The sequence below is a fragment of the Cryptomeria japonica genome, chromosome 1 (genome assembly GCF_030272615.1).
Source record: "Cryptomeria japonica chromosome 1, Sugi_1.0, whole genome shotgun sequence".
NCBI classification, from domain to species: Eukaryota; Viridiplantae; Streptophyta; class Pinopsida; order Cupressales; family Cupressaceae; genus Cryptomeria; species Cryptomeria japonica.
Genome location: NC_081405.1, coordinates 712,677,338 through 712,736,118, shown reverse-complemented (window position 1 = coordinate 712,736,118; position 58,781 = coordinate 712,677,338). Strand labels below are relative to the sequence as shown.

Genomic DNA, 58,781 nt, shown 5'->3' with positions numbered 1-58,781 from the left:
AGAAACCTATGTCAGAATAAGATAGATCATGAACCGCTGCAGAGGAAGAATTTGTTTCAAACAAGGTGTAAGGTGGAAGGTAAGTGTTGTAAAGTCATAATAGATAGTGGAAGTTCAAATAATTTAGCCTTGGAGGAGATGGTGAACAAGTTGAAGTTGCAAAGGTTGAAGCACCCTAAACCCTACTAGATATCATGGATTTGGGATGATCACAAGGTATTGGTAAGTGAACAATGTTTGGTTAAATTAAAAATCTGAGCATACCATGATGAAGTTCTATGTGATATTATGCCTATGGATGTATGTCATATTTTGTTAGGAAGGCCTTGGCAGTATGATAGACAAGCTATGCATGATGGGAGAAAGAATATATACACTATTATTGCAAATGGGATGAAGCAAACTTTGTTGCCTTTGGAGGAACCACTAAAGAGTGAGATTTGCACGAATGTTAGAATCTATTTGGTTGATGGAAGGAAATTTCTGGATGGTTTGAGAAGTGAGAATGTGTGTTATGCATTGATTCCTAAGGAGTCTGATTGGAAACCGAAGGAAGGACAACTAGAGGAGATAAAGGAGTTGCTGACAGAGTATGAAGACATCATTTCAAATAATGTACCTGATGGATTACTCCCTGTGAGAAGCATCAGTCATTGCATGGATTTGATTCCTAGAGCTAGTTTACCTAACAAGGTAGCACATCGAATGACATCGATAGAAAATGAAGAGTTGAATAGACAAGTGTAGGCGTTGCTGAGGAAAGGTTTGATTAGAGAAAGTTTGAGCCCTTGTGCAGTACCTATTGTGTTGGCAGCTAAGAAGGATGGAGAATGGAGGATGTGTACCGATTATAGAACCATAAACCGAATTACAATGAAGTACCGATTTCCTTTGCCTAGGATGGATGACATAATGGACTGTCTAAGTGGAACCAGATATTTTACGAAGATAGATTTGAAGAGTGGATATCATTGAATTAGAATCAGAGAAGGAGACGAATGGAATACAACATTTAAGACAAATGAAGGATTGTATGAGTGGTTGGTAAAGCCTTTTGGATTGACTAACCCACCGAGTAATCTCATGAGGTTGATGAATGAGGTATTAAAGAAATTCTAGGGTAAGTTTGTGATTGTGTATTTAGATGACATCTTGATTTTCAGTAAGACAAAAGAGGAGCATTTGTTGCATGTGAGACAAGTTTTGCAGAAGTTGAGAGAAGAGAAGTTGTTGATAAATCTGAAGAAGTGTAGTTTCATGAAGGAGGAACTTGTGCATTTGGGCTTTGTGATATCTACGGAATGATTGAAGATGGACCCTGACAAAGTGAGAGAAATTGTTGAATAGCCTACACTAGAGAGTATTGGAGAGGTAAGATCATTTCATGGGCTGGCTAGTTTCTACCGGAAGTTCATTAGAAATTTCAGTGCTATTTGCAGCCCTATGACTGAGACAATGAGAGGAGACCGGAAAAATTTTAGGTGGACCTTTGGAGCAAATAGAAGTTTTGAATTGTTCAAGAAGAAAGTGACAGAACAGCATGTGTTAGCCTTACCATATTTCAACAAGGTATTTCAAGTAGATTGTGATGCAAGTGGAAGTGCGATAGGAGCAATGTTAACCCAGGAAGGAAGACTTGTTGCTTATTTCAGTGAAAAATTGAATGATGCATGGAGAAGATATTCAATGTGCGATCAAGAATTTTATGCCATAATTCAAGCCCTGAAGAAGTGGAGACATTACTTGTTTCCTAAGAAGTTTGTGTTGTATACGGATCATCAAGCATTGCAGTATTTGAGCAGTCAAAGTTAGTTGAATCAAAGACATGTGAGATGGGTTGAGTTTATGTAGAGTTACACTTTTGTTTTCAAACACCGAAGTGGGAAGTCAAATAAGGTTGTCGATGCCTTGAGTAGAAGAAGGAATTTGATGGCAGAGATGAGAGTTGAAGTATTGGGATTTGATGAATTAAAGACCCTATATAAGGAAGACCCGGATTTTGCAGAACCTTAGAGCTTGTAAAGAACCTGTTGTGACATACCAGAGTAGATGGTTGGATTATTTCCTTCAAGTTGAAATGTTGTTTAGAGGAAGTCGGTTGTGTATACCCCGAAGTTCTATGAGAGACTATCTGATTAAAGAAAAGCACAGTGGAGGATTAGCAGGACATTTTGGTATTGATAAGACAGTGGCTTTGGTGAGTGAAAATTACTTTTGGCCTCAGATTCATAAGGATGTAAGAAAATTTGTTCAGAGTTGTAGAATTTGTCAAGTTGCAAAAGGAAGTAGTCAGAATGTGGGATTGTATAAACTTTTGACAGTACCAGAGAAACCTTCAAAAGACTTGAGCATGGATTTCATACTGGATAGATTACAAGTTACCTAAGACTCAAAGAGGACATGATTATATATTTGTGGTAATGGATAGATTTTCAAAGATGGCACATTTCATACCTTGTAAGAAAACAACTGATGTCGTACATGTAGCAGACCTATTTTTCAAGGAAGTTGTGAGATTACATGGGTTACCTAGGAGTATTGTTTCAGATAGAGACACTAAGTTTGTTGGTTACTTTTGGAGGACACTTTGGAAGAAAATGAAGACAAATTTGAAGTTCAGTTCTACATGTCACCCACAAACAAATGGACAAGCAGAGGTAGTGAATAGGAGTTTGGGAAATTTGTTGAGATGTTTGATTGGAGATAATCTCGGAAGTTGGGATTTGATCCTTACACAAGAAGAATTTGCATACAATAATTCAGTGAACCGGAGTACAGGAAAGACGCCATTTGAGATCATTATCGGAGTGAATCCTAAAGGAGTATCAGAATTGAGAGATATCAATCATGAAGGAAAAAGGAGTGTTGAAGCAGAAGCATTTGCAGATCATATGAAGTTGTTGCATAGTCAAGTGAAATGGCATTTGGAGGATATGAATCAAAAGTATAAGGAGAAGGTAGATGAGAAAAGGAGACATAAGGTATTTGAGGTCGGAGATAAAGTGATGGTGTATTTGAGAAAAGGGAGGTTTGTAGTTGGAACTTATAATAAGCTGAAGATGAAGAAGTTTGGACCTTGTAAGATCTTGAGGACATTTGATTCGGGTAATGCATATGAGGTGGAGCTACCAGATACCTTGGACATATCACCTATATTCAACATTGCAGATCTTTATCAGTATCATGAAATCGAACCTTGTGATGATAGTGAACCAAATTTGGAGAAGTAGTTCCTTGAGAAGAAATCAGATGAGATTCAAGAGATTTCTGACAGCAGAGTCAGTAAGAGCACACATAGCAGACAAAACAAAGAATATCTTGTGAAGTGGAAAGATTGACTAGTTAAAGATTCTTCTTGGATTTCTCAGACTGAGGTGGACCGTATTGGTTTTCCTTTAGACCCATCAAAGTGAGGGACTCGCTTTTCATTAACCTCAGATGTCTGTTGCAGGAGCATCCCCAGTTCTTGGCAATCTTGCATCTACCAAAAAATATTTCATTTTCAGTTTTGTCCTTTGTTCATTTCAATAGTTCAGTTTCTGAGATTTCACCGGATTCCTTGGCTTTGATCATTTCTTATGTGGAGCTAGATTTGGATTGCATTCCATTTCTTCTACCTTGTTCCCGAACTGCATCTCGTTTGGATCTCTTTCCGACAAGTTATCGCTACTGGATTGGCTAGAAATTTTCTGTTTCTGGACCTGTTTGAGTTTAACGGCTAGTTGGCATTCCCGAGTCTTGCAGAGCAATTCCTTCACGTGTGGAGTCGGTTGGTCCCTTATTCGATGATCTTCAATGCTTGGCCGACCTTCCTATTGGTCCGCGCTTCATGGGGATTCTTTTCTAGAGGATCTCATTTCATATTTTGGGGCCGACCTATTTGCACGTTTCATTTTCCCGCCTTGGGGAATGAGATCTTTCTTGGTCAGCCCGGATGTTTCCAGATGCTATATATTGTTGTATCTGATCTTAGGATGGTAGTAGTTGATAGTAGGATCATTAGATTTTCATTAAGATCCGATGAATGATTCTGGATTGATGCATATGGATGTAATTTTGTAATAAGGCATTTCGCCTGCATGTAAGTCCGCATATTGTCGACAGTTGTAATTGATTTAATAATATGATCCATGCCTGATCTGGCATTATCTCTCTCTCTTGTGTTGCTTAGTGTTGTTTCATAATTGTTGCACAGTCCAGATTGTCCTCATTGAGGATCCTCCTCACTGTGACTGCACCAGCTAGCTTCCTTGACTGGCATCCTAACTGATGCAAAAAATGTTGTTCAAAAGATGAAGGTGTCAACTACTATGAGGAAGCGAGAGAGTTGTATCTTCAGTTTGAATGTCAAATACACATCTTGTCCTCTACGAAGGTACATTGGGATACTACTCTTGCCTAGATAAAGGTAATATACAAAAAAAAAATTGCCTTCCAAGTAAATAGAAGGATTATTGTTGCAAATAAGACATTTATGATATCATGTAGATATGCGAAGAATAAGAGTGTGTTAAGTAGTGCAATTTTGGATTTTGTCAAGGCACTGTGTACATATTATTGGTGTATATCCTAAGGCACTTGAAGAACCTTTTGCTACATCAATTTTGAGGTAACCAAGGCTACCTCTCGGGGGGAGTAGGTAGTGGGTTGATATTAATAGGGGGAGCATGTTTTTGTTGCAAATTCAAATGAAGACCCCTTACCCTTTTCCCTTGATGTCAAAGGGGGATAAAGTGTTCATCTTGTAAATGTTGCTATCAATGACAAATGGGGAGATTGTTGTAGATGTGGTGTAAGTATGTTGTCATTGATGTCAACCTATGGTATTCTACATGCTTTTGTATGTTATCCTTGTTGAAGAGCTACATTGAAGAACTATAATAATATCTTGGTACTGAGTCGTACCTTATCTTCTGAAGTTAATTTCATATTGAGTATCCTCTTTGATGAGTTATTATTTTGCTGAGTATTGTTCTAACGTATGAGTAAGTTGCAGATATTGGTACACATGTATTTATATGTTTTCAAGACTTCTACAGTAATATCTCAGCAGTTTGGTGTATCGCACATAGTGGTAAGTTACAAAAGATCCGACTAAGGCATTATCAATTTATCTTCTAAGGCAGAGACGCAATAAATTTGGTGGATGCAATCTTTCGTATAGCAAGATATTTTTTTGTGGCACAAAATTTAAGTTCACAGAGTTGAAAAGATATTATATCCAAGTTTCAATTCAAAATCGCTTCTGCAATGAAAGTTAGAGATGACAATGTATCGAACTATACTAAGACAGTGTAAAGGGTCTCAGAGGACAAGTTGGAATGCTCTGCATTCTACCACATTGAATGATATGGTCAAGTGATTTTGAGGACATGATTAGAGATTTCTAAGGTATGTTCTATTCAAGTTTCAGATAATTTAGTGTACCACAAGTTTAGCCTTCAAAGTGTCATGGTGATACAGTCAAATTGGTATACTTTGTCTTCACTTGTACAAGTGGTTATGTACTTGCACCAGTAGAAGATTGTGCATTTCTAATATATGAGCCATGTGGACTCTCCAAATAACTCATATGTGCTCAAGGTTTGAAGCACATGAATTTTCTCCATGATTTTGGCACTGCAAGTAGCTTAGTGTTGATTACCTTATGTAACTAATAACTAATAGGCCATCAAAACATAGTTTTCATACTTGTGCCATGTTTCTTTGTGTTCATTCGCCATTTTGAGAGGTTGTAATGAGATTTTTTTTTGGGCCCAGTTGAACCTTGTTTTGAACCAAAATGTGTTATCTCTCTTCGCATATGTGTTTTATGGCCGACTGGTAAAGCACTACATGTTTCATTTATAGATGACCTAATTAATGTTCTAGAAACTTGTAAAGGGTATATCATGTGGTCAGTTGGTAAAAAAATATGTCTCATCTACACATTATCTTGAAGTTGACCTAATTGATCTCTCTCTCTCTCTCTCTCTCTCTCTCTCTCTCTCTCTCTCTCTCTCTCTCTCTCTCTCTCTCTCTCTCTCTCTCTCTCTCTCTCTCTCTCTCTCTCTCTATATATATATATATATATATATATATATAGTTCAAAAAAGGTGTGTTGTAGAGGATGAAAATGTGTGAATGTGGAAGGCAGTGAACTTGAAGCAACTAATGATGCAAAGCAGAAATATTGTTGACTAACCAGTGGAATAGAGCCATCAGAATCCATCATTCTTTTTGTACTAAAAAATGTATTTCAAGGAGTTGTTGCTTCCTTGGGTTGATACTCTAAAACAAAGTTATAATCCTATTTTATATTATTGTGAGGCTGGATTTGGAAAGTAGATCCAAATAGTTTTCTTACTATGGTTTTTCCCTTGTTGGGTTTTCCTCGTAAATCTAGTGTTATGATTGTGTGCTTTTGTGTTTTCCCTTCTTGTAGTTAGATAATTACATATGATGAATTATTGATCTAATTGAAGAAATTCAAGTACTTATTCAGCGCCCCCCCCCCCCCCCCCACCTCCCCCAGTACTCGTGTATTCAACGACTATTGTGGGGTGAGCCTATTTATTTAACTTGGTTCAAGATTATACATGCTCTATTTTTAGCTCATAGACTAGTATTATATGAGCAATTCAAGTTGCTACTATCATTGTTAATAGATGTATATCAATACCAGATTTGTAGCTTAAACATTACATATTAGTAATTATATCATTATTACACAGCAACTTGCTTGTTCATTTGTGAAGATTAATTATCATACTTGTAATATCTTACTAAGTACATTAAATAGTGCAATTTTGTTGAATATTGTCAAACACTTTTGGAAATACCATAGTGCTTTATCAATTGACATATTATCAAACATTTCCAAAGATAAAAGAAAATGTCTTGGAATATTACATTCTCTTTTATTGTAAAACCATAGATTCAACCGTGTACAAGATTTCACTCACACTAAGGGTTAACAGTTAGGGAAACGACATCTCTTACAACTTGACAACCAAGCTCTAATACCAAATGAAAGAAAAATTACAACAGTAATAACCATTTTCACATAACGCTTATAAGAGAAAAATATGCAAAACAAGTATTCAAAATTCACAATACAAAATAATAACAAACATACCATCAAGAACACCAAATGTAATCTCGAAAAAATTTTAAAAGAGTAAACCTAACCTCCAAAACTACCCACATAACTCAATGTATTATTTCACAGAGAATGATTATAATACATTTACAAAGTCTCCATCCAAAGCTTCTAAAGTATCAAACATCCTAGTTGAATTTCTCCATGTGAACAAGCAAATGAGAAAATTGTAGCCACATATCCCAATCCATGTTTCCAATACTCACGGATGCAACTTACAAGGGATTCTCAATTTAATCTTAGTCAACAAGTCAAAGGTTACATAAGACAATTTCAATAATTACTAGTGGGCTTGTTTTTATAAACCACTTAGTTGTATTACATAAACCATGTGTCTCAAAACCATGACCCCCAAATCAAATATTTGGTGCTAAGATTTTCCAATAATAAATGTTTTTCAATGTGACACCCACATAAATTATTTATCATAATATCACATACAACATGCAAGTGGCCCCAAAAATGCTTAATCCACGTGATATACACATCTCTAAAATGCATTACAATTAAATATATTTTTTTACATTATTAACATTATACAAGACATACAACACACATTTCTTCCTAAGTAATGTCATAGCTCAATCCAATTCCTACCACTTTAACATTAATGTTTGAAAGAAAGGATATAGACGGTATTTTTTTAAAAACACTAGACCACCTTAAAATAAATAAATAAATCTTAAACTTCCACAATGAATATAAATAAAACTAAAACATCCTAAAAAAAATTTAAATCCTAATAACATAAAATCAAAATAAATATTGAATCGAACAAGCTTTATCCACCTAATCTAAGTTTCCTTTAATGCCTTCACTATTTTTCTCTAAAACTAAAAGATACAAACGTGAGTATGCATATTTCTTCCATGCCCTTCCCGTGCTTATCTTAACATGAGTAGAAAAAATCTATAGAACATATATGTAGAGACAGTAATTTGTATCTGTTTGTGGCAAATGCTTGTAAAGACACATGTAGCAGAAGACAAGAACACTCAAAATAAACTAGCGTCACTCTTGCATAATGCAGACAAAACTAATACTGAAAAATGCTTCCCAAAATAGTATGTTCCCTGAGCTCTGAAGAACAATTAAATTGGTAAGGAGGCAAAAATACAATATTACATGCACCATTGCCTTCTGCATGACATGTTTCTTTGTGAATGCCGAACACAGATACTAACAGAGACAAACTGGCCCCCAAAAATTAGAAGTGGATGTAAATTCATCATGTTATTCATTCCAGGGATGTTAAAAAGTGAAGAGTGAGATTTTGATTTTGGGTCATCGTGGAGTTTTCTTATTGTGGGTTTGGTTTGGATCCACTGTTCATGCAGGTGGAGTTTCTTAACACCCCTGAAGACTTTCATGTCATTAATATGAGTATTATTTCTCCATCTAACAAATGCTTTTGCTCATCTGTTTAAACCTTGCATGTTTTGATTGAATCAAATATATCACTTTCTATTTTCTTTTGAGATGATACAGATTAGGTAATCCTTTCATGGAATTCTATTTTGTTTGCATAAGAATTGATGGTGGGTCTTAAAAATGTTAATTGCGGTAGGGATTTGATAGGGATACAACAGTTGTTGAAGGATACGAGTAGAGATTTCAATGGCTGCAATGCTCAAGGTATCGCAAGCATTTTGTTGATCTGAAGTGTGATTATAAATCTGTATAAGTGCATATGGATTTAAAAAAAGGGCCAATATTGAGACTTCAGCAAGCTATATATATATATATATATGACCATTGGGGGCTCTGTAACAAGGTAGCCACTTTCAACTTCCATTGCTATACATTATAATTGTATCTCCGGATATTTGCCATGTTTAAGGGTGACCCAAAAGATAATTTATCGAAATGGAACCTATAATTGTTTATTTGTGAATGGGTGTTCTTACTCAAGAGACCAAACCAGAACCATCCTGTTATCCATTCATTAGAGAATTATCAACCCTACAACTATTCTCAGATAAGAGATTGGGAAAAGGCTTTTTACAGATTATAATTGTCATTCTGCAGAATTATTATTGTAAACTTAAGACTTGACAATTCAAGCAGTGATGGGATTGAACATAGAGAGACACCGAGTGCAAACACAAGAAAAGCTGGAATTAGGGTATTCCTCATATTTACTTACCTACTGTAGCCTTTGTTTTTCTAGACTTTATATATCTATATATATGTATCTTTTTAGCCAACAGCTCTACCAAATAGGAAAGCTTTATATGTGTCTGTCCTGGATTTTTGGATTATGTAATGAATTCATTTACATATGGCAATGAGCATACCCTCAAAGTTGACCAATATCAGCAATTATTTTAAAGATATATTGGAAATTTTTTTAAGACCTGTCTCGCCATAGATAAGAAACAAGGAAGCTGAACGCAAGAAGGCTAAATGGCTGAAGCCTCAAAGCAGTTTTTGGAAATTGAATTTTGATGAGGATTAATGAGGTAATTTGAGGTTAGTAGGTGTGGATATGTTTTCATGATGTTTGGTGGTGCTATTAGCTGGATGAGTAAGCAGCAAGCTGTAGTCGCTTTGTCCACCACAGCAGCAGAGTACATGGCAGCTATCCATGCTTGCAAAGAAGCCATTTGGTTTAAGAGATTGTGTCTTGATATTGATAGATTACTAGCTGTTGTGATAGCTAGAGTGTCATTTGTTTAGGGAAGAATCCTACTTTACAGGCCAAAAAAAAAATTACATTGATATGTGTTCGTGATATGGTGGCAAATGAAAAGGTGAAGATGGAAAAGGTCGACCCTTGGTGAATGTTGCTTATGCATTGACAAAGCTAGTGAGCATTGAGAAGTTAAAATGGTGTGTCAGTTCTATGGGTCTTGGGGTCTTGAGCAGATCACAAAGTTTTGACTCTTGCAGGTCTTTGACAAGTGGGAGAATGTTGTCCAGATTAAGGTGCCTTAACCTTTGAGAGTCCTAGCATTTATTTAATTGATTTATTTAATCCCATGTTGCATATTCTAAGTTGCTATGTCTCTTTGTGGGACCCAATTAAGTGTTAACTTCCTACATGTGAGTGTAGAGCATGAAATTGTGCCACTTGTCACTTTGGCACTCATTTGGATAAAGGAGTTTTTAAAAACCTCTCAAAGGTGTGCTTGGGTGCCAAGTGTCCACATTTGTTTAGATAACTCCTACCAGGATATGGAAACTACTAAGTTAGAACTTGCAGGTCAAGAGGAGTTAATATTTGGTAGTTTATATTTATGGCTAGTTGATTTAAGCAAGTAATGTGGATTGTATTGTAAGTGTTGTTATTGATAATACAATTGAGATCTATGTTTTAAATTGTGGGTTTTTTCCCAAAAGGGTTTTTCCACGTAATCTAGTTTTCAATTTTTTATGTGTTTGTGTTTGAACTACTTTGCCTTTGTGCATCTAAATTTGTAATTGATATAAGGATTCGTAAGAATTTTTTGCATTCATTTTCCTATTAGATTTTGCATTTAGAAGTGTTATTCTACACTTAGCTTCCTTTCATAGTAGACAAGATGGTTGGAAAGAGTGCAAGGAATAAGAAATATGAGGAATATTTGGTGAAATGAAAGGGAAGGTCAATTTAAGACTTGACATGGATATTTACAACTAAGGTGAACTGTTTTGGTTTTCCTCCAATCATCCCAAAGTGAAAGCCTCAATTTTTAGTTACCAAAGGTATCTAATGAGGATTACCAAAGGTGTAAGAGCAATCTTGCAATAAAGTTAGTTTGTTGTTTTGCAAATTTCCAAAAACGTTTCAATTATTGTATTCTTAACACAAAAATCAACACACAACAAAGGCACATTCTAGGTCCAAACACCATTTTAGTACATTCTAGGTGATATTTCCATTACGTGGCCCTAAATATTGATCTCAAGCCTCTAAATTGATATCAAAGCTTTGTCATGTCATATTGTAGCATGCCCCATAATTTCCAAGTGTTTTGGTTCTCAATCAATTATATTACTTGTCAAATTTCTTTAAAAGAATTCAATTGAATCATGCACCAAATATTTGAACTTCACACCAACATTTGAATACATGCACTAAGTTTTAATGATTTAATTCATTACATTCATGTAAGGTAGATCCCTATACATGTTTCCAAGTACATTAACATTAACTCAAATGATCCCACTTGCTTGCACTTGCTATATAATTAGCATTAATCCTATGGCAAAGACTAGTTAACCTTATAAAGGTAGCCAATGAGAGTTTGATAGTAGTTGCGAAAATTGAAAATATAAGAACATTATGTTGTATATCAACTCAAAATATTGTAATTGAAGTTTCTACATTGATTTGTATGTGGTTCATTATGATTGAAGCTTGAGGCCCTTTTTTTTGTAAGCCCTTGCTACAAGATTATTATAGCTTAGATCGTAAATCAATAATTCCATATCTTAGACTATATATCAACAATTTCATTACTTCATATCTTGTGTTGTTATCATTCCACTCTATGAATCTTTTGAATGTAGCCAATATGACAAACAATTGTTATCATGGTTGGATAGTCATATTTCCAATAGTTAGTTGCACATATGTTGATAAGATTTGTGTTTTCCTTGATTTGCACATTTCATGTTGTGAGTGACACCCTTGTAAGTGGTTACAAAGTGCACCTCAAGGGTTTATAGGAGTTAATTTCATTTTGCATTTGTTTGCTGCAATGTGAGTTTGACCTCCTTGTTTATTAGTCATTTTTACATGTTGAAGATAATGCTTTAATTACATTTTATTCATCGTGATTTCTTAAGATAGAAAGCTATGAGGCTTCAACTTTTAATTGGTTGTAAAGTTTTTTACATTCATATGGCGAATTCTCTCAACGAGTCCCATATTAAAAAAAAAACCCAAAAAATGCAAACTTCATATATGTTCCATCACCAATCTATATTTTTCTCAATATTTGTAAGGACTTCAACCACTTCCAAACTTATAAATCGCTTTCAATGGTTGAGACTTGTTTGCAAAATTTGAATAAGCATTTTTGCACTGCATGTCTTTGCCCAGTCATTATAAATTTTCCAAATAAACTCCATCGTTGACATTTTGTTTGGTAAATAATATTCTAAAATTGAAATCAATTTACTCATAAAAAGATGGGAAGGATACCAAGAGAGGAGCCATATCATAAACTTGAAGTAACTACCTGATTGCTAATTTATTTTTCCTGTCCCTCTCATTAATTAAAAACGTATGTTACTTAAATTTCTAAATACATGCCAAAATTGAAGGAGTTGCAACTGTTATTTAGTCTGGACCACCATCATTGAATTTTGATTTTTGCCATTACTATGGTCTAGAACATAAATGTAATATAACTCATATTTTTGTGATCTTGGAACGTTTGCAATCCTCCACATCGGGACAAAAGGATCTAAAGCCCACTTTGTTTACAGTGTTTAAGCTCAGATTCAGAACTTCATCGAAAAGATGGCAGAATCTCTATCCCTTTTTGACCATTAACATTTCATCCTTAAACAAGTTAAAATGCCGTAAACAATCACTCAAGAAAGGGGCTGTCACTTGATCTGAATCAAGATGATTCATTTCATCAGAAGGCTTATCATTAAGTCAATTACCTAATTAATAGTAAAATTACTCTAAAGGAGTACTAAGAAATATAGCCAGTAAGTATAAATATATAAATAAATGTTTCATGAAGAACTGATATATTTTCTCAATCTTTATTTTGAAATTGCAAGGGGGAAAATCAATTAATTGAGTAGAATTGACATGATTCAGAGAACTGTATGCAGCTGAAAAAATCACGATGAATAAGGTGCAACATGTTTACTGAACATATAATATAATTGTTTGTCTCAATATCTTTGAAGGGCGTGATTCTCTCAAGTCAATAAGTTATATCATATCCACCATCTTCAAAATGTGACACAGGATATTTGAAGAATGAGTATGCACAAGTGTCATCTGGTCATTCTACTATTTTGATGGTTTGATTCCAACCATCCATGACATCATGTGCACATGAGATTTACAAGCTCTTTATGGTTCCTTCACTGCTTGATAGACAGCTGAAAAGTCATGATCACCAAGCCCCATGCTTCTGGCCTTCTTGAAAACCTTAAGAATTTCAAAAACCAGACTACCAAGATTAGACCGAAGGCTAGAACTCCTTACCCAGTATATTTTTTTTTTTTTTGTAAAAATGTATCGAGCCAATTGCTAGCATAGCTTTCAAATTCATTCCAGTAGATGAAGAGAGGAAGATAAACTTAGGATACCTCATTGGCTGCAGCAGCTACAGGCATAGATACTCCAACATCATCTCCAAGGGCAAGTGCTAAACGCATATCCTTCTGTTGATGTTTCAATGGAAATGCTGGGGGGAATTTCTGTTGAATCATAGCTGGCCCTTTCAACTTAAACATTGGATTGCCGATTCCACCTAATTCCTGTCATAAATCAATGCATTAGAAAAAGATAGCACTGATTTTCTATCCTAAACCAATTTCCTCTTTGCAATGTCCTTTCCGTAGCATTGCATTTTATGACCTACCTACTAGTTGTGATAGAATTTAACTTAAAAGTATGCTCAAAAGTTCCAAAATAAAAGATAGGGTTCCCCACAAAATTATGTATTAGCAAGCCTACCAAGACATCTAACAGCGTTTGCTGACTTAATCCGCTCTTATCAGTTAGAACGAGGCCTTCAGAGAATGCATTTACCATGCTGCAATGACAACCGAGGCATGTCAAATATAGAAAAAGTTTGATATAAAAATGCAGGTCATGAAAAATTTAGCTTTACATAATAGTCTCGTATGAACATGATGGAGTTTATATGAATCTGCACATAAAATAAAGCACTTGGTCTCACAACCTGCAGTCTTCCTCAGGCATAAGAGTTGAAATTGTGTACAAACTTTCTCAACCCATATTGCCATACAGAAAATAAAAATTGATATGTTTGACCAAGCATGCTCCCTGTATATCTGTGAAAATTTTGCTTCTTGATTTGTCATTGATGTGTGATTACCAATACTCGAATTTTTAAGTAAACATCACAATAATATTTACAATCGTCACAAGAAAAATCTTTTGACTTATGATTCTTATTTTGATGAGAATTTACATCAATTCTTTTGTCTACTGATTATCGGAACATAAATCTGCTCAGTATTTTCATGGAATATCAATTGATTTGACTGTGGCTAAAGGAGTTCAATTTTAAAAATATGGTTTTTACTTTTTACTATGAACATACGCTTCACATCTAAAATTTAGAAGCTTCACATCTACAATTTAGAACGCTACATAATTTCGCAAGCTGTATTTATCATGACAAATTATGTCAATTTCTATGGACACAAAAGGTTAGACAATAAAATCACATGGTAGTGACACCTCATCATCAGATAGTTCAGAGACAGATGACTCCAACTGGTCATCCTTGTGGAAGGTAAGACTGATGATTTTCTCAACGTAAGTATCAAGTTCAGAAAAAGGCCCTGTTTATGACAAAATACAAAATACAAACACAAGCTTAGATGTTGCACACCAATGGCAATACATATCCAGGGCTTACAGCTTGTGTAATAGAGAATTGAACACCCTAAATTTAACTTCTGAATTGAAGGATTGGAGAGCTTCCTACATTTTAGCTTACATTAACACAATATCCCCATTCTACAAAATAAATAGATTATAAATTAATAAAGAGTAATGACTTTGTTTTGTCATATCATTAATGTTGAATATTCTTACATACTGAAACTCAAAGATTACTGCAAATTTGCAAACCATTACCAATCAAAGACGATTTGCATCTAAAATTAGTACTTTATTTATGATTATTGACTATAGCTGGGTTTGCCCCCAGACTTTGCTGGATTCGTTCGCACAAGATCCAGGTACCAATCCGATGCGCCTGTGGGTACTGGCGGGGTGCTTTGAAACAGCACCCAATTCATCCAAGACGAACCCAGGTGAACCCACATGAACCTGACCCGCACCCAGACGCCCAGTGATGGATTTTTCAATTTTTTCATAATTTTTTAATATTTTTTGAGGTTGACTTTGACTGGGCAACCTCCTCAACCCTAAAAGTGATCTCCAAAACACTTAAAACACCAAAACAAATTCATTTTTGTTCATTTTTGTGGCAAACAGCAAATTTCATTCCAAGAGGCAAAGCTGTTAAAATAGATAGCATCGGTTGGATAAACCAAATGTCTAATTGACCTTACGGTCTTCGACATTTGTCTTGTATTTATCCATATATCTATCCTTATTATTCTGATCACATATAGATATATATTTATGTAATCATTTATGTATTGATTGGTAATAATTATTCATAATATTAATTAAATTAATTCATTAAATGACATTACCAATTCGTTGCAAGTAATAGCATGTAATTAACAGGTTTGTTGACCGATTAGTTTGCTAAGAGACCGACGATATATATTTGTGAGTTATGCATTGGTTATATTGCCGACGTGACTCCTGTGGAGTCACGACTCCTTGAGGAATCATGTCGGTTCCACAAGGAGTCGTGACTCCTTTGTGGATCACCATCGGATATAAATCCAAATGCTGTCAATGGATGTAAAGGTAACGAATAAACATATAGAAGACCAATATTCTGTTACAGGTGAAAAGAAAGGCTGCCGTGGGAGTGACTGTCACTTGTGTGTGAAATACTTCATTCCATATGTTGTAATCTGCAGTTAAAGTAACAAGCAAAAGCCGTTAATATTGTGGCAACAATATTTAGCAGTATTTATCATTGCACGTACAGCAGTCAACATATTTGTTCATCATTATTATATTATAATTTTAAAATTGCCTATATAGTTTAATTCGACCAGCTTTAATATGGTATCAGAGCCAGCTTAAGGAAACGATCAAGATCAGATTTATATATAGACAAAGTTATCTCCTATATATACTCAATTTTTTCAACATCAATATATAAATCAAAATGGTGAATGGTGTTAGATTTGAAGATCATCTCGAAGGAGCTTCCGACTTTGTATCTTGGAAGTTTAGAATCATGCTTGCATTAAGGGAAAACGAATTAGATGAATTCGTAAAGAAGGATATACCAGCACCTGATGAAGAAAGTAAGAAGCTCCAATGGATGAAAAAGAACAATAAAGCCATGAAAATGTTGGTGGATGCTGTGAAAGATCACATTGTTCCAATTATCTCAAAACTGGAAACGACATATGACATCTTCAAATCCTTGGAAAGTATGTATGAGATAGTAGAGCTCTTGCTTTAAAACAACAACTACATCATGTGAAGATGATCAAGGGAGAATCTATCACCTCATACTTTATGAGGATAACAGAACTTGGAGACCAGCTCTCCACCATTGATCACACAATTGAAAGTAAAGAGTTAACCATGTTGGCCCTCAATGGCCTCCCTTTTTCTTGGGAATCATTCATTCAAGGGATAAGTGCACGATCTAAACTTCCTAAGTTTGATCATCTAAAAACTGATTGCATTCAAGAAGAGTCGAGACTAATCACAAGAGGGATTGGACATAGCAAATGAAGATATTCATGTTCTTGCCGCACACTCCAAAAGAAAGAAAGATGAGGAATCAAATGGGGCTCCTACACACAAATGAAGGAAGGACATTTCAGAAATCCAATGCTTTAGATGTGACAAATATGGTCACTATGCGATGCAATGTCCAACCAGGACTATGCCTCAAGCTTCCATTGCAGATGTTGGTGAAACTCTTCCACAAAAGGTTTCAGATGGATTCATATTCTGACTTGAAAGAGATTGTCAATAGATGTCTGGTTACGACAAGCTGCAGCTGGATATCTTATTTACTATGAGAAACTTGTCCCTTACATACGGGACATCTTTAGAACCACAGGCTGTTGGTTTTTCAGGCTATAGTGTTTTGAGTGGAGATTATGAGATTTTACATTTCCATTTTTTTATCTACTTGCTAATTTGCATTAGTCCATTGGAGGTAATTATTGAGGCATTTGTACAAGGGATGATGACATCTAGGGTTACAAAGCAAAGGTGAGACAAGAGGGCTCTTCAAGTGAGGGAGCATATTGCTAGGGGATTTTGTTCTAAATCTCAGGACTGTCATATTCATGTCTAGGGCTCGAACTTATCACAATAGTTCCACTGTGATTTTGGATCTTGCACTTTCAAACATATGAGGATCATATTAGAAAATGAGAATCTCTTGAAGCTAGACATCTTCTATTGGGTCCATGTGAGTAAGGGATGCTTCCGTGACAGAGGGAGAAAATAAGAAGATATGCTTTGATTGATATCCGAGAATCTTGATCATATTGATTCAGAGGGAGTGGACTATGTCGAGATGATTCCTTTAGTGATCAGTCAAAAGATTATGATTCATGGGATGGAGTCCCATGTAGACTGAAAGGCCCTTTATACTAACTCCTAAGTCATGATATTTCTGGATAGATGAATACTTGATGAGCTTGGAATACACCAAGAGTGATGCAGACTCCAACCTTGTATTTGATGAAAGGTCAAAGCATGTGGAGATCAAGTGGAAAGGTATGTTATTCAGTTAAGAAACATTAGTACTAATGAATTGACAACAAACATTCTCACCAAGCCTCTCTCCAGAATAAAGTTTGTGAACTTTCAAGATAAGCTTGGTATGGTGGAAAATGTAGCCCTAGCTGAGATTGAGTCTCAGCATCATTGATTTGGTTGTACTGTTTATTATACTAATGTATTCTTTCTTATTATAAGATGTTTAAAGTGTAAACTCTTATTAATGCAACTTATTAATCTGATATGGTTCATGATTAATTGTCATGTGTGCGACTCCATGACAACATTGGTTCGGTACTTGATGAGCCCCTGTTAACATTATTGTGAGGTGACAATCTCTCAATAATGAACACTTGTACATCTTATCATTATCGTAAGGTGACGCTCTTACAATATTGATTGATCATACCATTATGATGGATATCATGGGACGTGATATCTATGGACATGTCATAATGGCTTATATCTCTGTAGTAATATCTATGGATATGCCATAATGGTGGATATCATGAGACGTGGTATCCATGGATAAGCCATAATGGTGGATATTACATAAAGAGATACTTATGGTGGATTTCATGTGACGTGAAATCCGTGGACATGCCATTAAGTAGTATCTTTAGTTATACCATGATGGTGGATATCATGAGACGTGATATCCGTGGACAAGCCATAATGGTGGATATTACATTAAAAGATTTATGGTGGACATCATGTGACATGATATTCGTGGATATGCCATAACTCCTGATATCACAGTGAGGTGATATCTTTCTCTCACACAATAGATGAAGCTATTGTGTTCACAGTGAGGTGATATTTCTCTCTCTTCTAGATGAATCTATTGTGATCATAATAAGGTGTTGTAGGATAGAAGATTATCCTCCCTTGCTAAGAGGGAGTGTTAAAATAGATAGCATCAGTTGGATAAACCAAATGTCTAATTGACCTTACGGTCTTAGACATTTGTCTTGTATTTATCCGTATATCTATCCTTATTATTCTGATCACATATAGATATATATTTATGTAATCATTTATGTATTGATTGGTAATAATTATTTATAATATTAATTATATTAATTCATTAATTGACATTACCAATTCGTTGCAAGTAATAGCATGTAATTATCGGGTTTGTTGACCGATTAGTTTGCTAAGAAACCGACGATATATATTTGTGAGTTATGCATTGGTTATATTGCCGACGTGACTCCACATAGGAGTCACGACTCCTTGAGGAATCATGTCGGTTCCACAAGGAGTCGTGACTCCTTTGTGGATCACCATCGGATATAAATCCAAATGCTGTCGATGGATGTAAAGGTAACGAATAAACAGATAGAAGACCAATATTCTGTTACAGGTGAAAAGAAAGGCTGCAGTGGGAGTGACTGTCACTTGTGTGTGAAATACTTCATTCCATATGTTGTAATCTGCAGTTAAAGCAATAAGCAAAAGCAGTTAATATTGTGGAAACAATATTTAGCAGTATTTATCATTGCACATACAGCAGTCAACATATTTGTTCATCATTATCATATTATAATTTTAAAATTACCTATATAGATAAATCTGATCAGCTTTAACAAAAGCATACATTTTTTCTTGTTGGATAGACATAGGTAGTTGAAGATTGATCTTTGAAGCTTCAACAACAATTGCATCCTCATTCCTACATATTTGCAACTCTTCATTGGCTGTTAATTAGATCACAGAAGGATATTTTTGCAAACAGGTATGCAATTTTTTACTCCATTTTTGTTTTACAAACATGAAACAAATTATTTGTATTGTTTATCTATCTCTTTTCCATTCTTTTATGAAATGTATCAAACATTCAAAAGAGCAAGGATTTCTACATGTGTTTTTTCATTTTTGTTCATTTTTTTATTTTTGTTTTGAATATGTTCACAAAATTTCTTGCCATAGAAATCACAATGGCAACTAGTTCTGCCTCCATAACTTAACCTAAATTCAAAACAGATACAAATTCTCCTCTCTGGAAATATGTTGAAATGATACAACCAATTCCAAGTGGTGGGGGTTACATTTGGAAATGCAATGGATGTGGTAGACAATATTCTAGTTCATATTTTTGGGTGAAAGCCCATTTGTGTGGAACACCTAGAAAGAACAGTGTACCTGTGTGTTGACGTGTATTTTGTACACTATCAAACACAGAATAAAATAACCAAGGGTACCTTATCCTCTCTTGAATAAAGCCTCCGAATGCTGAAGATGTCGCGAAAAGGATCAATCGGGATGACTTCAAGGTTCTTGTAGGTAGGGTCTCTACGTGTGGATAAGCTCTCTGTGGTATGATGTGATTTGCTGAAATCACAAGGGGACTTACATTTGATGATTGAACGTCTGATCTGCTTTGAATATTGCTGGAACACAGGCTCTTACTAGCTTTGATTTGGAAAAAGGAAAAAAGATGAGGGCGAGGAAAGGATCTAATCCTAACACTAAGAATGTAAGAGCAATGAATGATCTTTGATAGAATTCTAACTAAGTCTTGTTTTGACATCACAGGAACATCTCCACAAGGTTAGTGCGATCTTCGAAGGAAAGCTTTATGTTGTTCAAATCATCACTACAGGCATAGACACCATCAGGTTGATGCATATCAATGAAGAAGCGACAATTGGAGTTAAGCTTAAGCTGAATGATTCCAGTTGACTACACAAGGCAAGTCCGCAATCAACAAACTGCTAGTAGTATGGATATACGAATTCCACCATCAATCAAGCACATTTCTTCCACTCATCTAATAACATGAAATCAAACATGAGAAGTATAAAGACCATGCAAATTGTCGAATCGACCCATAAATTTCACCATTTCTTCAATGAAGTTACAAGTCTTTTACAACAACATCTTGGCAACAATCTTTGCCTTCTCTCTCTACTCTAATTGCTATTCTATCTTATTACTTATCTATATCTCTTATCTATCTAATGTTTTACAAAATGAAGAGTCGGGGTTTATATAGTGCCCATAATACAATTCGATGGCTGAGATCAATTCGAGATCAATGGCCAAGATTTTACAATGAAAACCCTAATTAGGGTTTGTTACAACCATTACATAACATTTAATGCTCGACCAATGAAATAATTGTATTGCTTGGACACATATCCTCTCTAGAAAATTCCACCAATGGATAGCTGGGGTAGGTACATCGGAGTTTGTGCCACCTTCCATGAGTTAGGTACATTGAATCTGGAAATGCTGAGGTGGACCACACTGACCGGAGAAGTGATGACTAGGATGCCACCTCGTCTGACACTTGTAACTTGGTAAATATTCAACTTGGTGTTGTTGAGAAGCTAGCTTTAATTAATTCATCTGGAACTATCTGCTTCTTCAACGAACCCTTGTTCTAACTTCTTGTGTCCTTGATTTGCAGGATGATGATGTACCTCGCCTTGTAATACTGGATTGGAGAAGGTCGCCCTTGATGACGTTAGTCCAAAGAAGGCCGTCCTTGTCGATGCTAGGCTGGAGGAGGTTGCCCTTGTCCTTGCTTGACCGTCCTTGATTAGGCTTGATTTTCCTTGAGGAGAGTCTTCCGACTTGTGGATCTTTCGAGCTTGGGAGTCACCATCTTGGTACCTACACAACATTTCAAAATTAGTAATATATCTTGAAGTGTAGAAAGGAAAATTCAAGATTCCAATTTAGGAAACTTCATGATAAATCTTGAGTTATCATTTCCTAATTTAGGATTTTCAAAGCAAAATTTAAATCTTCAAAAATGGTGCCAAGGTGATTACGCCATACCTTCACTTGGGAATTAATTCTAAAAAATGATGCAAAAATAGGAGAATTCGCTAGGCAAAATGTAGATCAAGAATCCCTTTAGCAAAATGCACCCCCTTTAGCTTGGAAAAGAACTCCATCTTCCACTAGCTTCTTCAAGATCTGGAAATTCGCCTTCAAATGTCTTCAAAAATCTGGAAATTATCCTCCAATCTAGCAAGAAATACGCCTCTCCCATAGCCTTCAAGATGAATTTCACCTTCCTTAGTCTCCACACTTGGTAGAAATTCGCTCCACACAAGCTAGATTTCGCACCTCCTTCCTTGCTCCTCCAAATCGCACTTGAAACAATGAGTGGATGATTTGAATAATGAAAAACACACCCCAAATATATAGAGCGCTCACCATTTCACCTCCCCATAGGCCGACTTGATGAAAATAGGCCAAAAAAATAAATAAAACTAAAAAGGAAGAGGCCGACTTAATAAAATAATAAAAATGATACCTCAAGCGCTCCCTTTTTTTAAATTTTAAATTAATAATAATTAATTTCGAAATGCCTCAATTAATAATAAAAAAAAAAACGATTTTCCAAGGCTCAAAATTAATTATTAAATGCTATGCGATTTTCATTAAATGCCAATTTAATTAGAATTTTTAAAAATATTTTGAAGTTTTTTGGCGAACTTGGCATCTAGTGCGATTTGCTAAAATAAGGCAAAAAATAATGAATTTTGATAACTTCGCTCTGGTCCCTTGGAGAGGGACAGGAGCTTCCTTTGAAAAATCGCTCTGGTCCCTTGGAGAGGGACAGGAGCGCCTATTGCAACTTGGGTCGATTTTCTCCATTGTGGCCCATTCAAGTTATATTCAACGAGCAAAACATACTTTCCTTGTCCTCCTCAAATCGCGAAATCACTTAAATCTTGCAAGGATAATGCAAATTCGGAATTCAAGCTCCAGTCCTTCAGTGAGGGACAGGAGCACTTTTTCATTTTTAAGCCAATTCGTCCTTTGCTAGTCTTCCAAGTTATCTTCAATGGATGAATCTTGCCCTCTTTCATTCATTTCAATCACGCAACTTGCCTTGCCTTTGCAAGAAATTTGTATTTTTAGAAAAGAGGGACGGTCCTTCAGTGAGGGACGGGAGCACTTTTGGAAAAGTGGGACGGTCCTTCAGTGAGGGACGAGAGCACTTTTGACATCTTGGCGTACCCTTTTGTTCTTTAAATCTCTCAATTGCGTCCAAGGCATAAAACATCCTTCGTCCTTCCCATCCAAGTCAAGTTTTGCCATAAAATATCAAACAAATAGGAGAAACTTGAAAAAGTGGCACGGTCCTTCAATGAGGGACGGGAGCACTTTTTGTCATTTGGGTTGATTTACTCCTTTGTAGACTGCTTAAATTATATTCAATGGACAAAACATGCCCTCCTTGATCTCTTCCAATCATAAAATTGTCCTGATCCTGCAAGAACAGTGCAAATTTGAAAATCAAGCTCCGGTCCTTCAGTGAGGGACAGGAGCGATTTTTGTCCTCAAGGCCAAATCACTACAATTTTCATCTCAAATTTCCTTTGCTAGGGAAGATTTCACCTTACTTCATGCTATGAATAAAAGTTAATGTCCAAAAAAGGTCTAAAATTGTGCATATAAAGAAAAGCGCTCTGGTCCTTCAGTGAGGGACAGGAGCGAATTTGACCTTCTAGGCAAAAAAACTTCTTCATTTCATTGTCAAGTCTGGATGCTCTATCATGCTCATTTTGTCCTTCATTGTGTCTTTGATGTTTCAATTTGACCAAACAAGGTCAAGAATGATTCAAATAAGCCTTTTCGCCCTGGACCCTTGGAGAGGGACAGGAGCGAAATTTGACTTTAAGTATAAGTGACATTTACTTTAAGTTATATTCCATATATACTTTCAGGATGTTTGAGAGTGGTTTCAGACCTCCAGGAGTTATATTGCAAAATCTAGTTTTTTGAGGTTTTTCAGTTTCCAGACTTAGTCAAATTTCAGGATCAGGACATTCCAGACTTAGCCAAATTTCAGGATCAGGACTTTCAGACTTAGCCAAATTTTCAAGATCAGGACTTTCAGACTTAGCCAAATTTTCAGGATCAGGACTTCACTCCAACAGGACCTGCTATCCTATTGATCTCCCCGACAACACTCAAAAATGCAAAAGCCAACTGACAAAACCCTAAAAGACCTAAAAAAAACAAACCCTAAAAAGCAAAAAAGCAAGGGTCCCCATTTGCAATGGGGCGATGTGTGAAAACGTCACAACACTGTGCCATCTGAGATAGTGATGACATATATTATGGAGCAAGAAGAAGCAGATGAACAGGAAGCTCGTAGATTAAATCATCCCTTAAAAAAGATCAAAGGGTATACACCCCCCATCTAATCCTGATATTGTGGTAGAAAGCCACCCATTTTTGGTTCCACCTCATCTTCAAAGTGAACAACCCACTGTAGTCAAAAGATCAAAAGGGCCTTTGAAAACTACATTTCAAAATGAGAGTCAAGACACTGCCGACAAACATGTAGCAAGATGTATTTATGCAAATGGATCGGCTTTCAATGTTGTTCACTGACCATATTGGAAAGAGATGTTGAAAAAAGTTAATGTAATGTCCCCTACTAAGTTTAGGCCTCATTTAACCATAATTACTCCAACTCAACACACTTATGACTTAAGTCTTAAACCAAATTGATTAGGAGATAAACTATCTTAACATGAATCCAATCAGTGAAAACATAATCTTCTTTCTGATATTGAATTGATAATTCAATCTGATTCATAATCTCAGATTTACTTGTTTATTCAAATTACTATTTATATATTTATATTTATTTTCAGATAATATTATAATATATATTTTACTGCAGAGCAGTTTCTTATAAATATTATAATAATTATAATTATTGTATTATTATTGAATTCTGCATAAGAACATTATTGTACCTCATATATTAAGCATTCATATTAAGCGCATCACCAAGAACAAGGATGTTTACTGCCTGTCAGTGAATATGGATCTGCAGATGATAATAATCTCCTATTCTTCACTCTCTTCTCTTTCTTCTCTCTTATTCTATACCTTCAAAAATGTGTCTTTTATTTAAAAGACAAGTCTCTTCATAACTGAAGACTCATCTCCAAGCAAGTCACATCTTTTCAAAACAAATTGCCTTTTCTTAAGTTATCGCACCTCTTGATTGATCCCTCAACAACCGCTCGTTATTGACAATCATACTAACATGTTTTCTGTTTCCTAATCATTAGTATGTTTTTTTTAGACACCCCTTTAACAGATCATACTCTTTATTAGATTCGGCATATCTGATATCGCTGCTTTAGACTTTCACCTTAATTGTTGCCTCCACCTTATTGAATCTACTTGTGGCATTAATATGAATCACTTGTCTTTTAATGTCATATATTGATCGTTGCTTACATTATAATCACCGCTATTAATAACCTTTTGTATCTTCTTTTCTAATCGCTTACATGGTCGCTGCCTTTTTTATATCATAACTTAGTTTATCAAAAACATTCCTTAATAAAGATGCCATTCTGAGATAACCCGCCTATGTTATTAGACTTCCTTGGACTTGACTTTGCCTTCTTGGGTCGCTGTAATAGGAATCTCATTTTGCTTAATGCTGTGAAGTCAACCAGATTTAACATGTATCGTTGTTCACATTTTTTGTCACTATTGCCTTTAAAACTATCATTGCTTCTCTTACGTCAGCATATGATAGGTCTGTTAATACTCTATAAATTTAAGTCTATTGATCTTAGACAAAATAATAGTTTTGTCTTTTAATCGCAGGAGATATTGGTCTTGCTTTCTTTAATCATATCTCACTCTTTGCGTTGGCTTTGAAGGTTGTTTGACTTCTTAAAACAACTCCTAGAGGCAGCAATATTAATAATATTGCCATAAGATTTTATTTCATGCTTGATATGCATGGTCTCTTCAATATAGTTGCTTAATACAATCATTACATAAATTTATACAATCCAAGTTGTTTTTATATAAACATAAGATATAAATTATTTTTATTTGAATATTTCAAGAATATTATTAGTAATAAATATTAATTAAATAATAGTATTTAATAAATAAATAAATTTGTAATAATCATTCGTTGGTAATTATATTATATTAATTAATAAATAATAAGTGCTTCATTTAGGTTATATATAACAATCAAGGAGGGGGCATGACAGTTAATAAAGCTCCTAAAGGGTACAAGGGCCCAGGTTATGAGAAAGTGTGCGACACCTTATTGGAAAAAGAGGTCAAGGTAGTTGAAGATTCATTGAAGCCCATAAGGTATTCATGGATTTAGACAAATGTGTCCACTGTTTTATACGGGTGGAAAGATTCAAAAAAACGTCCCTTGATCAATGTCATAGCAATGTCCCCTAAAGGGGCAATGTTTTTGGGACCCATAAATTGTGAGGGGATGGTAAAAGGAGGACAATTTGTTGCTGATATTCTCATCACAGCCATTGAGACAGTGGAACCCCGTAACATTATTCAAGTCATAAAGGACAACACAAAGAATTGTAGAGTTGTTGGGTTGTTGGTTGAGAAACGATATCAACATATCTTTTGGACACCTTGTGCAGTCCACTCACTCAATCTTATGCTACAAAAGATTGGGAATAAAATTGACTATATCAAAGAGGTGTATGCAGAGGCTGAGGACATCCAAATACTCATCACCAACTACCACATGTCTAAAAGAATTTGTAGATCATTTTTGAATTGGAGCTATTGAAGGTAAGTAAAACAGTATAAAATTTTACATTTTCATAATTTGATCGTGTATTCTAATTCTTCTTTAAAGTTTGTTTTTAAATTATAATCTTTTTTTTTGTAATAGGTTGCAAAGACCCAAATCACCTCTAACACAATCATCTTGAGACGATTTGTGAAAGTTAGAGAGACAATTTTGGCTGGTCATTAACCAAAATTAATCTATAAGAAGGCAAAGCAGCACAGAGAGGGCAACAAAAATTAAGCAAAGGATATTTGATGACTCATGGTGGGATCGTGTAGAATATCTCCTTAGTTTCACTAAGCCCATTATGAGTATGATTAGCTATACTGCAATGGATAGGCCTTACATTAGAGAGATATATGATGGCATCGACTCAATGTTTGAGAAGATGAAGTGCATTATAAATCCAAAAGAGCAAGACCCTCACCGGGCCCATTATGAGCACGATTAGCTATATTGACATGGACATGCCTTGCATTGAAGAGATATATGATGGCATCGACTCAATGCTTGAAAAGATGAAGTGCATCATAAATGCGAAAGAGCAAGACCCTAAGGAGACTTTCTTCAAACAGGTGCATGCAATTGTTGAAGAAAAATGGAACAATATGACCACTCCATTACATCTTCTTGCCTTTACATTACTACAGTAGTCGGACTCTTTTTGTGCCAAGAAGGCTTCCCCCATATGGAGAGTTTGAAATGGCTAAAGGGTAGAATTGCGGGATTTAGTCATGAGTGAGTCCATTAATTTTGTGCACTCAAATGGTGAAAGTATTGAAGCTCTTTGTGATAGGTTCTTAAAGGCTGCTCATAGTTGGTGGTACTTCCATGGCCAATTCTTCCAACACCTACAGCCCCTCACAATCAAAATTTGATCATAAGTTTAATAAATATTTAGTTTTTAGTTTTTAAAGTTTCATTTAAAGTTTTTTTTATAATGTATAACTTTACCTATTTAATTTGTCTTCATAGGTTGCTAGTTCATTTGCATCTATAAGAGGAATTGGGGCACATATTCTTTCATCCACTCAATAAAGTCCAATAAAGTGCAGTCAAAACGGGCTGAGAACTTAGTATATGTGCATTCTAACTTGTGTCTCTTTTCACACAAACAATATGACTACAAACAAGGATATTTGAAGTTGTGGGATATAGAGCCAAAGCATACTAATTTGGATGATTCCACTTCTCAGCATATTGCATTTGAGGAGTTTAGTGCAATTGGCACTAGCACTACTTGTGGTTCATCTAATGTTCCTACATAATCTAATGTCAATGATGATGATGATTTAGAAACTCTATTTGATGATTATAAGTTAAAAACTCTGATGATAATGATGATTTAGAAAATCCATTTGATGATTAAAAGTTAAAAACTATCTGTTAGTTGAACTTGATATTATTATTTTAACACTGAGCTTGAAGTTTGAATGATGAATATTTTATACATATCATGCATGTTTTGAAATTTAAATGAGATTCAATTTTGTGGTAGTTTTGTTGTTTATAATTTTTACATGTGTTTGGTACGAACAAACCCAAAATGAACCCAAACCCCCCAAAAAGTTTTAGCCAAACCCACAAACCAAATCCCCAAACCTGAAACCAAACCAATACCAGAACTGGCAACTTAGATTATCAATGATGTTTTCATTCCATTGGAAAAATGCAAACATTTTACAACTATGTCACAAGGTTCGCTGAACTTTCAGCTTCAAGTTCAAAATTCGGCAACTGGTCAAAACTTAATAAAATTTGTTAAAATTCGTCTGCAATTCGTACTGAAAAAAACAGGACTTTGGTATTATTAAAATCTATTTTAGAAAGGAATTTTTAAGGGTTTTTCGATAGTTTTTTAACTAAATAACGACCCCCAACATCAACAGAAGATATTACAAGTCCGTTGAAGGTGTTTTCTGTTGCTGTGGCTAGGGCACAATAGATTCACTGTGGCTAGGGGACAATAGATTCGCCGCAGCTAGGGCAAAATGAATTTGTTGTGGTCTGAAGGCATCCACGTAACAGGGCGGAGGTCATCACTGCAGAGAAACTGAAACAAAGGCATTTCGCATTGGAAGATTGAAAAACATATCGAGCCAAAGGGAAAAAGTATATTTTAAAGTTTAAACAACAATTTTATATTTTATAATGACAATAGTTAAAAACTCATCTTCTTTAATTTACTTATTAGTAATGTGTTTTTTAAATAGAATAGAATAAAGTATTTTTTAATTTGTTGAAGTTAAAATAAAAATTAATATATTTTTTATTTTATGTGTTTTAAAAATGAAGTTTGGTAATTTTCTATTGATCTTATGTTTTTTAAAATAGAATCTGATATTTTATTTTGGTTTTTATAGTTAAAAATTGAAAATGTATATTTTTTATTTTTTTTAAATAAATTTATATATGGCGAATTTAATGTCGATTTTTTTTTTCAATTTTTTTACTTTGTCAAACTTAATTCAATTTTTATTGTTGCCGAACTCGAACTCGAATTCAAACTTTGTGACTTAGCTTTACGATATACATAAAGTTCAAAAGTAGATTTGATGTGATTCTGGCAGGTATAGAATCGAAGAGAGAAGAAACTCTTTCTTAACTTTAAAATGCAAAAGCATAGTCTGAGCCAAGAGTTTTCCCTGTATAAAAAATTCAAGACATTGCGAAAAACCTCTCAGAACCTGAAATGCTGAAATTAACTAGCCAACATAAAAGATAAGGCAAATGCAACAGTAAGAAAAGTGGCTTTCATGATCAGGCATACTTTGCAGTAAGCATTAAAAACATGTATAATACCATGTACATGTGAAAGGTTGTGAATGGTAAATGCAAGAGCCCACTTTAAGGGGTAACTGTCTGAAAGGCCCTTTATTCTATGGCATTATGATTCTAGTACTACTAAGGATACCTGCAGTTTTATGAGGGATGTTTATCTCAGGCTTACTTGCATAAGTAGCTAACATCTTAGAGGACAATCTGAGTGAAAATTAGGCTTGCGCTGACATTTTACCCACAGTAGTATTTGTCAACACACATGAGAAAGAAATAAAAAAACAATAATTAATACAGAGTATTTAAGTTTATAGGGGAATCCAATGTGTTTATGTATGCCCTTTTCCAAAACAATTATCAAAATTGGCCTTTAGATGTATAAAAAACTATTCCTGTCATGTTGTATGATAGATTCTTATTATGTAGGAGTTCTGTAAGGCATACAAATGGAAACTTTACTTAACAATCACAATTTTGAACAATATCTTCTTAAAATTGTAAACTAAAAACATTTACCATTTATTGGCTTTAGTGGAGTCCAAAGTCTCACAATCAAGTAGACTGGCACAGATGCTCTAAAGAAGATAGCAAGTTTTTAATTGAACCAAAAGGAAAACCAAGGAATGTAAAAAAGTTAGGGAGAAAGATTCCTCAATTAAGGGTGTTGTCGTTGTGGTCTTGTCAATTTGGATCCATTGAATTTAATTTTTTTTAACTTTGAATTAATTACTAAGGTGCATTTTAATGAATTTTAATCTTTGTAGTTGATGGTGCTTGGTGCTTGCTTTTCTTTGATGGCTTGTTGTATTCATGCTCTGAAATTTAGAATGCAGTCTTTATATATTGTTTAATGGCTGCATGATGTCCACTTCCACATATTTCTTCTCCTGTTCAGAATTTATTTTCCTGCATTTTATTCATATCTCAAAGTTAATGTGATGACAACATGTGTCATCATCTTGATGCACAAATCACTGGACTCTTTTATCCAAGCTTTAAGGCTTGCTTTTTCCTTTTTCTTCTCAGATTGGGCAAGAATGAACCAAGTGGCACATCCTTGTTGCCATTTCTTTGATTGTCAATGTCTCTTAAGGATAGCAAGATTGTGACACTTGTCGTAGGACCCGTGTGTCCTTTATAATATTTTTCAAGGACCCGTGTGTCCTTACTCCTTTATAATATTTTTCAAGTGAGATACTAACAAGTGGTACCAAAGCTTTTTCCAGGGCTGCAATCTACAACAGCAACAACAGTTTAGTGGCTTACTACAATCACCTTTTGTATGCTCTTGCCTTGACCAAATGCGATCTTGGTGATCAAATAGTGGTGAAAGCAATCGGGTACTAATCATTTTTTTCCAACGATATTTTCCTTGCAATATTGGTTGACTCACCAATACCCAGGCTCAAACAACATCTATATATGGCTGTGAGCGTTAATGTACCTTTGAGTATATTGAATGACCCTCTACAGTTAGAAGAAACCTCGCCATATGAAGCCATAAATAGTCTACAATCTACAGTGCACTAGTTAGTGGTTAGCATCAAAAGTTACTCTCTTTAAAACTTGAAGATTAGATAATGTAGCTATGGGAAGGTGGAATCCTACATAGAGCTCTAAAATATTGTCAGGATCACTATTTACAAATAGGAAAAGTATATTAGAGAGACAACAAATCAGACACAACCTAGCCAATCAATTTATGTCTTAAACCCTAGCTTTGAAAAGATTTGGGCACATTTGGTTAAAGATAGGTTGATACTCGCTGAGTTGCACAAATGCATATGGTAAAACAATGGGTCAACGAGTTGTAGCTTTCAAAATGAGGAAATTGTGTTAATTGTGTCTCAACTCTCAACTGTTGGAATCTTATATAGTCTGCCAGTCTAAAACTTTTGGGTCAAATTCTCTCAAACCAAGAGGAATTCAACAGTTCTGTCTGAAAAATTGTCCATAAGGTATTATGACATTCTGTATAAAAAAAGTTTTAAAGCCAAAAAAACTGCATCATCGAGGCACCTATACCATTGTGATCATCTAGTCAAGCTGATCATTTTAATATACAACTCCAAAACACCTTCCAATAAGCCCAGGTGACCCAAAATGGTAAACAATCACCATTCTCAAGGCCTCACTTTGAAAAAGCTTGATACAAAAGTAAAGACCATCAAGGACTCACTTTCAATATGGACCACGTTAGACAAACTTGACAAGATAGAAGAAAATGAATCTTGAACTGACAAGCTCAACAGTAAATATGATGTGATGCAAGTTGCCCTTTCACAACGACAACCACGAGGAAGGTTTAGTGGCCAACACAAGTCCTCTAGACACACTTGTAACATAGGACATCACCCCTTTGGAGAGCACAATTTGGAGGAACTGCCACAAAGTACGCCCAAACTTGTTTTTCCCAAATTTGATAGAGATGATGCCACAAACAAACTAGAATTACCAAGCAGAACAATACTTCACCTTGAATCAAACTGTATTGTCCCCTTCTTAAGTAATCAGCTCAGTTGACCGTTAGCCTATTCCAGAGACCCGTAGGCTAGTCGGAAGCAGAAATTAGGGTTTCCTACCTTTGGGAGGATGTTTCAGCATTTTTGGTGGCTTGCATGTTGGAGTTTGTCAGTTTGGGTTCTGGATTCCTTCTGGGTTTTCAGAAAGCTTCGCAATGATAGTACATGCATAACAAGCAGTGGAGTTTGGCAAACTTGCTATTTTTAGTAAGTGGAGGTGAGGGCAGCTTATTTCTCGAGATTTTTCTGTGTTTTCAAAGAGCTTCGCAATGGTATGACATGCAAATCAATCTGAAGACCTTTTGTGGACTTACTATTTTTAGTAAGTACGACAGCTGCTCAGAATGGGGTGCAAATCACTTTGGAAACACTTACTATTTTTAGCAGTAAGCTATTTATAGTAAGTACTATTTTTGGCAGTACTATTTCTGGCAGGTTCCTGTGGTCCAATTCAGTTGGTTATTTCTAGCAATGCATTTCAATACTTTGGCCTCAGCTCAACATTGGCAGTTGTCAGTATTTGAAGAAGGTATACTTTAATGACTTAGGCTTACATGTATTTTATTCAAATTTGGACGACTTAGAGAAGGGAAATTTTTTATGCTAAGTCTATCTGGGCGAAATACTTCACCTTCATATTTTGACGTCATAATGCAATTTCATCAATGTTACTTTATAAGCATTATATTTATCAAAAAGTGGTGATTAAGGGTGGTAGTGAGTTGGGCGAATTATGCTAAAGAGGTAAAATGAAATGTTAATTGAATTTAGGCGTCATTGAAGTGGAATTTGAATTTGAATTTGGTCTGCTGGGAGGTTATAAATAAAGGCCTTGGGCTCTCATTTTGGGGTATCCATGAATATTGTAACGAAGTGCTGATCGAATGCTTCGAGGAATGCTTCCTCCTAGATTGAATAATTAGCTTCTCGCTTGAAAGATAGCGACTAGTTGAGACTGTGGGACTGTTCTTCACTTCGAAGAATAGATGGAATTCAGTGCGAAGTTTATGATTGAAGTATTCTGATTTTGGTGTGCTGTGTGTGAGTTCCAGGTTGCTGGTTTTCAGTGTGTTGTAGGCATGTTTTGCTCATAAGTCTCTACGTGGTCATCTAATGGTTACGTGGTCATCTGATGGTTCTAGGTATTGGCTCGTTATTTCTCCATGCTCTAGGCAATCATCCCTATAAGTTTTTAGTGCTTATCTTGGAGTCATTAATTTTATAATGCAAATCGAATTTCTGCCCTAGCTGTATCATGCTGAAGCTGCCTTGGGATGTGTGCAGAATAATTTTGGGCCTGTTTGTTGTGTTTTGTCAGTTCTAGCTTAATCACCTATCTCCTAGCTTTCATTTGCATCTGATTTGGGGTCATTCCGTTGAGTGTGGGCAAAGTTGTGAGCATTTTTGTGAGTTTGTAGTTGCTGGTCTGCGTATTTCCAGCTTGCTGTTTGCATATCAGATTCTGAAAATTGATAGCGAGTAGTGTGCTTTTGGAGTGGTTAGTCTTTGGTGGTTTTGGAGTGCATATCTTATCATTTGCAGCGATGGACAGTGATGTTTTTATTCTGAAATCTCATGCTATATATTGTAAAGCTAATTAGTAGTACTAACAGCTATTTCTTCTTGGATTGTAACACCTGACCCACTGAATAAGTGGAAGAGGTTGGCTTTGCCGCCTATCTTTTCTTATTGTAATGCTGTCCTCCCGTTGAATAAGCAGTTGAGTAGATTGTTATTTTCATTCTCAGTCCTCCCGCTGAATAAGTGGTTGAGTGATTGTTATTTACTTCAGTTTCATTGGCATTGTAATTGGCTGGTCATACCGCCAAACTGTTGATAAATTTCTATTACCTGCTAGACAAGCGGAAGGGGCTGGCTTGCTGCCCAGCATTGTAATTTCCAGTGGATTATTGAAGCTAACAATCCCCTTGTCACCGTATGCTCTCACCTTCCCACATTGGGCTCTTGGTGATCAGAAAGTGGAAGGGTTACCTTTCAGCTATATTTTGTTTATCATTTTCTAATCCTAACGGGTGCTTGTAATGTTTGTAACTGGAAATAATTGAAAAAAAAAAGTAAGGGGATGTTTCACAAACCCCCACATAAGAAGTTGTCCCTAGAATTTCCAACGTACAATCTACCATGAAATTAACAAGAGGTACCACTGTCTATCTAGAGATTCTGTTGATTATCTATCCACATTTTCCACTACCTTGATCTGTGATGCTTGGCTCTTTTTCTTTTTGAAGTCACCACCTTATGGTATAGATTTCTCTATGAAGGCCCAAGATCTAGCAGATTGATTACTTCCTTATTTCAGACTATCACAAATGCTGGAAGCGTTAAGTGCCATCTGGATAATATTGATTCACATACAGGTGAACCATTGCTCATCCTTGTGGTCTACTACAGCTAAGACTTCTCAGCACCACTCCTCTTATTTTATTGGTCATAGTTATATCTCTTCTTGATGTCAAGACCTTCTAACACCCCTCTTTAACAACACAGATCTCAGAGACAAGCTCAAATCACCAGTTTTTTTTCTATCAGAAACAGTTCTTCAACCTTGAGTGTTAGAAAAGGTTCTATGCAGAATTCCCTACCTTCTAGGATTGTCTAGCTTGCTAGATGAGCATTCTCAAACTCTACATTTGTACTTCTACAGTCTGCTCTGCCTTCTAGGATTGTCTAGCTCACCGGATGAGCATTCTCAAACTCTACAATGGTACTACTATAGTGATTGATGATAATATTGTTGGCTACTTCAAAGCAAACACCTGATGTTTTTTGTTATCTGCCTAGGTATCTTCATCTACTCCCACAGCACTGTGGGGCCCTCCCTTCACACATCTATTTGTACTTTTAATTGTTTTGGGGTTGGCTTTTTAATGTTAACCACCATGTGTCTATTTCATTGTTTCACCTGCTTTTTTTGCTTTATTGTATTTGTTTTGGGTCTAAGACCCAGTTTTGCACTGGTTCTTTATTATTGTAATTGGTGTATTTTCCAGTCCCTTCAACCTATTCTTGGTCACTCATGGACATTAATAGAATTTTTTTCTTTCTTTCTTTCCTTCTAAACTCTTCCTCTGTTTTCTTGTTACTTTCAACCGTTTGCTGCATTTCCTTTGCTTTGTTGGTTGCTTTTCCTTGATATTTGTCAAAGAGGGATTTTGTTCAGACTTCAGTCTACTCTCATTAGGCATTGGAAGGATGTGAGGTACAAACACATGCAAGGTTTCCATGCTCACAGCAGAGTCTACATCTGAATGGGATATTTTTTTAGTCCACTTCTCTAATTTGGTGCACCCATTTTCAGCAATATTTTATCTAGCAAAGGGTTATCCATATCTATATTTCATAGAGCCCTGTGTAGGTTAGAACTCTACAGTGTTGGGTGAGCTCAAATGTTATAATATAAACACCAATATTTCTTTAAGGCTTTTTCTTGCCAGTGTTTGCCAGATACAAGAAGGAACCTAGTCCTGACTGGGATAATGGGAGATAACCCTTTGGATTGAACAATGGGGACCAGTGGTTCTTGAATAATCCAGATTTCTTCATGAACCAGGATCCTCATAGAAAGCCTAGTGTTTTTCTTGCTTGGTTGACAAATATGGCCATGAATGTCCTTTGAGCATAGTGAGGATATCCAGTTCATCCATATGATCTCGTGTTGAGGTTGGAAGAGCACAAATAAATAATGTTAGTCACTAAAGCTCCCAAGATCACCTGCAAAACCATAACATCCTTCTCCAAGAGAGAAAACGAGAGTATAAATTTGCAATAATGGATGCAAAATTTATTAGGTCAAAAGTGATCAATGAGCATGTCCAAAATCTACATATGAGACCTTGCTTATAAAGGCAAGGTTAAAAGATAGCACTAACTAGGATAATGACAAGTGTCTTAATCCTATGACATGAGACAACTAGAAGATAAGATCACATGTGTTTCTAGAAAGATTCCTAGAGCCCTAAGTAAACTTAACATGTGAACATGTGTGAAAAGGTCCTAACTAGGTACTCGTTAGATAATGTGCCTTGTTCACACTACAAAGGGGGAAACCGGATGGGAAATACTTGTCCACACCAACAAATAAGCAACCAAAATGTCCACCAGATTTTGATACCATGCCAGTCCAATGTCATAAGCACAAACGGTGACATGCATCATGAGCAACATATTGCACAACTTGGAGACCCCTGGCATGTCCAACCATGTCAATATATTCATTTTCAAAGCTGGTGAGAGCTCCTGACGTCTCTTCTCTCTATCCCCCCATAATGATAAGGCATCCAATACCATGGATTCTAATATTAATGCTAGCACAAGGGAATAGTTATACAATGATACTAAAGCCATGCATCCCCAAGAAAGACACTTTTCACTCTCCTATCAAGAACACATCAAATCCACTTTCGGTGTTTTCCTTTAGCACTACCACTCAATTTTATGATTTCATCAAACCATAGAGTAAAACTGATGTTGAAATTGAATTTATATTAACATCCATATATGACAAAAATGGGTCAGGAGAACTTATAATAAACTGAGAAGAAATAACCGCAGGAGTGTCCTGGATAGGTCACAACTGGAAAAGTACTTTTGTATGACCTTAGTTTATTTTTTGCATGTAAGAGTTAACACCTCAGATGAGAAAAAATAGTCATGTCATATACAAGAAACGTAGATTAAAAAATGTGCAAAAAAACTGGCTCTGTAGGATACAAGAATTGCAATTATTCATTAGAGGAAAACTGGAATATTCACCTGCCCATGATCATGTTGACAACAAGCTTCATCTTGGCTCCATTTCCAACGTCCCCTAGAAAGAATGTTTTCTTTCCCATCACATCAAAGGCAGGCATCACCTCATCATGCAAGGACTGTAATTATAAAAAATATGTTTTGGGTTTCTGTTAGAAATTGGAAGAGGGAGGAGAGGTATGATATTAATATCCATAAATCATGACAACCCAATTGATCAACAGGACAGATAAAAGCCTCAAAAGGTATAATGCCATACTCTAGGGGAATTTCAAATAAGCTACATTCAATACAAGAAATATAAAAGAAATTTTGGACATTGAGAGTATGAAAATATTTACTACATCTTTTATCATATTGTTTATATCCTGTTCCCAGAGTTTAAAAAAGAAGCTGCATATTTAATTTTGATGCTGTGAATAAGCTAGGTATTATTTGACTGTCAAGTGGGACTTAACAGAACTATAAATTAGATAAGTAAATGGCCTTACAAGGGTGCTTCTTTCCACGTACAGCCAAGATAAGGATCCTAATTCAATCTGAATGCCAGTATTGGTTAGTCAGGGTTTGCTGACATTTTTGTGCATGACGGGGAGAGAAATGCGTACAACCTGAGGAAATATTTTCCAAAAGTTGAGTTGATGGTAAACCCCAGCCCTCATATTTGTTGAAATTGTAAAAGAAATAAAACAGGTGAATTGCCAAGCCAGACAGATATCAACAAGAGTACCACTGCTAACCATTTGCACAGCCCTATAATTTAGGTTAAAAACTGACATGCTCCATGATAAGACATTGAAATGCTACTTCCATAGCATGTTCTTGTCAGTGGCTATTTTGTATTGGTGTGGTTTGTCTTTACTACATGCAGAATTTCTTCAATCCACTGTTGTCTATCTATCCTTTTTCATCCATAATTTAACACTTTTCTCTATCATATTAACTAACAATTAAAGTAATTTATTCTTACTTGTGGTGTCCTTTTCATATTCCATATAAAATTTTCTGCAATGTGTTGATTCTATTATAACTGTCCCGTATTTATCCAAGGACTGCATCTTTCTTTCAATCTTATCTTCTGTCATATAATTAGTTGTGATTGAATCTGGTTACCAGTTTAGTGGCATTCATCTGTCGTTTATGCCACCATAAACTGGAAATCATTTACCACTTCCCCCTATTCATCAAACAATAAGATTTAAATGATGTGAGGGTTTTGTTGTACAATTCTCTACTATTAACATAACAACAATTAAAGGATGCTTTACTGAAAAACAAATCATGTCAGAATCCTGTAACACATCCTCCTAATAAAAAGCAAGAAACTTTTCAGCTATTGAAATAGGGAAAGTAAAAACTCAAGGCACTAAACTACGAAGGAAGCCAGAGTTGTCAATGATATGAGTCAGCTATAATTTTATAGTGATTCTACATGCACCCAAGAATATTTAAAGATGACTATAAATCTGAGAAAGGTCGACATAAAAGAAATCTTCCATTCTAAGTGCAAAAATTTCACTCATGCCTCAATCCAGCAAATTTCTAGAGAACTGATTACAGTACAACTAGAACAAAATAAGATATGTTAAGGATCTCTTCAAGTAGTAGCGCTAACATGAAGTCAGCATGAAGAAAGAACTTAATAGATATAATATTACTTGGATCTACAAGGTATATGATAATGGGTAAGATGGAAAGTACTGCTAGCATGGAATGCGTCTGATAAAAGAAGCCATTAGAAATTTAGAAGTTTCAAGTTCTGACATGTAAAACAATTGAGAATGATGATGGAGATGACACCTCCATGACCTGCAAATAATTTGAAATGCAAACTGGAAATAATTTGAAGAAGATAATTGTTTAGCCATTCTTGAAAAAAGTTAAAAGTTCTAACCTCTTACAATCCAAAAACCAAGAAGTCCTCGTCATACCTTATCACCAGCAGCCAGTATAATCAGTTGGCCATCTTCTGCAGGCTTCTTGCTGCCTGAGACTGGAGCCTCAACAAATCTTCCACCTTTGGAGATTATTCCCTGCAGGAATTGGGTGGAGCAAACTGTGACTAACAGAAAAGAAAACAGCCAACAATTTGGAAAGTAAGAAAACATATGTCCCTTTTCCTCCTACTATTTTAATTTCTAAAACTTCCAACCTACATATACAACAACCCAAGCAAAGAAAAATGCATTCCTTGAACTCTTACCAAAACAAAATTAATCCAGGCCAATTTATTTCTTCTTGACTAATTAGGAGGGAAAGGAATGATTTATAAGATACCAGTATTATATGTTGCTGAACCACCTTTCTCAAAATATGTTATTAACTCAAAAATGGAAGCTAAATAGTGCAAACAAATGCCCTTGGGAGAATGAATTTCTTGAACTCTTATGTGATTAAGTACTGGCATGTTTGAAAATTTCAGCATTAAATGGATATGGTCACGTCTACATGTATAAATCTCTTACAACAGAGGTGTAGCTTGTATTTGAATTCTACCAACAACTTACACATAAGGTGAATTGTACATCATACCAGAAATACATAGGCAACTAAATAGACTGCAAAAAGCAATCAAAAAAATTCATCGGATTTCCAATATTCATACATTTAGGATCACTTAAATGTTTTATCATATCATTGATATTGTGACTACAGACCTCATAGATTTTTGTAGACGTGGCAGCATCAACTGTTGACATGTCAATGTATCCTTTTCCAGAACACATTTCCTCCAAGACACCACCCTTGTCAAAAACAACCTGTAATATAGTTGAGAAGAATATAAATTAAAATAATGGAAACGCTACCCTGAGAAATCAAGAACTCAACTTATTGCAAAAGAATCAGGTAAGATTAACTGCCAATATGGTACAAGACAATTCAAACAATGTTCCAAAGTTTTCTCACTGAAAGTGCAGCAGGAGGATCAGCCAGCATGGCTATAGTATACTTGCACTTCTTCACAACTTCTGCAGGTGTGTTGCCTACAGAAGCACCATAGGCCACAAGCTCTTCACACTGCAATCCATGAAAATAAGAAACCAAATATCATTTAATAGTACATCAATTGGAGAACTAATTTGGGAAAACTGCATGAACAAAATAAATTCTCCATTAATTACTTATGATACCCTACCAAAGCAACATTGAAATATCTTCTCATTATCAACTGAATGCAATCTGTTTGACAAAATGTCAATGAGTTTACATTGTAAAATTTGGCAACTTTGGTCAAATATTTGGATAGATGAACTTCAGTTGCATGATTATTGATGGTATTTCCCAACAGACAAATCGAAAATCATTTTATGTTGAGTTGATACTGAGTGTTTGACGAAATATCTACAAGATAAAATCAACAATATCGCAAGTTTGGAATAAATTTCCTTGGTGGGGTTATTACGGAAAATGTGGATGACAAGGCTAGGTTGACCATTAGGTTGTGCCTTTCAGATTTGATACTCGTAAATGTCTCTAGAGAAAATGCTATTGAAAATTCACAGAAAAAAAAAAAAATTGTTTCAGAATAAGTTGTTGGTTGATAAGTTTCTTTCTGAAAAGAGGATTGTATTCTTTGATAATTTGAAATGGTGATTGAGTTATAATGCATTTGAATGCTTTCAACATTCTGATAAGTTGGTATCCCTAGATATCAAGGTAGATGAAGAAGATCAGTACATAACCTTATTATTCTTTGTCAAATTCATAGGAAAATCTTGTTATGGCTATCAGAAGCACCACTTCTAAGTAGTTGGAGCTTAACGAAGTAGTTGGAGCTTTGTTATTTGAAAAAAGAAGGTGAAAATTCATGCATTTTGTAAAGAGTATTTTGTTTGTTAGAGATTGGGCAAAAAGAGAAAAGCAAGAACAAGAAGTGGGTTAAAGTCTCCTAGAAAATCCAAGGTGAAATGTTGGAACTATCGAAAGAAAACTAAGTTTGGAGATGACTCTAAGAAATGTTTCACAAAGAGTTGAAGCAGATGTGTTTCTTGCATGTTATGTTGCGCTGCTTACGCATGCATCTGAAGATGCATTGTTGATAGATTATGGTGCCTCTTTTCATATCTCCTCACAAGGAATGTTTTTCTAAATATGAACATTATCATGGACATGAAGATCTTTTTGGAGATAATGCATCTCATAAAAAATTTGGTTGTGGAAAGGTCAAGCTCACCTTTATAGATGCAAGATTCAAGACTATTTGTTGTTTTGAATATCACAAGTTTGGCAAGAAACATGCTATCTGTCAACACTATGAATGAATTGAGAATGCATGTTGTCTTTTGTAAAGAAGGTTGTAGAATGGTCAAAGGGAATTTGATTTTGCAAAAGAAGGTTTGAGTTGAACCTTTGTTTAGACTTGATGTCACTACTATGGGGAATTCCTCAATTCATTTGTTGGACAAAGCAATAACTCTAAGGACTTGGAGATGTGAAGCTATAACTGAACTAATACCGCTTCGGATGGCAAAGCAAGAATAAACTATTGCCCAAGCAATACCTCAACCAGGGCATGTCAAGCTATCACCTTGACAAAACCTTAGTAGAAAAGAAAAGGCAACAAGTTTCTTGGTAAAGACCTTAAGAAGGAGAAAGCCAAGGTATCACCATGGTGGCACCAGATGGAGATCAACTGACTTTGGATTCATCTCAAAAAATTATGCAATTCAAAAAAGAGCAGTGCTCCATTTCAAGCCTGCATGAATAAGTTATGGCTTCCAAAAGTTGTGATCAAAAGATCCCTTGGCATTGCCCAGGGAACAACTTTTGGACTTGGATAAGCCCAAGGTATTGCTAATGCAAAGCCTCATGGGTTTTGGGGAGCCCATGTTATCACCCAAGTGACACCTTAAGGTTCTAGGAAGAGGAGACATAAAGCTATCACCCAAATGACACCTAAAGTTGCTAACAAAGGGGCAATTTCAAGGTATCGCCTAAGCCATACCTCAAGGTGCTAACAAGGAGAAATTTCAAGGTATAACTTATCGATTCATGGACCAGCTATGAGTTAGACATCGGACCTCCCATTTGCTATTGGGGTGCTCGAACACTGAGCTACTAGCCCTCTTGATGATGGGTTTGTCTTTGGTTCAGCTGTGGCTCATTTTCCAACATAGCCCTGGAGCCCCACTACAAGTGCTCAAGGGATCCTAGCTTGGCCTAGCTCTACTGACCTAGGCTTTAATACCATGTTGAACCTTTCGTGGACCAGCTAGAAGTCAAACCTAAGATGGTGTCCTACCATTGAGCTACCAACCCTCTTGGTGACCAGTCCATCTTCGATCCAGGTGTGGCTCGTTTTCCAACAATATCACCCACACCAGACCTCAAAATTCTAGATATAAAACAATTCAAAAGTTCATTGGAGAAAATTTTCAAGCTATTAAAACCACAACAACTTCAAAATTGCACCATGAAAGATTGGGTCACATCAATGAAAAGGGTCTTAGGGCCTTAAAGTCCAAGGATTTGGTTGAGGGCCTTGAAGACTATTTTCTTTGGATTTTGATTTTTGTGAACATTGCATATATGGGAAACAAAATCTTGTTAAACTTAGTTTGAGCTATACAAGATCAGATAAGATTTTGGACTTCATTCAGAGTGATGATTTTGGACCTATTAATCTGCCTTGATTAGCAAAATCCCTCTATTATATATCATTTATTAATGACTTCTTTAGGAAAACAAGGGCGTTCTTTCTGAGATAGATGTTCAAGGTCTTCAATAGGCTAAGAGAATAAGGCTCTTATAGAGAATCAAACTGGGAAGTAGATCAAGATTTTGAGAACAAACAATAGTGGAGAATTCTACTCTATAGAGTTTGATAATGTTGAAGAATAGCGTCAGTCAGTAATCTGATCTGACTGAGTCATCTAAACAACTTAGTTTACTGATTAATTATATTGTTATAATGAAATAATAATTAATATGCATTGTATTCAAATTGACTATTATATGATTTGATTCTTTGAGATAATTAACATATATCGATTAATATATTAATCGATTCTATATAATGCATATTACACATGAATCGATTCTATGTAATGTCAAAGTGTGAAACAATTCCTTGTTAATCCATGTTAACTAATTAATCTTTGACGTGTTAATACATGAACCGATTCAATGATTAAACGTTTTGTCTTAACTTGCTGTTAAGACGTGTTTTGTCTAATCGACTTTGGAAGAGTCATGATGGTAAGGGAGAGTCGTGTTGGCTATGAAAGTCGCGTTGGTTGGATTAGTTACTATGCTACGTATATGTGTTCAATCTCTCCCTCAACTTTGACATGGAGAACAGCAGCAGATCAAAGTATTACATTTCTGCCTTACATTCCACATATTCGAACTGTACAAAATCAACAGCAGTCCGTGACCTCTGATATCATCTTCACAATTATCAATCAAATTGAATTCTCTCTTGTGTCATGATTCATCTGTTTACTGCAGATCATCATTAAGGCAGATTGAACTTCTATGTTTGAACTGTATAGGTTCTATCCTAAGAGAAAGAACTTGTTCATAGGCAAATAAAATTGAAATTATAATCTGATCACCAAAATTTAACAGGTAAGTTTGTGAGAACATTGGTATTGCTAGATAGAATTAAACTCCATACACCCCTCAGTAGAATGGATCTTAAAAAAGGATGAACAAGAAGTTTAGATGTCATAGAAAGGTTGAAATACAAGGCACACGTGGTATCCTGGTTACTTGTCCTAATTACTCCTCCAGAAGTGGATGCATATACAAGCGGATGCTGTAAAATAATTCACTGTTAGATAGACTTGCATTCAACTGAAAGATAATCATGCATATGAACTATTGGTATATTATATGGAAAATAACCGCAAAAACCCCTAAACAATTTTTGTAAGCATCCTAGGCTACTCAGTACACTATGATATAAATCTCAGAAATTACTGGTAATCAATAGTTTAATGTTCAATAATGCCATACAATGCTTTAATCAATAAAGTCCAGCAACACAACTTTGAATCATGCTTGGAAATGGATTAACAACGAAATTACTGGTAATCAGTATTTTAATGTTCAATAATACCATACAATGCTTAAATCAGTATTCTTGGAAAGTGACTTTTGCTATGTCCAATTTTTACATGGATTCAGTCAAGTTACATGATTTTGGCTATAAAGCTAATATTGATTTTGGTAAATGTATGACAGATTTTGGAGTAGGCAATTGCTCCAAAAAGTTATAGTTGTGTTGCTACCTAAAACTTCTGCATGTTGAAGATCTACTAGATAGCACAAGATTGATTCTCGTTGTATTCTAATATTCTTACTGTGAATAAAATCTGAATAGTGCTAATATTTGTTGGAATTTTTTTCCATAAAAAGTTAAATTATGTGATATTTGTTATTTTTTTTAATGGTTTTAAAATGTAATTTTGTAGTAACTCGTTTATAAAACTGAAGTGGGATAGTCTTCATCATTCCCTTCATGATAAACATTGGTGGGCATGAGTCTTGAGCCTCACCAGTTCAAAATCAAAGAAATAAAACCCTTGTTACACAAGGATGCGTCCCCCCTGAAAAATCACGCATTCCCGAGACGGAAACATCCCCAAGACACAGAAATGCCAAGGGAATGTCCCCCCACCACCAGCACGCACCCTTCACCGTTTCTGAGACATTTCCTTTGATAGAGGAATCTCTGAGATGTTTCATACTGGCAAACGCCAGAAGGGGATGCTGGGACATCCCTGAGACACCCAAACGTCCTTCCGCCTTGGAGGAGACACACAAAAGTTTTCGGTGGGGGAAGAGAAAAATGCATTTTTTTTTTTAATAAAAGAAAAAAGTTACTTCATCTAGTCTCTCGTGGCCCCCAATTAGAAACTTCAACTAAAAAAAAAAAGAAAAAGAAAAAAGGTGATAAATTTGTGAAAAAGACATTCATAATTAAGGTTTTTGAGGTTTTGGAGGCCTTATTTGTGCTTGCTAGGGTGTAATGTTCCCACTTTGAAATAGAATTTAATAATAAATAATAATAATAAAATTAATCTGAGTTACCGGGTTCGGCCCCCTAGACCCCTGGTACTGGTCCGGTCTGGTCCTGGTTCGGGGTTCGGGTTCGGTTCGCCTGTGGTTCGGACAGGGTTCGTGATTCACATGCCTGGTTTGAACCAGGGTGAACCCAAGAGGACCCAGGTCGAACCCAGGGGTCTGACAGCCCAAAAATGGATTTTTTTTGGCAAAATTTAATTTTTTTTTAATTCCACCACATGAAAAAATAAAATGAATGACCCTAAAAGTGAGTTTTAAAACATTAACTTGGCTCATTTCACACAAGCAACATGACTACAAGCAAGGGGAAACGAAGATGTGGGATATGGAGCCAAAACATACTGATTTGGATGATTTCACTTCTCAACTTGTTGCATTTGATGACTCAAATAGTGAGCAAACTTAAAGTGCAAGTGCAAGTGGCTTTGGCATTGGCATTGATTCATCTAATGTCAATGTCAATGATGAGGAGGAGGAGAATGAGGATGACGAATTAAAGAATCCATTTGATGATCAAACTTTAAATTGTTGAAAGTTGAAACAATGATACTTGAATATTTTATCATTTTGATATTAAACTTGATGTATATGATGCTGTTATGGTATGATCATGATGCTATGATTACAAGTTTATGTTGGTTTTGTTGTTTATATGATGCTATGTGTCATGCTAATCTTAATTCATGCTTATAGGCTGCATATATATATATATAATTTACATGGTTCTGTACTAACGAACCCAAACCCCTTTTCAAAATTTTTCTGTACCGGCGTACCGGATCTTCGAACCCAAACCGGCAACCTAGAAATTAATTTATTGAAAATTAAATTTTAAAATATTAAAAAATTTAATTCAAATTTAATTAAGATAATGAATGGTCAAAAGACATAAATTGAAAAGTTGCGACTCCCTCAAACATGAGATATAAAAGGGAGAAGAGAACCTCATTTGAGGGGGGATAATTTGGGAATCAGACATGCAGATCTGATTGTGAAAGGTTGTGTCCCTTTCAAAGGGCAGAAATAATGAAGAGTTGCACTCTTTCAAAGGGTGCTAATGGTGAAATGTTATGTCTCTTGCCAAAGGGCATACATAATGAAGAGGTGACCTCTCCCTCACATTGAGAGATATAAAGGAAGGGAATTAACTGGACTATCGACAGAATTCAGATCTGTTTTGTATTGAATTGCAAAGGAGTTACATTCTGGTCTTGTGATAACAGACTGGTACGCTGTGCTGACTTATACAAAAATGCTTTCTTATTATCATGTTTAATTAAGTATATAAGTTTGTCTGAATTATAACTGATTTATAACAGAAATAGGATAATAAGATAATCAGTGATATAAATCAGAATGTCTAAATTCTTTATAGATTAATATGTTCATGGTACAACACAATATCAAGGTATCCATAGCCTTAATACTTAACGAATTCTAAATCTTCCCTAAGGAGAGGCGTGGTGTTGTTAGGGAGAGGCGGAGTAAATCCATCCCGAAAATAGATGAGCCCCAAGGGTGAATGGACTAATGATCCTGAATTCTGGGCTGCCTTGTGAGTCCCAAGGGTGAATGGACTGATGTTCCTGAAATCTGGGCTGCATTATAAAGATGGTGTCATCGTGCCCTAGACAAGTAAATCCCCATCGAGGGTTGAGAATTAGAAGGGACTAAGATTAGAGCTTGAATATGGACAATATCAGTTGTACTATGAGCAACCATAGTTATTTAAAATGTAATTAATGTAGCATAATAAGTAGTAATGTATGTTGCTCTTTAGGAATTGGCAGCCTCCTAGTAGGGCACATTACAAATGGTATCAAAGCTTTGATCCTGCCATCCTGCAGGGTAAACACGAATCAATGAATCTTTCTAGTCAATAAGAAGGAATCTAACAATACATGTATTTGTGTGTATGCTCCGTGTTTGCATATATCCATGTGTGTGCTCCGTGTTTGGTTCATGCCTGATATGTTTCCAGCATGTTTATTCTATGTGTGTTTCCAAAACCATTTCATATTGGAAGTCATTTTTAACACTCCATGATCATTGCTTGAGGACAAGCAATCTTGGGTGGGGTGGACTGTAATGTCCCCACTTTGAAAAAGAATTTAAAAATAAATAATAATAATAAAATTAAAATATTGATAATTAAATTAAAATATTAAAGAATATAATTAAAATTTGATTAAGTTAATGAATGGTCAAGAGACATAAAATGAAAAGTTGTAACTCCCTCAAACATGAGATATAAAAGGGAGAAGACAACCTCATTTCAGGGGGGATAATTTGAGAATCAGACGTGCAGGTCCGATTTAAATAAGAAGTGCAGATCTGATTGTGAAAGGTACACCCTTTCAGGGCAGAAATAATGAAGAGTTGCACTCTTGCAAAGGGCATACATGATGAAGAGGTGTGACCTCCCCCTCACATTGAGAGATATAAAGGAAAGAAATTAACTGGACTATCGACAGAATTCAGATCTGATTTCTATTGAATTGCAAAGGAATTACATTCTGGTCTTGTGATAACAAACTGGTATGCTGTGCTGACTTATGCAAAAATACTTCCTTATCATCATGTTTCATTAAGTATATAAGTTTGTCTGAATTATAACTGATTTATAACAGAAATGGGATAATAAGATAATCAGTGATATAAATCAGAATGTTTAAATTCTTTATAGATTAATATGTTCATAGTACAACACGATATCAATGTACTCATAGCCTTAGTACTTAACAAATTCTAATTCTTCCCTAAGGAGAGGCGTGGTGTTGTTAGGGAGAGGTGGAGTAAATCCATCCCAAAAATAGATGAGTCCCAAGGATAAATGGACTAATGATCCTGAAATCTGGGATGCATTATGAGCCCCAAGAGTGAATGGACTGATGTTCCTGAAATCTGGGCTGCATTATAGAGGTGGTGTCAACGCGCCCTAGACAAGTAAATCCCCATCCAGGGTTGAGAATCAGGAGTTAAGATTAGAGCTTGAATAAAGACAATATCAGTTGTACCATGAGCAACAATAGTTATTTAATATGTAATTAATGTAGCATAATAAGTAGTATGTTGCTCTTTAGGAATTGACAGCCTCCTAGTAGGGGACATTCATAGTGGGGGCCCCACCCCTCGACCCTGCCTTGTATTAAGCCGAGGAGCACACCTAGGGGGCTGCCCCCACTGCCCCTCGACCCTGCTAGGGGCTCTGCCCCCAAACCCCCACAAGGTGCACTGCCCCTTGACCCCCAATCTCCACCCGCTATTGTTATTGTCAATGCAATCATTAACATCGTTTTTATGTTTATTAGTTTAAACTTCACTTAGTATGCCAAAGTTTTATTTGCAATTCTTATACTTATTCTTAGTGTTTTTCCAAAGATCGAAAACTCTGCCCACCATTGTCAATGTTCAAATTTCAATGCAATCATTGTCATGTTTTAAATGTTTATTAGTTTGAAACTTTAAACTTTGCATAGCATGCCAAAGTTCCATTTACAATTCTTATACATCTTTCTATAACTCGTTTTTAAAATACTATAATATTTGTGCCACCCCCTGCCGACATCCCCAAACTTAGGCCCCCATACCCCGTCCGCAAAACCCATCCCCACATCCAGAAAATTGGTGGAACATAGAATAAAACCATAGATTTTTCAATTTACAGATATCATTGATATGGAAATACTCAAATCCCTGACATTAAAACTCCTTGCTAAAGATATTCCACAAAGAATCAGAGATATAGTACATAAGTAATAGATTTGTAAGGAATTGCCAAGGTACCCGTAAATGCTTTTGATGACTTTGCCAATATAGCAATTTTAGTTCAGGCGAAAAAATATCCTCAACTATCAGAAACTAGAAAAAAGAGATTATTAAAGATTGTCTATCATATACACTCGTGATAAGCTAAAATCACATGAACCTTAATCTATTAATGATAAACTAGATATTAAAAAGTAATTTATTTAATTAAGAAAAACAATAAAAACAAAAGATATTCTAACCTGCTACTTTATCAGTTGGGCTTCTCTCACGGTTCTTTTCATTTGTCTTTGCCTAGGCTTCAGCAATTGAGTATGTCCGCATTACATTGCCCTATCATAAATTTCTATTGGTTCAGAATAAGAGTTTCAGTTAGCGTACTCCTATCGCTAGCACTTGGCTATCATACTATTCTTGAGTCCGACTGACCAACAATTTCTTTCTCCTCTCTTCTTTCTGTATAACAGTCTGGAAACAGATGCAGTTGGCGGGAAATGTTTTCATTTCATATACAAATTAATTTGAGTCCAAAAATGTTGAATATATTGCAAAAACTAATATTCCAAATGATACCTAGTTTACTAGGTATCTTAACCGTGTAACATGTCTTAATTGTTTAAAGATAATCTAATATAGACCAGCAGTTGCGGATGGTGAGTGAGACTTGAATTCAAACAACTGAATAGCCAGCTTAAATTTATGGTCCAAAGGTTACGCATGTGAAGATTTGTTTGGCAACAATAGAACTATCCAAGTCCAGTCCACCAAGTACAAAGGAAGTTGAAGATTTATTTGGCAAATATTAGCCTACTGATCCAAAACTAAAAAAAGTTTTGTCCAAATCATAACTGAATCGCCTGCTCAAATTTATAATAAAAGTGATACCCATGTCACCGATCCTAGTTATATGACAACCCATAATGTACGGAGAAAGTTATAGTAAAGAGAACATAACTAATGTGTAGCAAACTGAGTTGAATCCAAACCAAATAAAACAATCGCCTGCTTAAATTTAAAATCTAAATGATACCCATGTGATCAAGCCAACCTATATAACCAAATTCGTAATACCCACCTAGTGCAGAGAATATTTGGTGAATAAGATGCCAAGGACTACCTTAGATAATGTCCTGTTCCACACAGTCACATTGAATCCACTCTTGAGCAGGTTGACTGCCATTGCTTTGCCCATTATACCTAAGCCCAAGAAGCCCAACTCCATGTCTTTTCTTCAAGAACAAAAATTTCCTCTCGGGTTTTTTGGAAAAAGATTGGCCGAGCAGGGAATGATGGCCCTGTAATTGTGGTGTATTCCTGTCTCTCTGTTATATGTGATCGTAATAAAACGTGTATTCCACATGGACAAATAAAATTTACAAGTATCTTAATGCGTTTGTTATAGATATCAATATCAATTTGGAGTTATTTTATTTATTTAAAAATTATTTTATACTAAAAGTGTAAGGTAGTGTTGATAGAGAAATATTTGTAAGTTGATATGTTAGAAACTATAATTCAATTTGTGTATATAAAACATAATTATAGACAAAAAAAAATGCATTCACATACAAAACATGACTCTATATTGTGATAAAGTTGTCCTTGATAAATCTACATGCATGACCTTGCTCCATAATAAAGAAGAATCATTGAACAAATCGATTATAATTTATATACAAAATTTGGTATTAAATTGAAATCATAATAATGAAATATAATATATATTTGATAATGATAAATTATCAAACAAAAGTAAATCCCTTCTAATCCTCTCATTTACATTTTCAGTATCAATTATATATTTAGTTTAAAGACCTCTAGCTCAAATTTATTAATTACACTTCCATCAAAAGTAAGGTGGGTTTTATTTATCTACACCAAGTAACCATTACGAACATGTGAAGGGATCTATAATTCTAAAGATACGATGGTATTTTTTCTTAATTAGTTGAATAAAGAAATAGGAAATTTTGTATTATCGATTTGTCTATTTGATCTATAAGATGCTTGATGTAATAAGTTTATGAACAAAAGATCCATGTCAATAATATTGAGCTTATGAACAAAGGTCCATGCTAATGATGCCTTAAATTGATTAATTTTTTTTTATTCAACGCATTGGTTAATTTATTCTAGTAATTTGCATGTCTAGGGCCCTTTTGTCCTTGTTCTTTGCTATCATACTTGATGTTTTTATATTCCCTTTTACCTATGTTTTGTAAGTCATCGACATTAATATAATTTCTTCTTCTTTCTTTCTTTCTATTATGGATAGCCAACTCATATAATAAAGAATGACTAGAGGGTTTGACAACTTGTCTAATCTAGACACATGTGGAGCATGGAATATAATGTATAGCCAAATGAATTTATTCATGATATTTGCTCAAAAAAAGGACTTGTCAAAATGCGAGCCATTTAAGTTGGGAGTATGCAAAGAATTGAATCCAAAGCCCATTGAAAAAAAAGCAAGCACGTGCATTAGATTAGGGATAGGAGAACAAGAATCAAAGAGGAAATCATTAACATAGTGGGGTCAGAAATGGATAAGTTATTTCATACAATTCTCCCTTGGACTGGTTGAATGGTGAACATAACAAATATATTAAAATATTCATGAGTATGGGAGAGAATTAACTTTGGGGAATCCCTTTCACTTGATTATAATAGTTTGTTCCCTTGCAAACATAACCATCCAACTCTAACCAAATATGTAGGTGTCGGCTATATCAGGGTGAGGTAATTGTACCTACAAATAATTTGGATAGATATTTCAATTTGTACATAGCACAAGGATGATATAGGGTAGCATCTATATTTATGTAGGGTTCGACCCTTTCCAGCGAACAATTGTTAAACCATATTTCATCTTGATTGTATGCTATTTATATTGGATTATATGCTTATTTGAACTTTTGAACTTCACCTAGAAGAAGAGTGAAATTGCCCTAACTAGATATATGAGATGCAATATTTTATGTCATTACAATTATCATTGATTTGTTTTGATTAATAATTGGTAGTCATTTGGTTTCAGAAGGCATTGTCAAGATTATTAAAGCACTAAAAGGTTCTTGTAAAATCTTATACAAAACCATATCCCAAATATAAAACTTAATTCAATCAATGTTTTTTAGTTCATCCTGGTATGAAATTTAAGTAGTTATGTGAAAAATGAAAACACGGTGAGGATCAACCATAAAAAGCTACCTATGTACCAAATTCACATAATTCATTAAAACTATGTGCATGATACACAAATATTATTCACTATATTGTTGTAAAACACTAACTACTAATTTAGTAAAGCCACGAAAAGGAGCACCTAGAACTCCCTTGATATATACCATTATAGGATTTTCTTTCACACCATGCATCCAAAATTCATGAGAAAAAAAAAAAACTCATAATAGCATCAAAATTCTTTTTAACAATTTGCAATTTAAAATATTAAAAAATACACAAAAAACATTGATCTTATGCAAGGATTAAAGTGATAAACAAAATTCGCATATCTAAAGTAGAACTTTATACATTCTCCACCAACTCATGTGTTGAAGGAACATCACTTGGAGCCTTATTGACAGGTCTAAAATCACTCAGTATCAATGTCTCCTATTGTTGAAATTTACTTTTGTATGCCCAAAATTATGGTGCTCTCATTGTTGCCTTCCTCAAAAGTAAGTAATAAATTAGACAGAAAGAACTAAACAAATAAATTGTAAAAATTTTGCTTGAATCACCTACTCATTTTAACTCTCACTACATTCTTATGTTTTAAATTTTGCATTGGTATTTAATGTTCACAAAACTATCATGAGATAGCTAGTATGTTTGTTAAATTCAAATTCACATCACTTGTCCTTCCTCAAAAGTTGGATACCATATTTAGTGCACCTTCCAATTTATGCAAACACCTCCAATAGTTTTAGAAACAATAACATTTTATCTAGATATGGATTGAATATAATATACATGATAAGAAAGAAGCTATATCGACTACTTATACTATGTATAATAACAAAGTAGTCAAGAATAAATGAATAAACAACAAGCCATGTGAAATACTAAAGATTAATTATTTCTTCGACCCAAAAAAATTATGAACACTAATCTCATAGATTTTAAAAATCACCACCAAAAGTAGCTTTTGAATATCTCGTTCTACTTTTTGTCTTTTGACATGGGATAATGCTTTTAAGATGTTGAACATTTTCAAAGTGACATTCTTAATGCAAACAAGAAACGGGATCAAATTGTTCACACTAGAAATAAATTCATACTTCCCATTCTCCTTTGGATTCCTTGCACTTGTGGCTACAATTCAATTCATGTTAATTGAATTTTACATTTTATAATTTTAACGTCCCAATCAAAAGAGTGTTTTGGACTCTTTTTTCATTAAAAAAATTATGTCTGTTATTGGCTTCCACCTTTCTCTCATATAGGTTCCATGTCATTTCATTGATCAATTGATTATACTTTGTAATTGTCATCTTTTAAAAAAATAAGTTCTTTTCTCTATCCATGTTTTAATATATATTCTGTAACATCAATAGTTTTAAAACATAGTCTTTTATAATTGAAAAATAAGTTCTACCACGGATTTCTAAATGATAAAAGGAAGCAATTTTTTGCAAATAGATGCATACATTGATTAACATAAATCAAATGAAATTTTAGTAATTTTAAAAAACCCTTGATATATTCAACAATAATTAAAGAGGCAAAGCAATTAAAAGCGTAAAAAATATAGCTCAAATCAAACAAGATAGTTGCATTCTAAATAATAATTATAATCCAAACCCTAAAGTACATACACATCAATCAATGAAAACCTCAAAGAGCCCAATGTTCACATATTAAAATCTCCCCATCACCACCCTACAAATAAAAAAATCTCAATACAAAGAATAAAGTTAATGGACCTCAAAAAAAAATTATACTATTACAAAGGGTACTTTGTTGGCAATATGTGTTGTCATTTATGTCAACTTGGTGTCTCACAACATGCATGGTAACTAAGGAGTTAACTAGATCATGTGCACGGGTTGTTGATGTGTTTGATGATGCATGAAGATATTGGAGAGCAATTGTGCCAATGATCAAAGAAGTAGAAGATAGTCCGAAGAATTACATAATGATATTATATTGGTCCAGAGTAAATGATATGGAGCAGATGGTATGTATTGGCTTGTTTATATGTTATGGTTGTCTTGCTCATTTTCCACATGCTCTAGGTGGTAATAATATGATGTTTGTTCTCAATGCTTTGATTGGTTTCCTGAAGGAATTCATCCAAATACGGAACTATCTAGTTATTGTGTGCCTGTGTTGGTATTTTACTCTACATTCTTTTGCCTTGCATGTTTTTGATATGCGGTTCTAAAGTCATGCTCTAAAGTATGTCCAGACACCATTATGTCAATTTCCAAGTTGCAACTATTTGTACAAAAAAAATTATTAGTGTTAGATCTCTGGTTCTCAATCTGTCAGTGTAAGACATTTCAATTTGGGTAACTATAATACTTTGCATTCCACGCCAATGATTGATTTGAGCTTGTGGTTTTGGGAAAATATTGAGGACAATGTATTTGTTTAGTGACAAGTGTTTCAAGGTTGTTGGGTGCTTCTATACATGGTATTCTTCATAATGACTTCATGCAAATGATTTGGTTTGTACGATGCTTACGAGTTCAGTATTGATGTTCCTCTACACTAACTTGTAATGATTTATCTTTTCAAGATATGTGGTAGGACGTTTGTATATTCCTTGTTCTTGGGTATGCATGATGTTTTGAGTCTCTCCTTGTCGGTAAAGAGATTAACAATAAGCAATCTTGATAGTGGTGTTGATAACTAGCCAACATAATTTGTTCCTTCATTTGTGGTTGATCCAAACCTATTTTTTTGGTATTAGAAGATGTGAGTTGTGATATGTTTAGGGTTTAGTTATATGCATGGTTGATCCACAACCTAATTTTGTAGTTATTCTACATGCTTGGAGCTGACCTATTCTTAGTCACACATTACTTTTGATAAGTCCTATTTGTGTCGACTTGGGTGATATTTTTTTATGGTGTGAAGGATGTCTAAGAAAGAAAAAATCAGTGGTAAACAGGTGAGTCATTATGAAGTATCATGATGTGTGAAATATATCAGTGAGTCATTATGATGTATTGTGATGTGTGAAATATATCAATGATATCTCAAATGATTATGAATTGTGTTGAATGTATATGACGAAATAGTTTGGGCTACAAAGAGGACTACACTACAGGCATTTGTCAAATGCTTCCTCTTCAACAACTCATATTGTGCATAATTTTGTAATTTCATTGTACCTTGCTCTAGAGAAGTGATCTTCATATTGCAAGCATTGTATCTTGCCCTAGGGCAATGCGCCTTAGCCTACAAGTCCTTTCAGGGAACAATGAGCCTAGAACAAACTTTGTAATAATATGTTCAATATATTGTAAGTTAATCCTCATCGTGGTTTTTCCCTCCTTGGGTTTTCCACGTAAAAAAATTGGTGTTATTGTATTATGGATGTTATGATTCATTTCTATTTTTGCTAATTTTCACTAATAGCTCTAAAAGTAAAAAAAATGGATAAAATTTGATATAAGTTGATTCACACCCCCCCCCCCCTCACCCTCAGCATCTAAGTGTGTTCAACATACTCAACCCATAGTAAGATTAACAGTTTTTCTATACATTGGCAAGTTCTTCATACATATGTTGCCTTTTCATTGCTAATTTTTTATTTTACGGGCTACATACTTTTATTTGTCAAACATTTCGCTTGTTCATTTCCTACGCCTGACCTAAGAAGTTTATAATTTTGAATCCTTTCATCAATGATTATGTCATTAGCACATTGCTTAAGCAATTATAGAAATCTTACAATACTCAATAGGAACCAAATGAAGCAACTATAAATTTACTTGAATCATTTTGTCAAACAATTAGTAAACCCGGTAGTTGTGATGGCATTCCAAGAAACCAAATCTCCTTGAGGTATTTATTTGCAAATTTCATCAAGGCGTTCTAGCGATTTGCTATATTTTTTAATTCATTTTTACATCCCACTAATTTTTTTTGACAAATACCTAATGTTTTTATGCAAAGACATCATTTTGGGGAGGCATTTTCATGATTTTTTTGCATATTTCATTGTTTTGCAAGTTCCTATGAGCGCTTGAAAAATATTTCATTTTTTTGCTAGTTTCTAGAAATATTTGAAGTTGTGCAGACACAAAGGAAGCTGCAAAATATTGTAACTTGATATAAAAGTCTTTCTTCAAGCATACACATTAAGTGTGAATAGCATTATATTTGTTGGGTGTCATGTTTTTCTTATTGTGAATTCTCTATATACAATTCCTCGAGTGGATTCTTTTGATATTTTGCTAAGCATTATCTTGTCAAACAACTTTCGTGCTAATCAATCTTCGATGCATATAACAATCTAATTAGCCATGGTCAAAAGAAACAAAATTTTCAAGATGAAAAGATTGGGCAATATAGAAGAAGAGTCATTATTGGATTTTCATCTTAAATCTCTTCTATTGCACGGTGTGTTTTTAATGTGTTACTCATGAATGAAATTTAGATCTAAATGTAAAGAGTAGTGATGTCAATACAACACCACATTCACATTTGATTTTATCATTGTAAGATTTGTTGATTGAATGTGTTGGTGTAATTATTTATTCATCTTTGATATAATTACACTTTACTCAAGTTTACTTAGGTGCATGCACCACATTGTAATTTGCATATGAGACACTTAGAGAGATGTGCATACATTGGGAGTGTGTATGTAGGAGAATTGTACCTTTTATGGTGTGATCTTGTTGTTACATTCCACCTTAGATGGGTGATCCACCTCATGTGGAATATTTTACTATTTCTCCTACCTACCCCTACCTACCCTTGCATCTCATTGAGCCACATCTCATCATTGTGTGCTCTCTTGTCTCTTAGCCTTGTCTTTATAAGCAGGCTCTTGTAATGATGATCCAATTGATCTCTTTTGCATTTTGATAGGAATACAATTTATTCTTGTCATATTTTATCTCTCTTGTTATTGTGTTATCTATTGGTCTCTTTGATCTTGGTTCCTTCAAGCATAATCTCACATGGTATCAGAGCATAGGTCATCAGTTTGAGTACCTCTAGCCCTAGACTATTCGTCTGTGTAAGCTTGGTTTATTGACATGGTACATAGTGGTTACGAATCCTACATGGTACGTGGTTGTATTCGGCTCTATCATGTGGGGGGGATGTTGGCATAGTGACTATATCCATGATGAGACCCCTCTCCACCACAAGCACATACTTTTGGTGTGATTTTGTTCCTATTAATGAGGATGATTTTACATATGTTGATCACACTTCTTATGATGATTCAAATTTTGAGGAGAACTTTAGGTACTTGAACTTGGGGATTCTCACATGTGACGCCATTCTTGAGCCTTGCATTTCATCTCCTCCTATTGATATCACATCACCTATTTCACCTGATGATGCGGATATAGCGATAGTTTTGCTTTCTTGTGATTCAGTGCAGTAGGATATATCTTGTCTTCTAGCTTCGGTTCATTGGGATGACTACTTGACAAACATTGTAGGTTTGTTTGTGTAGTCCTACATTGTAGATTTGGGAGAAATCATTGATGATATTCATCTTCTCTTTGATGAAGATGATCCTTCTTCAATTTTTGTGAGGGAACACTCTGACCCTCTTGTGCATTCTCTACATGATCATTCTTTTGAGGTTGACATGATTGTGGATACTTTTGTACAACATTTGGAGGAGGTCTCTTTATCCTTAGAGGAGACATGTGAGTCTTTGGATCTTGTTCTACATTCATCTCCACTAGATCTTGGATTGCCTTTTTCAGTAGTATGGCTCAGTTCACCACCTTTGGAAGGGGTAGCTTTCGGCATCAACATGTGGACACTTGAGCAATTTTTCAGAGACTTCATACATCTTGAGTTTTTTTCCTACATCTTCCCTTCATGATTGGAGAGACTTCATGGATACACCTTTGGTTTTTTTTCTTCCCAAGGGGAGGAAAGTTGTTAGACGTTTGTGGAGTAGTTTCTTCATTTAGTTTTGAGCTTCTACCATTGGTGCAGATTCTACATTGAGGGGGGGCTACTTGGCTTCTCTTCTTCTCTCATATGGAGGGGAATTTTTCATCACATGGGTTTTTTTTCCTTCACATACTTCTTTGAGAGTTCTTTGTATATAGTTTTCATCTCTCTTTTAGGGGAGGATTTTTCCCCATTGGTTTTTCTCTCTTTCCCCGCTTTATGGGAGATTGAATTTGCATTTGTACTTGGGTACCTAACGTGGCCTTGTAGTCGGGACCCATATTGTATTGCTTAGTTGCATTGTAGACTTAAGTGCATTCGCCTAAGTTGCACTTAAGGGGGGTGTTGGTGTAATTATTTATTCATCTTGGATATAATTACACTTTACTCAAGTTTACTTAGGTACATGCACCACATTGTAGTTTGCATATGAGACATTTAGGGATATGTGCATACATTGGGAGTGTGTATGTAGGATAATTTCCACCTTTTATGGTGTGATCTTGTTGTTACATTCCACCTTTAGTGGGTGATCCACCTCATGTGGAATATTTTAATATTTCTCCTACCTACCCCTACCTACCCTTGCATCTCATTGAGCCACATGCCATCATTGTGTGCTCTCTTGTCTCTTAGTCTTTCCTTTATAAGAAGGCTCTTGTAATGATGATCCAATTGATCTCTTTTGCATTTTGATAGGAATATAGTTTATTCTTGTCATATTTTATCTCTCTTGTTATCGTGTTATCTATTGGTCTCTTTGATCTTGGTTTCTTCAAGCATAATCTCATAAAATAAATGATGAAATGTTTTAATAATGTCCATGAGGCCAAAACAACCTATGAGATTGAGGAATTGTACACGCCCCCAAAAATTATGGTGAAAGTATTCCAATCCAAGATATAGATAGGATCTAAAGACATTCTATCACATCACTAGTTCACCCAAAATATATTTTTCAAATAAATAAGCCCAAATTCAATCCTCGCATGCCAAGGTAGGACCCAAATAATATGTAACACAATGTTCAATGCACACAATTACACCCAAGGATGCATGCCACGAGCAAGAGAACAACTTGTGTCAGCCAAACCAAAGAAATTTCCTTGAACTACATATGTTAACCATAATTCACCAACAAACATATCTTCTAACATCATGTGAAGCATGTAAGGACATTCCTTAAACATCGAACAATATTTTCAAATGCTTTTTTATCCTTTCCACATTAGAAACATTTTGGCACAATGCGATTGATATAAAGTGCTTCATTCCGAAGAGCCAAAGAAGATAGTCAAGCACAAAACAACATTATCACCACTTGTAGACGATACTAGCATCTAAAAATTGAATCAAGACACATCACAAATTTTAGGAACATTTCCTCCAAGCTGTAACTCTTGAAACTTCAACGTAGAGAAATGCAGAGCATTTTTTAGACCAATTTTGATAGATAGCTAGACTAATAGCAAATTGTAATCACCAACCACATTAGTTGCAACAAGGAGGACCTAAAAAGGTAGAAGTACAATATCCACATAG

The 58,781-nt window shown here is 35.0% G+C and overlaps 1 protein-coding gene across 1 annotated transcript; it reads right to left on the bottom strand.

Annotated features, from left to right (window-relative positions):
• Positions 1–12,784: 12,784 nt before the first annotated feature.
• On the bottom strand, positions 12,785–49,508 carry LOC131050382 (glyoxylate/succinic semialdehyde reductase 1). Its single transcript, XM_057984541.2, has 8 exons — positions 49,252–49,508; positions 39,243–39,353; positions 38,993–39,094; positions 38,267–38,368; positions 36,339–36,454; positions 13,776–13,854; positions 13,406–13,576; positions 12,785–13,244 (listed from the first exon to the last, which is right to left on the bottom strand). The coding sequence occupies exons 1-8, from the start codon at positions 49,354–49,356 to the stop codon at positions 13,167–13,169; spliced, it is 864 nt and encodes a 287-aa protein (XP_057840524.2). The 5' UTR covers positions 49,357–49,508; the 3' UTR covers positions 12,785–13,166.
• Positions 49,509–58,781: the final 9,273 nt, after the last annotated feature.

What these genes read in the sequence shown, in the direction of transcription:
- LOC131050382 (XM_057984541.2), bottom strand. Translation starts at nt 49,356, where the DNA reads ATGGAGTTGGGCTTCTTGGGCTTAGGTATAATGGGCAAAGCAATGGCA. An exon ending in ATCCTCCTGCTGCACTTTCA is followed by an intron (nt 39,095 to 39,242) that starts GTGAGAAAACTT and finishes ACTATATTACAG; the next exon opens with GTTGTTTTTGACAAGGGTGG. An exon ending in TACTGGCTGCTGGTGATAAG is followed by an intron (nt 36,455 to 38,266) that starts GTATGACGAGGA and finishes TTATAATTACAG; the next exon opens with TCCTTGCATGATGAGGTGAT.